The sequence below is a fragment of the Paramacrobiotus metropolitanus genome, unplaced genomic scaffold, assembly GCF_019649055.1.
Source record: "Paramacrobiotus metropolitanus isolate TYO unplaced genomic scaffold, Prichtersi_v1.0 Parri_scaffold0000019, whole genome shotgun sequence".
Classification (NCBI taxonomy): Eukaryota; Metazoa; Tardigrada; class Eutardigrada; order Parachela; family Macrobiotidae; genus Paramacrobiotus; species Paramacrobiotus metropolitanus.
The window spans coordinates 845434-907499 of NW_026570239.1; the positions used below are offsets into that span (position 1 = coordinate 845434).

The 62066-nt window shown below is 43.1% G+C and overlaps 3 protein-coding genes and 2 long non-coding RNA genes across 5 annotated transcripts; 1 reads left to right on the forward strand and 4 right to left on the reverse strand.

The window, feature by feature from the left end:
* Nucleotides 1-20801: 20801 nt before the first annotated feature.
* LOC129586002 (uncharacterized) lies at nucleotides 20802-28534 on the reverse strand. The gene is made up of 4 exons (XM_055478976.1): nucleotides 27929-28534; nucleotides 22349-24989; nucleotides 21450-21920; nucleotides 20802-21192 (listed from the first exon to the last, which is right to left on the reverse strand). The coding sequence occupies exons 2-4, from the start codon at nucleotides 23162-23164 to the stop codon at nucleotides 20896-20898; spliced, it is 1584 nt and encodes a 527-aa protein (XP_055334951.1). The 5' UTR covers nucleotides 23165-24989; nucleotides 27929-28534; the 3' UTR covers nucleotides 20802-20895.
* Nucleotides 28535-30191: 1657 nt separating this feature from the next.
* On the forward strand, nucleotides 30192-32211 carry LOC129586026 (G-protein coupled receptor moody-like). The gene is made up of 2 exons (XM_055479005.1): nucleotides 30192-31902; nucleotides 32030-32211. The coding sequence occupies exons 1-2, from the start codon at nucleotides 31023-31025 to the stop codon at nucleotides 32209-32211; spliced, it is 1062 nt and encodes a 353-aa protein (XP_055334980.1). The 5' UTR covers nucleotides 30192-31022.
* A 3111-nt stretch (nucleotides 32212-35322) lies between these two features.
* On the reverse strand, nucleotides 35323-43130 carry LOC129586027 (uncharacterized). The gene is made up of 4 exons (XM_055479006.1): nucleotides 42334-43130; nucleotides 41065-42107; nucleotides 39961-40755; nucleotides 35323-35538 (listed from the first exon to the last, which is right to left on the reverse strand). Exons 3-4 carry the CDS (start codon nucleotides 40552-40554, stop codon nucleotides 35323-35325), a joined length of 810 nt encoding a protein of 269 aa, XP_055334981.1. The 5' UTR covers nucleotides 40555-40755; nucleotides 41065-42107; nucleotides 42334-43130.
* On the reverse strand, nucleotides 38939-39934 carry LOC129586041 (uncharacterized). The gene is made up of 2 exons (XR_008690090.1): nucleotides 39715-39934; nucleotides 38939-39618 (listed from the first exon to the last, which is right to left on the reverse strand). It is a non-coding gene; the product is annotated as an uncharacterized LOC129586041 (long non-coding RNA).
* A 1435-nt stretch (nucleotides 43131-44565) lies between the features above and the next one.
* Nucleotides 44566-45545, reverse strand: LOC129586042 (uncharacterized). Its single transcript, XR_008690091.1, has 3 exons — nucleotides 45373-45545; nucleotides 45044-45194; nucleotides 44566-44618 (listed from the first exon to the last, which is right to left on the reverse strand). It is a non-coding gene; the product is annotated as an uncharacterized LOC129586042 (long non-coding RNA).
* Between the last annotated feature and the right edge of the window lie 16521 nt (nucleotides 45546-62066).

Sequence of the window (62066 nt, forward strand, 5' to 3'; positions counted from 1 at the left end):
CCTTAACAATAAAATATATTTAGTATGAGCTCAGTACTACGTAATTTATTAAACATTATATTGAACCCTAATAAAGCGATTCAGATATTTCTTAACTTTTACGACACAGAAACCAGCAATCATATGCATGCATATGCATACTACCCGTCATCGCTTTTTTATAACCCAAATAACTAATTAAAAACCAGTGAACCGATTTTGAAAATTTTAAGTACTCTAAGAAGAACAAGCTTTCCTGAATCCGTCCAAACAAAAAGCTTAAAGATAAACGAATCAGGAGAGAAATAATAGAAGCTGGCCGAATTATGTGTATGTCGCCTATTCACTTATCATAGTGGCCCACTTAAGTGTCTTTACTGGTAACGAGTTATGACAAAAAAAATGCTATGCAATAATATGTGACTTATTCCTGCGTACGTAGGCCTGCTAATTAAGCGCCGCTTTAAAGACCCCTATGTAAGTTCAATTAACCCTTTGCAACAATCAGACAGTTAGGAACGAAGGGTGCGTGTATTAGAGATTTTTATTCTGCTGGGCAATACTGACGATCGCATATGTTTGTACCAGGTCATCCTTTGATATAAGCGCCTGCTTTGCGGGCACAGACATATCCTGGATATATAACAGCGATTCATTATTTACACCAACGGGATACATGGTGCTGGCATAGGCCGATTTCAACGCTTTCTCCCATAGGCTCCACATTGCTGGCTCCATTTTCCGTCCTTCAAGATATTCGCGCGGTAGTTCGCACGACTGCGTGACGTAGTCGTGTTCCCGTACACCGCGCGCCAGCTGGTCGCGGTACGCTAATCGAACTACCCGGGCGCTGACGAATTTGTTCACGACGCTCTGACCCAACCGGATTTGAATGTAGGCGTATTTATTCCACAAGATCCGGTGCGCCAGGAATACCGCCGGGTACCACGTCCACGGGCGATCGGCAGCTGTCCGCAATAGAACCTGAAAGCCGTCCCGGGGCTCCAGATCACTCGACGCCCAGTGATATTCAATGCTTCGCATTTGGGTATGCGCGCAGCGCTTGTGCCGTGAACAGCAACAGTGCAGAGCCTTTTGGCAGTCGACAAACTGCGAGCGGCGCCCAGACACACCGAAGTCCACGAGCAGGCCGCCGTTGATAGTATTGATGACCAGACCACGCTCGAGGAGTCCCTCGGCATTCTCCACATCCACTGCGTTCCACTGATGGATGTCGGTACCAGGATAAACCTCACAGAACGGCAATGAGACCGCGGAGTCAAACGATCGTATTCCGCTGCTGCACACTGTCGCCATAAAATCAATACGGTTTACTGCATTAAAAATATTATAATAGTACAGTACGTTCATATCGGAAAATCACCACCCCACTTTGTGATAGTTAGCGTTCCATCGCTCCTGCTGGTCCTTAACTACCAAACAACAAAATATCAACCAGTTTAAACGGTCTGTTAAAGTCCCTGTCTCTGTTAAAATCTACAGCATTTTCTCGGCGCTGTGCTGCCACGTGCGATTCCACAATCCACGACTGCTGCACCGTATGGTGTATCCATAATACAGCATGGAAAGAAATCGCGGTGTAAAAGTGCAAGGCAGCCGGCTGCCTGCTGCTGTGTCCATGTTCAGTTATTCCCCACTGAGCTCAACTGCAACTGACCGGAGGGCAGTGTAGAACAGGGGGCGGGTGTGAGTAAATACTGCAATCCATTCACACTTACGCTCTCCGTCAGTGCACTCTTATTGCATGCTCGAAAGGTAATCAGCTTTTCTGCTTTGTCCTTATTCTTAACTAGGCACTGAAGACCAAATTGGAGGGAAACCGGTCAGATGTCAATGGCTTATGGCAGCGCCAAATGTGCCGTTAAAACAGGAAGAAGGAGGGAGAGAGAGAATGTGTCTTTATTTATTGTACAAATCTGAATGACTCTTGCTCGAGGTGTGCGAGAGGAATGAATGAATGAATCTTCAATTATTCCTCTCGCACACCTTAGAGCAACAACAATGACTGTACAAGTACATATAGTGATATAGATATTACACCAAAAGTACAGGTATTTTTTAGAAAGATTTCTATGGGGAATGATCGTTCTGCTCTGCACATAAAACAGAACGATGAAGCCACAATGAAAACTAAAACAAATCGCCTTTCGTACAGCAAAAAAATCGCTAATTTAATTGTTGCGCTTTTCATAGCGGTTTAATAACATTGTAATAGGAAGGAAACTTTCAGCATTCAGTATATAAACAGCCTTTGCGAATACGGAGGCTACAACGGAAAGGTGCACTACATCGCATAAGGATGCCCGTAAAAAAATGTCGTGTTCGAAGTGTGCCATAGGTGTCTGTTAACCGTAAAATGATTGTTTTTTTGCTGTATCAGCATACACATAGTTTTTAATTGCATTCTGAAAGCAATTTTCTTTATTTTGCCTCCCTGATGTTAGAAGAATTACACAAGCGATATACTTTATGCTGCATAGGCCACAGTGAAAATCATCAAGGGTAGCAAGAAACAAGTTTCAATAAAGCAACTGGAGAATAAAAATTAGAATGTCCCGCCGTGATTTCCGGTTTTTCCAGCTAGGTTAACGTCTATGAAAGCTTTCGATTTAAAATGGATTCTTTCCTTCCACGCGTTTGCAACAGCGTGAGCAATGGCAAAATTTTTTCGCCGTGCCCGTAGTTACCTTGCATTTTCATTATTTTGTGCGGTGGCCTGTAGAAACTCGTAGTCTCGTTAGTTTCCATAGTCTTTGGTAGTTCTGGTAGTTTGTGTAGTTTTCGGTAATCTCGGTATTTTGTGTAGTTTTCTGTAGTTTCCCGTAGTCTCGGTAGTTTTCTGTAGTCTCGGTAGTTTGCGTAGTTTTCTGTAGCTTCCTGTAGTCTCGGTAGTTTGCGTAGTTTTCTGTAGCTTCCTGTAGTCTCGGTAGTTTGCGTAGTCTTCGGTAGTCCCGGTATTTTGTATAGTTTTCGGTAGTCTTGGTAGTTTGTGTAGTTTTCGTTTGTCTCAGTAGTTTGCGTAGTTTTCGGTAGTCACCAGTAGTCTCGGAAGACTGCGGTTTCCTGTAATAACCCTGGTTCTTGTAGCCTGTAGTGTTGTAGTTTTTATGGCTCCCAGTAGTGTCGGTAGTCTTTGTGGTATACGTCGCGCAAAACTACCGAGACTACAGCAAACTACGCAAACTACCGGGACTACCGAAAACTACACAAACTACCGAGACTACAGGAAACAACAGAAAACTACGTAAACTACCGGAACTACAGGAAACTACGTAAACTACCGTGACTACAGGAAACTACAGGAAACTACGCAAACTACCGAGACTACAGCCTGGAAGTGCGGTCATAAAAAATTGTTGTGTTCGAAGTGTGCCATATCTACCAAATTTGGCACCATGTACCGGGCCATTTCCCTTAAAAACGCGGTGGGTAATGACAGAACCTTTCCATTGCATACCACTGATACCAGTCGCAGGAAATCGTAAACCACTACATAATGCAGAATTTTAGCTAGAAGCAGCAGTTACATAGGACACACCTTATCGCTTTTACGGAATCTTCACAGCAAAACTCGCCAGTTATACACGGCGTCAGCAAGGCTAATGTCTGCACGATCAAACTACAGTATTTGGAGGAAACGTAATGGAAATATCTCTTCTGACTTTCTCGAAGCACAGGGGAAGATCTTTATTCCACCTACAAGGAGCGACAGCAAGGTTACTTATCGGTCGAAAAGCTCTACTAGTATTGAATCAAGTAAATTATGAGCCTGAATGGCTTTCGGTAAAACTTACACCTCACTTGACATGCGAATAAACGGCCAAACGCCTATTTTTGCTTTCATATCTTCTTCTATCAGAGAATTCAGCCAGTGAGCAAAAGTGTCACTTTTCCTTCTCTCTAAGATGGACAATGCGCTTCGAGCGCTGCTTTAAAAACTGTTGCATGGCCGGAAGTGCCTGTTTCACTGAAACAATAATGCCACCGGGGAACTGTGATGGAAAACGGATCATTACAGCGTCGGAGATAATGCGGTCGCTTGGAAGAGTAATACCAGCTTGCATTCTGATCGGTTATCCGCAACCTCCCCACGAAACCGATTAATAATTTACTGTTGAAGCAGCAGTTCTTCAGCATCCAGTGGTGACAAAGAAGACTGCATATAATCCAAATAATACGACGCGCCCAGATAGATTGCACTCGTGCTCCCATTGTCATGCTTGCGCACCATGGGATTCCGGTAATCGCCGCCTGGAAATTTTAAAAATTCGTTGATTTGCAGCACAGAGTTGTCGGCGATGACCAGGCAGTCCAATTTCAGGCGCGTAGCGATCAGGACATCCGCCTGGGTCAGCAACCGTGACTCCCAGTCGCGCGCCAAGTACAAGACTTTTATTGGTCCAGCAAGACAGCATAAGATGATGTGAGCCATTTCGAATTTTTGCGAACCGAGCATGTATTTGCTCAGATGCTCAGCAACATGTTTCTGCTAGCAGTACAAAATTGCATCTTGTTACTTCATTTATATGGTAACTGATACGAGCATGGAATCTTCCGCAGTGTAACACATCACTATCCATACTGTTGGACATTTTCCGCGACAACGGGAGTAACCGGGCCCGTCTCCTCGCACAGTCGACACCGGAAGCTGGCATATGGTTCAATGCCTTGCCCTCGGTACACATCGGTAATCTTTTATACGACGACACCGTAAAGATATCAGTCGACTGAGACTGGATGTAGATATCTGCGAAGCACATTCTTGTTCCAAATGCCACAAGCCCTTAGATGTGTATGGCCACCACGGCTTGTCCTGTACATTCTCTGCGGGAAGGCATGCACGCCACGGCGGCCTGAACAGCATTCTGTGCAGGGCGTTAGTTTCAGCCGGCATCCCCGCAAAACTGGAGCCGCGAGGTAGATCTCATATGTCAGATCGTCGACCGGACGGGTGCACCACGTTCGCGTGGCAACGCGGCATGTGTCTGGCATTTGACGTGACCTGCGTGGATTCTGTCGCTGTGTCTCATTGGAAGTCCACTTCAGTTACAGCGGGATCCGCCGCCGCTCAGGCGGAGGATAGGAAAACGGGATTGCATTTGTACCTGCAGGCAGATACATCTTCGTACCGCTGGCATTTCTTGGACCATGGGGAAAGTCAGCTAGCCGTTTAGTAAGAGAAATTGGGAAGCGACTTCAACAACATACGGGTGAGCCTCGCTCTCATGAGTACCTCCGTCAACGTTTGTCGCTGGAAATTCAGCGAGGCAACGCAGCTTCTGTGCTCGGGATAATGGAGGGAGCGGCAGGATTAAATGAAATTCTGTTTTTTTGATCTGCTGTTCTGAAACTGCGATGTTACCTGTCACGACGTGGAGCGTCGTGCTCTTTAATAATTAACCAACTAAATACACAAACACACAAATACCACATAATTATATAACAGGACATTGCAATGGCACCCGTTGCCACGCGTCACTACATCTTCACGCCAATTCTGTCACGACGTGGAGCGTCGTGCTGTTTAATAATTAACCAACTCACATTACCGCATTTTGTGAAATAAAAATTCATATTCACTGATACTTTAGTCTGTTACAAAGAGCAACATCCGTGACAACATCCGCTTACACATAACTGATTAAATTTCCTATGCCATATAAATTGTGCCAGATCCGTCATTCCGGACAGCGTGTACGGCGAACCACTAGATTGTGACCCACGAGCATCATTATTTCTACTTCGCTCTGCGTTCGACATAAACTTATACGCTATAGCTCCCCTAATATTCAAGAGCAACGTGGTACAATACACAGGGCAGGGCTATTTGGCAACGTAGTGTTTATTTGTTGACCTGAAATGTTGGAAATATTTCCCCGAACCGATATCTACCGGTGGAACGCGGTGGATGTACCTAGCCCCGATGGACTGTTGCAGTATGGTCTGTTGGTCGGCGCGCCCGATAACGGGCTCCTCGTGGACTTTGATTGTCTGGGCCAACAACGCTCGCAGCTAGTAGAGCCCGATACAGCACGGACATTCCGCCGTTGTCAAGGCACACACTGGTATCATTTCACATCGTGGGATGAGAAATGTGTGGATAAATCGGATCTGCAGGTTCTGGCCCGCACCACAACCAACCACCCGTGGACCTGGTATCCGGAACGGTGTATCCTGCCGCGGATGCTGTGGAGCTGCTATGTATTTATTAGCATTCAGCTGGGCGATAGGATCCTCAATAAACTGATTAATGCCGAAATTGTACGGCTGGAGAACGGCCAGCGTGACCCATGGAACGACGATGTTCACGCACCGCGTTTCTGCGTGCGCTCTTGCCCGTTGCCGGGCAATTATGGCGAAGGTACCACCACTGATCCGGTCCTCTGGAGTTTGTGGACCCAGAAGCTCGGATTCTACAATATTCGCCCTCTACGTGTGGAAAAAGGGCAACTCCTGTATCTGACGAAATACAACGAGGGACAAGGCCCAGTCCCTACTACTTATCTCGTGAGATTTTCGTTACTTGTTTTGGTTTCTTCTGGTAATTTTGATACTGAAATTATTATTCGGACATTAAGAAAATTAGTGAATTTTTTCAGGATAATTTTACAAATTATGCGAGTTTAATAGAATTTGTACATAAAATAAATCCTATTATTTTGAATATTTCATACCAGTTAAATTTAAAATAAATTTAACTCAAGTCAGGTTCAAAAACTTACAACTTGTGTGTAATGCATCGCTTGTTTGGAATTCACACAGGAATACTTGGCAACAAAATCCGAACGTTTGATCAAAGGATGGACTTTGGTTAACGGTTGCTGGCAGCCCCCTCCAGAGACGGCGCCAGTCTGTTCTCCACCCACAGAAATCATTTCGAATCTATCGGTTTTATCTCTGCATCAACTACGGTATCAACTACGGTATCGCAATGATAAACCGCGCGAAAGACGGCCTGGACATGCCTCAGCGTAGGAGCCTTTACCATGCCTGTGTGCATCCACATCTTGACTACGCGTCGGATACGTGGTCTCCGGCATCTTCGGCTTTACGTGGCAAACTGGACAGGGCACAGCGGAAAGCACTGCGGGCGATTTCTGATTACAAGGAGCGGGTTACACCCGAGCTGTATCAGAAACTGCGCATCCTGCCGGTGTACGACCGTTGGAAGCAGTCTGAAGCGGTGTGGCTGTACAAGATCTACAACCACGAAGCGTACCATCCACCGTCGTATATGGTCGAGATGATTAATTTCACGGATATGGGAGCGCGTTACAACCTACGGAATCCGACGAGAATTGCCGCAAGAGCGAAAATGAAGATCGGAGAAGGCACGCTGGCCATGCGGCTGAAGGACATCTTTGAGCGCATTAAGAAAGTCAACATGCAGATACTTAGTGTTGATGGCATCGGTTTTTTCAAATTTGCTCTCCGAACTGTAGATCTGTTTTGAAGTTATTCACTGTTGAAGTCTTTTTTTTTAGCGACCAGACGTTGAAGTCCTGCTAAGCGGGTTGTCTGCTCTTGGTGGAATAATAATAATAATAATAATGTCCTCGAGTGCGTCTTCCTTGCGCTTGACACAATTCAATGCATCAGACTGTGCCGTGTTTCCAAATTGTGGAACGCGTTAATCAATCGCCTTGATCGTTCCGCCAATTTATGGATGACTATTGAAAGCTGTAAAAATTCCCGTTTTATTACCGGATCCGCGATAGTGCAGTGCGTGGTTGCATCAACCAGACGCGTGATCATATCTGCGGCCGAACAGGCATCCAACGACCCCTTTTCCGTTTTGCTTGACTGTCTGTTTCTCCTGGATGAAGCGCACAATCAACTTCCGCAGCGGCCGGCGAACAAGCCGCAAGTATATTGGAGCCAGTTCCGGCTGAATCTGGGGGGCCCTGACATTCTCCATAACGAAGTGCTGAAATTGGCCGAAGTGCTGCGACGAGCGTCGTATTGCGAAACTGCCGATTGGTGGGATTGGGTCGACATGTCGGGCATCAGCTGGTTGTCCGCGTGCAACTCGATCCTATCAGATAGGATCGAGTTGCACGCGGATTGTACGAGGATGGTGGAGGTTCTCTATGCGCTCGTGGAAAGGCAACTGCCGCCCCGGGAGCACTGCTTGCCGGCTGCGACGAAATGGATGGGCGAGTGCGGTGACGCCGGCATGTACTCACTGCGCTTCCTCTCCATCCAAAAGGTGAAGACCAGTAGACTGAAAAATATACTCAGGGTTTTTATTCGTTATCCGTCGGCCCAACGACTAAAATTTGTTTTTTGTGAACTGGGCCTTCATTTGGTGAAAAAATAAAACTGGTTTTGTTAGAGCATTATTATATTATATGGCATCTAGGTGGTAAGATTCTGTACTAATTGTATAACCAGTAACATTGAGTGTCGACTCACTTGTTCTGCCTAGATTTTGGTGGCGTACGAGAAAGACCGGGCCACTTCGCCGTATCGGAATAAGTACCAGTGGACGCCGCAAGAGCTGCGCTATACCGATCCGAAGACGCTGACCACTATGACACTGTGCGCACTGACCCGACAAAAGGGATGGTTTAAACAGTATACTGACAGTAAGACCGGGACAAAGCGAAAAGGACCGCCGTAATCCTTCGACCAATTGCAATTTACCCACAGTAAACGACGTTACTTCCAAGAAAAAGTTGCCTTTTCCTACGTTTGTTGGTTTTTATTGCGATGATTTCTTGTGCAAATCCTGCGTGATTTGTTTAAGGGGACCGCTAGCACTAGAAAACGGGTTTGGGAAAACGGGAACGGTTTGAAAACGATATGTTTCCCTTACTTTCAAGTGCGTATATATAATAATAATTATGTGTTTTCATAACTTTGACTGAACGCCGAGGCCCGAGAGGATTTAGCTACACAATGGTATGACGCGATTATCTCTGCCCTCTGTCGAGACCGAGCTACTCATCAAACAAAGAAACAACTTCGAAACCAAAAGTTGAATGAGAAAGGCATATAAGCTTTCTAGAAGAAAACACGCACAACAAACACGTGAAGGGCACAGTGGTCGCTAATGTTCACGCTACATATAGCTTGTGGTGTCTGTGGATCGGTCATCGACACCAGATGCACATAATTATGAACGCCTCCGGGGTCATACCTGTGGTGACGTAGCCATTCAGTAATTTTCGAAAAATTAGCAATCAACTATTTTTAGCTTGAACACTAATCTTGACTCGCGTGTTATAAAACGCAGAAACTGCTCACAGTGCTCAGTAAACAATGTCAGTATGACAATTATCCTGATCACAAAAATATGCTACCTGAATTTTTTGCTTCGAGATTGGATGCCTTGCGCGCTTCTTGCTGGAAGTCTGCAACGTGCATATATTCCCTTCCACCATAAATTCGCGCCTTCGTCTATTCGTTTTGCTACTACACAATCAAAAGCATTTTTATGGCTCAAGAATTCTCAGATTCGGGATAATATATACAGGGTACATACGTACAATGATACAAGCGAATTTTCTCCGCGATACTTCCGGTCGAAAGTAATGATCGCTGACAAATTAACCAGCTCCCTGTCTAGTGTAATTAAACGATTTTCTTATCGTTAAACCCAGTACATCCATTTATCAGGCTCCCTTGCTGGGCAACTCGGCACGACGATTGGTAAAGTACGAAATTTCTGCAAATAATGTTACGCATTACAATAGTACAAACGGATGTTGCCCACGGATGTTGCCAATTTTGTACGCTTTTCCATCTGATGTGCCTCGTCGATACCCCGGTATTGTGTCAGTGGCGTCGCGGGTCATTATGGACAGAATGCAGGCCATGGCCCATGACCATCATTAAATGTTTCGGTAGGCAATCTTTTATGGCGATTTTTACACTCTTACAAGAGATTGGCGTAAATTCAGAATAAATTTCTTTTGAATATTCTATTAGAAGAACTTGATAAAGCAAACCTCAAGTTCGTCTCTGGTGGCATAATCGTTGGTCATAATGTAATGGAAATGTTGGAAATATTTCCCTGTCCCGATATTTACCGCTGGAACGCGGTGGATGTACCCGGCCCAAATGGACTCCTGCAGTATGGCTTGGTAATCGACGCGCACCGAAATAATTTTGTCGTCGATTTGGACTGTCCGGGCCAGCGTTCCCGTTTAGTGGCGGCTAGGACAGCCCGACCATGCCGCAGCTTTCAGGGCAAACATTGCGCCCCGCTCAATACATGGGACGCAGAATATGGAAGACTGGAAGACTTGGGATCTCCACACTCCGCTGCAGGCTTTGGCACGATCCGACGCCGACCACCCGTGGACGTGGTATCCGGCACGGTTTCTAGTGCGGTGGGTGCTGTGGAAACGTTGTGTGTTCATTCGCATCCAGATGGGTGATATCTTTCTCAACAGGTACGTCAACGCCAAAGTGGTTCGGTTGGAGAACGGTGTAACAAACCTATGGGAGAAGGAAGAGAAGGTTCGCACGTATTCGTGTGAGTTGCCGCGAAAATACAGCATTGCAGCCGGAATTGATCCGGCTTTGTGGAGTCTATGGAAAAAAACTTTGGATCTGGACTACGAGAGTTATCCCATACGCGTGGAAAACGGACAACTTTTGTATGCGTCGAGTTACAGAGCGCGGGCATGCCCTCTCGTAGTTTCGCCCACCCGCCTGGTAAGAGATATTGTAGCTCTGCTCGTAAGAGATATTGTACTTTGGGCCGTAATTATCGATTAAGCTTTTGGCGCCACAAGTTTCGTGAACCTTCCAGCAGGGAAGCTTTCCTGTTTTCGAAAAGAGTGTCTTACGTGCAAACGCCTTTTCGTAGGCGTTGTAGCGGCGGCGCTTCTTACGTATGCGCAAATGCAGTTGGATGAGACCTCCGGGTAGTACAGATTACCCATTTTAAGCTATTTAAGCGCCGCGACCGCAGATGTGATGATGTCATTCTCTGGCTTTCTGATATTTCGGTCTTGGACTACAGAGACCCGAAGTCGGGATTTTTGGTCTTTCTGTCTCCTAGTTCTAATAGAATGTAAGGAAACAGGGACCTCTTTATCCAACTACGCAACAGGGGTATCAAATTGTTAAATAAAGTTTTACCGAATTCATACAGCAATCAACGACATTGTCGCTCATGAAGTTAGCAAATCATTCCTGAGAAAAAAGTTCACCTATAAAGCGAATTTAACATAATAATGTAGTTATTTGCATCAGGCGTACTGGAGACTGTACGTACCGGAAAAAGCGCTCAGGCAGCTCTATGCTGGCTGTACGTTCAGCACAAGAAGTGCTTATGCATGGCGCACTAGGCTAAATGTAGACAGCAAAACCAAGCATATTCCGTTATTTTCTGATGGTGCCATCAAATTCCTCACCTGCTTTATGATCAAACAGGAAAATTTGACGCTAAAAGCGAGCATCGAGATGGACAAGCCTTAAAAGGAGGATGGGCTTTTGCTGATGGATGCTGGCATCCGCCTGCCAAGGAAAGTGTCACCTGTTATATGCTCGACAGCAACATCACAAGCCTGTCAATTTTAACTCCGGATATTTTCGAATGCATCTTCCATTCACTGGACACGAGCCAGCGTGGAAGAATGTGTCGCATTTCCGGCTTGTGGCACGCGATAATCAATCGACACAATCGGTATACCGAGCTATGGATGACCTTTAGACGCGATGAAGATCCGGCCTATACCATAGGATCGGCGATAGTCGGGCGCATCGGCACAATGTCCGAGCGCGTGGTCATTGCGCAGGCCGAACAAGCGCCTAAAGAGCCCGACTTAACGGATTGTCTCCTTCTCCTAACTGCGGTAACCGTCCAAGTGCATTTACCACCTGCCAAGTAGCTGCAGCTGTACTGCAGTCAATGCCGATGGGATCTCGAAGGGGGCGCTGATGCACTGCATAAGGAAGTCCTTAAACTGGCCAACGTACTGCGGCAGTGTGCCGTGACTGTGCAGAGCGTTGTGTGGAGGAACTGCCGCTTGTCGGGACTGGGTGGGCGCATCGGCGAACAGCTAATCGTCCAGGACAGGATCGATCTGAGCACGGATTGTGCGGAGATGGTGGAGGCTCTCTACGCTCTCGTGGAAAAGCAGATGCCGCCTCGTGAAAACTGCATACCGGAAGTAGCGAAATGGATTGCAGAGTGTGCTGATTGTAGCCAGGCCTCGTCCATCCTGGACGCAGTCTTAAAGGTAAGAAAAACAATGAGACAAATACCAAAGTGACTAGTTTGCCAGTCTTTATGGCAAAATTGAATTGGAGCTGTTTTGGCAGTACCCACTCACATAAACTGAAACTAGTACGATTTTCTTAGATTTCTCTGCTTTTTGAACGATTTCAGATTTTCGTTAACTTTCTTGTTTATGGCGGTGCGCATTTTTGTTTATGCGGTCAAAAAGTATCTCAGCACGCACATTGTGACAAAATATCAGGTAGCATCCCTATTTAATTCGGTAAAAGGGGTGTGGTTAACGTTTTGTGTCAAAAGCCGGCTTCCATTTAAGTTACAAGGAAAATTTACTAATAATCTTATCTTCAGCTTTTGATTACAAAACCAGTTCGTTCATCCTACTCTGTATGGGTCATACTTCCTCATCGTGTACGCGGTCGATGAACACAGAATCCGTTATGTAATGTGAGGGAAATATCGTTCTAAACTGCATTTCATGTACGTTGACGTAGCCATGCTTTTTGTGCTTACAGATTTTGGTGTGCCACGAGAAAGACCGGGTCAGTTCGCCATATCGGAATAAATGTCGATGGACGCGGCAAGAATTGCACTGTCTCGATCCGCAGACGCTTACCACAATGACGCTGTGCGCGCTGAGCCGGGAAATGGGATGGTTCAAACGGTACACTGGATGTGAAACCGGGATCAAACGGAAAGAACCACCTTAACTCATCCTGATCCCTGCGCATGCCATTTGATTCTAGTAGACAATATTACTGCTTCTAATCAATACTGCAATTTCTTTATTTCCATAATCATTATGCATGCAGTAATTTTTTGTACAGCAAATTTACAAGTTGTACAGTTGCAAATTTACAATTTTTGTATCTGTACAATTTTTCTTTGCTTAATTTCTGTACACCTTGTCCTCCTGATTATGATCCTTTTTCGAGGACTGGATTGACATTACGGAGATCCACTGTAATCTGCGCTTAAAGTTAAGTAGATATTGAACGCTCTAACACCTTTGATTTTCGTCATAGATTTTGTGGATGAATTTCGGAACATTTGGCTCGAATGAGTTGTTGTTCTAATCATCATCGTAACATTCACTTCGTCCATAACAGTCGGCGCAGGACATCTTTTCTCAGGCGTTTTTATTTAAGCAATAATACTCAGCCTTTCAGTAAGACGAGTTATGCAGTTACTTCATGTTGTATCTCATGTAGAGGTCGAACAAAAATAAGTCAATTCCAGATATTATAAGGAGTCTATCCAAGAGAGTTTTTGTACAATCATTTTTGTATGAATATTATGACAACTTCTAAACATAAATTGAAGCAAAAACTAACTATAGTTTCTAAGGACTGGGAAGGGCTGTGATGATGTCAGCACTCTCCCATAGAAAACACTGTGGGTGACGATTGCTCTTTCAGTTGCAAAACTAGTTAAGGCTCACTTCCTAACAGTTTTGGAAGTTTTATTTTTTTTTAATGACAATCTTATAGGATAATCACCAGATTAAGTGCCTAAATAAGTGCTTTACACTGTTTAATTACCAACGGGAAAGTTATTTGTCCAGAATGATTTTGTCAACAAGCGTAAATTTGTTGATGGTTTTGTGGTGGAGTAAGACTAAAGATGAATCTCAGCGGTAACTAAAGGTCAGCGGCAACCACTAAACTGATGGCATTCGTTATCCGTCGGACCAACTGACTAAAATTGGACCAGCTGACTAAAATTATTCGTTATCCGTCGGACCAACTGACTAAAATTGGTTTTTTTGTGAAGTCGTCCTTCATTCGGTCTCAAATAAAACTGGTTTTCGGGGAGCGTTTAATGGCATCTAGGTCGTAAGACTGCGTACTAAATTGTATTTGTAGTAACAAGCAGTGTGGACTACATACTGTTCACTGGTTGTGCCTAATTTTTGGTGGCGTACGAGAAAGACCGGGCCACTTCGCCTATCGAAATAAAGTCCAGTGGTCGCCGCAAGGGCTGCGCTGTATCGATCCGAAGACGCTGACCACAATGACACTGTGCGCACTGAGCCAGCAAAACGAATGGATTAAACAAAATACAGTGACAGTACGACGGGGACAAAGCGAAAAGAACCGCCGTAAGCGTTCGACCAATTTATTCACGATAAACGACGTTACTTCCAAGAAAACGTTGCCTTTTCCTGCGTTTGTCCGTTTTTACTGCGATGATTTCTTGTGTAAATCCTACGTGATTTGTTTAGTTATGGCACACGCTATTTCTGAAAACCAGATTTTACTTGTTATAAATTGCTGTTTGACGCACTGAAACGCACTCCGAACAATATGCCGCACATTTGACGAAGGCATTGTTGGAATATGCATATTTTTTTCAGTTTGCCACGCTGTTGGTGTGTTATGCCAATGAAAATCTTCATTAGTTTTCTGAAATTGCACACATTACATTTCTAGCAATAATTTTAGCATTAGCTTCGCCTACATCAGCCAATGTATCATCCTTTTGTTAAGTGCACTCCCTGGCCTTTCATGTGCCGGAATAGAAATCGTCGACCGTCACAAAGCCGACGGCAAAGAAAAACATAAGAGAACATAGCAAAGATAACCAAAAAGTAAGAAAACATAAAATTTATAACATCCTAAGAATCGTACTTAGGAAAAGATTAGAGAAAAAGATCGTTTAGCTAAACAGTAGCGCGACGACTGGAGGTCGTGTCTGTTTGACGAAGTGACGACCGACGAATTCTTTTTGACCAAATAACGGGTCACCGGTGAAAACATGTCATCTATCAAATAAATCGTTTATTAGGCTTATTAAAACAGGCAAAAAAGGTAAACAAAACTAAGAAAAATAAGAAACATCAGACCTGTAACTAGACCTAAACCCTCCAAAAAAGTGAAAAAACTTAGAAAAACTTAAGAAACCTGAAAGAGATTAGAAAGAACTGACAGAAAACTTAAGTAAATGCAAGACAGCATAAAAAAACAGCAAAACATACGAAAACTTAATAAACTCAAGAAGACAACCCGAAAAATATGTGAAAACTAGGGTGGATTGCCGGCCACCAAGCGTCTTGTATCTAAATGTCGCTAAGGTAAAATGTCTCAAAGCTATATGTCTCAAAGTAAACCGAAATGTCGCTGCGAACGTATGTTCCGCGACGAAATGACTCAGTCGACTGGGTGCGGGCGCGTGTCCACGCACAATTTTTGCTCCCGCTGCGAGTGTACGGCGCTGATGAGGCACTGGCGGTCGCCGGGTTAGGCCTGCATCCTGCTTTGTCTGGCGTTGGTAATGACGACTATTCCCGTGTCGGTGTTTCGACACTAGATGATGCACATGCCCACCGAGCAGGCTTCGACATTGTTGTCGAAATTGAGCAGCATGTGTTGTTTGCTGTGTTCCTGCTTGCTATATTCGCTCCGTAATGGACTGACTAGGCGCCAGAATGGCTGCTCTTTTGTGGCCTACCAGGATAGAATGTCTCTTAAGTTTTCCGGGGGGGAATCACCTCGGCCGGAGTCTTAACTCGGCGAATACTTAAGGGTATAGCGGAATTCAGTTTTCGCGTTAGAAGGCAATAGATATGGCAAAATCAGGCGCGGTACAAAGACGCCATGTATAGCTGCAACGTCATGTTCCAGCCGGCTGACGGCAGCATGTACAGGGAGTGCTGAAACGCGCTACCGTCATCCCCTCGTATGTATATGTATATGTATCCACTGCACGGCTACACAAAATGCATATCTTTGTGAGATAAAAAACCCAATGTCAATAATTCTTGAGTCATAATTTCGGGAGAGCAAATATGAATATAAATGTCCATACAGCACGCCATTTACACGGTGGCAATCCGGCTTTGGGCGAATTATGCCAAGTTAACGTGTAACTTTTCAAAAAAATTTTCAATCCATGCCGGACGAAACCCAAATTGTACCTGCTTTTACTGAACAGTAGTTGAGTATATAAAAAAAAGTTTTAAAACGCGAGAATTTACAGTACTTCTTATGTCGGTGCAGTATTTCCTTGGATAATTTCATAGTGGCTTATGCAACAAAAGTTACAGAAATCATTTGTGTGTTGCTTGAACTTGCTTCGAAACGCAAGGAGGCAAAGTTGGGAAACCTTTTTTCCAGGAAGCCATTTGCAACTAACAACAATGTTTTTGTGTTTGATAGCGATATCAAATTTTATTGATTACCTGCTGGCAGAATCTCCCAACAATAAAATCGTTGCTGTTACATAATCAGATTTGCCAGAAGGTATTATTTAAATATGACAGCTCAGGAGCGTGAGCTTTTGCGAAGTTTCTCGGGGCTTGAGTTTTGGTGAATGTAGAAAGGATTTAATATACAAATTCATTTCTGTTGGCTTATCGTAAGTCAGCCTTACAGAAAGCCAAGCTGCTGTGAGTAACAACAAATGACGCGTAAAAAACTACCCAATAATGCGATAACATACCAACTGTCACTGCCGCGATAAGTGAATGACCGAACTTACACTAAGTCAGCCTGTTGATAAACAACCGAGTGCATGTACTTTACAGTATGCATCCTCACATCGCACACGCAAAAAAAGAGCGCAAAATGTTTACTGTATATCCAATTATCTTCATTACATCGGTAAGCTAATTACTGCCGTCTTGAATGACTATCTAGTTAGCTTTAATATTGCTTAATTAATTAATAATTATTGCGCGAAATTACCACCTAATTAGTAATGAATGCCATCTCGGTAGCATATGCATCCCTCTGCGTTCGTAATTATGTTAAATCTAAATTTGTTATTACACAGCGTCGATAACACAGTTACTGTGTTATCGACGCCAGACATACAGTATTAACCGCATTATTAAACGTGCAATGCAGTGCAGTTGCATTGCACTCACCGTGTACAACGTGTAACGTGTAACACGCACAATGCATGGATAAGTCAACGATGCCCAATGGAAAATCTAGTCGAGACTAGATTTACCGTTAGGCAGTGTTGCCTTAAAGTGGGCATGGGTTGACTGTTGCAAGAAACCAATGCACAACGCTTGCGTTATCTCTGAATGACACATAGGAGCATGACGCACAGGCTGTTGGGCTGCATTATCATAAGGCAGTCAGAACTGAAAGTACCTAATCTTTATACGTAACGGACGCCTGTTGCCGACAAGAAGTTCAGCAAGTCAAAGGTTTACGATCAAAGGTGCCATGTAACTCTTTCTGCGGTTCGCGGCCAAGCAGGAAAGAATTTCTCGAAGATTTCCGGTTGAACCGCTGGCACCATCTGAAATCAGTTTTGTGCCGGTGACATGCTCCGGGAAGATTGTTAGCGCAATGGAATTTCGGTGGTATCCAGTGTCCATCGGCTCTGTTATTACATATGTAAGCCGAAATGTGGTAGCCTGTATTTTGTCTGGGCATTCATCTTTGCACCTTCTTTTTAAGGTGCCGGAATGGCTATTGTACGAGTGATCGTGCTTTAGTGGAAGAAGGGGTGGCATCCTGTTAGTTAAATCGTATGGTAACTGCAGACAGAAGCCTTAAACGGATGCTGGTACTTTGGCATGACATTGTTACAAATAAATGCACCCGTGACAAAATCCGCTTACACCTTATTGATAAAACTTCAGCTTTTTTATCTAAAGTGTGTCAGAACCTTTATTACGGACAGCGTGCACTGCCAGATCGTGACCCACGCGCATCATTATTTCTACAACTCACCGAGTTCGACACACATGTTATACTCATAACTCCTCCGTATTTTAAAAAAAAACTCGCTTTGATACAAAAGCAGGGTTAATTTGGCAACGTAGTATTTAATTAGTAAGCAGAAATGTTGGAAATATTTCCCCGAACCGACATCTACCGGTGGAACGCAGTGGATATGCCGGGGCCCGATGGATTGTTGCAGTATGGTCTGGTGGTCGACGCGCCCGGTAACGGGCTCCTCGTGGACTTTGACTGCCTGGGCCAGCAACGCTCGCAGTTAGTGGAGCCCAATACAGCACGGACATTTCGCAGTTCTCAAGGCAATCGCTGGCCTCGTTTCTTAACGCGGGATGAGAAAAACGGGGAGAAATGGAACCTGCAGGTTCTAGCCCGAACCGCAAACGACCGCCCGTGGACCTGGTACCCGGCATGGTGTATCTTGCCGCGGATGCTGTGGAGCTGCTATATGTTTATTCGCATTAAACTGAGCGACAAGATCCTCAATAAACTGGTAAATGTTAAAGTGGTACGGCTGGAGAACTTTCAACGGGGCACACGGAAAAACGTGGCCGAAGCACCACGCTTCTGCGTCCGTTTTTGTCCCTTGCCCGTCAATTATGATGAAAATACCACCACTGATCCGGTTCTCTGGGGTTTGTGGAGCCAGGAGCTCAGATACTACAATATTCACCCTCTGCGTGTGGAAAATGGAAAACTCCTGTTTCTGACGGAATACGGCGAAGAGCAAGGCCCAATCACTACCAATTACCTGGTAACAATTGCCATCATTCCACTTAATAATTTTTTTAAATATGTTTACCTATCTTTCGGCAATTTGGATATTGGAAAATACTATAGGTGTAAGAAGTAAATTTATTCAGAATCTGAATGTGCCGTTGATCTGAATTTAAAAGGATTTTTGCTTTAAATAAATTTTAAACAAAAATTTACCTAGAATTCAAGATAATTATAGTTAAATTATTTAACTTAAAGTAAGTTAAACTTAAAATTTTTTGCTAGTTTACCAATTTGTAATTTAATTTTGCGTGTTCGTGTGTTGAGTTGTACGTAATGCATCGCTTGTTTGCAACTCCAACAGGAATACTTGACAACGAAAGCGGAGCGTTTAAAAAAAGAATTTGCGTTGGTTGAGGGGTGCTGCCACTGGCAGCACCCTCCAAAGATGGCGCCCGTCTGTCTTCCACCCACAGAAATTACAACTCTATCGGTCTTATCTCTGCATGTCCTCGAGTGCGTCTTCCTTGCTCTGGACACGATCCAATGCGCCAGACTGCGTCGGGTTTCCATATTGTGGAACGCCTTAATCAGTTGCTCCGATCGTTCCACCAATTTATGGATGACTATTGATGTCTCTAAAAATTCCCCTTTCGTTATCGGGTCCGCGATAGTCCAGTGCGTGACTGCATCAACCCAGCGCGTGATCTTTACTGCGGTCGAACATGGACCCAATAATTCCGTTTCCGTTTTGCCTGACTGTCTGTTTCTCCTTGCGGCAGCGCAAAGTCAACTGCCGCAACGGCCGGGGAACCTACCGCGAGTATATTGGAGCCATTTCCGGTTGAATCTGGGGGGCGCGGACATTCTCCACAATGAAGTGCTGAAAAGCGCCAATGAACTGCGACAATGTGCCGCGGTTGTAACGAGCGTAGTGTTGCGAAACTGCCGATTGGTTGGATTGGGTCCCCATGTCGGGCAGCAGCTGGTTGTCAACGAAAGGCTCGCGCTGGAAGAGGATTCTGCGATGATGGTGGAGATTCTCTACGCCCTCATAGAAAGGCAGCTGCCGCCCCGAGAGCACTGCTTGCCGGCTGCGACAAAATGGATTAGCGAGTGCGTCGAAGCCGGCAGGCGCTCACTACGCTTCTTCGCTATCGAAAAGGTAAATTTCAGACCAGTAGAAGGAAAAGTAAACTCGAGGTATTTATTCTTTATCCGTCTGACCAACTTACTAGAATTTATTTTTTGTAACTGGTCTTTCATTTGGTCACAAAATAAAACTAGTTTCGTAGACTAATATATAGTCTCTAGTTCGTCAGATTCTGCACTAATTCTAGTAACGCGCAGTGTAGCTTACAGTCAACCTGTTGTGCCTAGATTTTGGTGGTGTACGAGAAAGACCGGGCTAATTCGCCTTACCGAAGAGAACGTAATTGGACGCCGCAAGAGCTGCGCTGTACCGATCCGCAGACGCTGACCACCATGACACTGTGCGCACTGACGCGGCAAATGGATTGTTTTAAACGGAGTAGTTACATCGTTCACGATGTATAGTTAAGGTGTGACCGGGACAAAAGCGCAAAGAACCGCCGTAATCCTTCAACCAATTTATCCGCAGTAAATTTCGTTACTCCCAAGAAAACGTTGCCTTTTTCTGTGTTTGCCCGTTTTTAATGCGATGATTTCTTGTGCAGATCCTACGTGATGTGTTTAACTGCGGTACACGCTCTTTCTGAAAACAAGATTTAAATGTTCTTTAAAATCGTAGTTTGATCCTCGGATGCGCGCTGTAAACAGTATATCGCCCATTTGATAGCGCCAATTCGGCAGTGGCTGTGGCATATTCATTTTTTTCAAAAAAAAATATTTTTTTCCAGTACATCCACTGTACACAGCTTCTCCGTTCTTCAGCACGTCAACCGCGAATTTGCAATATGAATACAGATAGAAAGATGCCGGACGAATACTATGCATAATTCGATTCTCTATTACCATCACTATATGCCTGATTAACCATATTTATCTGATATATCAGATAAATGTGGTAAATCAAGCAGATCAGATAAGAAAATGTAGGCGTTTCTGCTTTTGTTCGGCTAACCGGTTCTAAAATGGTCTGGTCTATGCGCTCAGTAGTTCAATAACAAGGATGAAGTTAGGTAGAAGGTTCAATTTGCAGTTTTTGTCTTGAGTTGTACAAATCCTTGTCCTAAATTTAGTTACTATTTTAGTACGAGTACAGAGTCTACCCACATCACTTCAATAGTCCATCATTGTGTTAAAGTTTCAACGCCATGCGAGAAACGGTCCATCCTGGACAGATCTAATGCGGGCCACCTTAAAATGCCGTTTAAGCATTGCATACAACTCCGTCTGCAATTCAGCCAGCGTGCAGCGGATGACGGTGACGTCACTCTCCACAATAATCTCGACGTGGTTGCCGCCGATGCCGCAAAAGCGGCAATTGCGCCAGATGATGCGCTCGAGGGCGGCAGCAGCGTCGGCACACGCTTTGGCCATTCGCGGCAACTCGATGGAGAGGCGGTTGTTAGCCAGGTCCCAGGAGCAACGGTTAACGACAACCTGTTAGAATAAAAGATGCTGCGCAATTAAACGAAAATATCTGATGCGCTGATTGGCACTTATTATGATTGATTATTGATTGTTAAAATAAATTTAGTAAATTCAGATACCGTTTTTAAATAAATAAATAGCGTAAAAAGGGGAATAATACGAAAGTAACTAATATATTATTATTCAACTACATATTATAAGAAATTCGATCCTCCTTTTAATACTTATTTACACAAAGATTTCAAAGCGCTACGGCCAGCATTCACCTGCAACTTTTTCGAACCTTTACGGTGGCGCTCGTGCACGGCGCTGATCAGACGCAGGCAGTCGTTAAGAACTTCCGACGGCCAACGTTCTTTGGCGTTGGAAATGGCGACCATCTCCGTATCAGCGGTGAGATACTGGACGATGCCGAAACCGACAGATCGGGCAGCCGTGGCGGCGTTGCCGAAATTCACTGTCAGGCATCGGTCGCTGTCATCCTGCTGGATAACCGCGTTCCACAGCGGACTGACACGGCGGTAGAACGGCCGTTCGTTCGTAGCGAAGGAGGAGAGAATCGCCCGTAAGAGTTCCGGTGGGAATGCGGCCATTTGGTAGTCTCCCTGTACAGGAGCTGCTCGCCAGGGACTGGTGCCGGGTTGCAGTTTTGGCGGTAGCCAATGGTCATAGGAGAAGGTCCAGCCGGCTTGCAGGCGCCTTTTCATCTCTGCGTTCGCCCTGTCGTTCAGCCGGTCCTGTTTGAAGCCAAAACACGTACTCGAGGTCAGTCCAAAGCAAAACAGCTCCATCGCGATACAAAAACTTATTTTAAAAGTGCTAATTTTGTTATGGCACATTTTTTCTTATTTGGTCAAATAAAAAAATCGTGTTCTGTGGAAGCCAAACTTGAGTTATATTAAACTGATTTACTTAAGTTGCAAATTCATGAAAATTTAAGTGGTTTATCGAGTATATAAGTACATCATAGTAAAAAGAGAAATTGCAGAGAAAATGTGAAAACTTGAATGATTCTTCCGCTCTCAGAAATTCGGGCACATACACCAGATTTATAAGAGTGATCTTTGGAACGGACAGTGGTTTCGATCCCAGTTAATTAAGTCTGTGCGTCATGGCTAACTCGGAGCGTTTTTGAATTTTTACTACGTATCTTGTGCGACCGTACCAGTCCTTCTTCAGATACCGGCATCAGTTTCGTTGGACTCCAGCGATCCTGGAGATACAGCAGCCTTCCACTGCGTACGCAGGTCGGGTACGCCATCCAGACGTGCACCGACATCAGGCCTTTCCTCCACAGATTCCACAACGCCGGCTCAACGGACCGCCCCGCCCGGTACTTTCGCGGCAGGGGACACGCTCGCGTGATGTAATCATCCGGCCCGACAGCGCGCACCACCCGGTGCCGGCGGCCCAACCGAACCACCATGGCGCTGACGAATTTGGATACTACGCAATCGAAAATCTGTATCTGAACATACGCGTATCTGTTCCACAGGACGCGGCGCACCAGGAACACCGCGGGATACCACGTCCATGGGCGGTCAGGGTCTATCCGGGCGAGGATCTCAAAGCTGGCCTGGGATGACGGATAACTCAACTGCCCGTTGTATTCCTCGTCCCAGAAGCAGCCCGTTACGACATGCTCCTGCTGCGAGCTGAGACAGTGCAGCGCCTTTTTGTACTCGACGAACTGCGAGCGCCGGCCAGGTACGCCAAAATCCACGATCACACCGTCAGGGACGGTGTTAATGACCAGACCGCGCTCGAAGAGTCGCTCGTCATTGGGCACATCTACCGCGTTCCACTGATATATGTCGGCGCCAGAATAAATTTCACAGAACAGCGATGAGTCCGAATAACCAAACGATCGTATTCCACTGGTCTCCATTGTCGTGTGTGTAAGGTGTGAGAAAAGTATATGGCTTAATTTATTTAACTCGTTAAAAATCAACTCCCGGAAAGTATGTTCCCTATATGGCATTGTTACATGATAAATGTGGCAGAGCTAATTAGAGAACGGGAAAAGGTCACGACCAGACCGGCCGGCAGCGCATGTGAAGTAGCTTTATTAGGAAATTATCGTTAGATGGCAAGTCAGTAAAACAGTAAGAAAAGGAATCAACATACTGGTTAGTACTGCTGCAAAGAAATGTACCATCCGTAGTTCTAATGGTTGTGATGGTTCTGATGGTTGTAATAATAATGGTTGCATTACGGTATAACAGTCATTTAAGTAGGCATAAACAGACACAGTCAGGTTAAAGGCTAGGCATATCAGGGCATACATCAGGTATTAGTAAGCTATACATTAGGACTTTGAAACATTACGTGACACTTCTCTCCTCAAAAACAGACTGTCCACAGTCATAACACAACATGTATGTACAATAAGAGAAAAATATAGTCAGCCAGCCGTGGATGTACTAAATATTTAGATAATTTTAAAAGCAGAAAACGAATGCCCTTTTTTAAAGTTTAAAATAAACTGCTTTATTCTCTGATTAGTGCCGTTTGAAATTTACTTAAACGAGATATTAGCTTCCTCATGTTGGACTTTGCTACTTCACAAATTTTCTGTATGAGCTTTTCAAATGTTAAAATTTTATCTTCTCAGCTAATCAACCGTGTGTAACCGCAATCGTCTCACCGAATTAAGCACGGATAACATTGTACTATAGTGGTTCGATTAATTAGCAAGTTACTGTAGCAAGTTACTGTAGCAGTCGAAGTTTATTAATGCCTTATGCAACCGGTTTTTGGCACGGGCTATTTTACGCTTTCGTAGAGCGGCATATGAGCACTTGTTGCACATTCCTTTTCCCCTTTGAGAAAAAGAAAATTAAATTTAAAGGACCAAGAAAATTGGGCACCTAAAAATGCGAATCAGCTGTTCTTAATTAAAATTTTTTTTTTTATATTTCGTGATATTTTAGCCACTGGATATCAGCACGACACCTTTTTGAGATTCAACCTTATCTCCAGTTTTTTTTATTCCGCTGTACAGTCATGTCGCGTTACTTTGAACACAGCACCCGGTTAACCAGTGCTGCGCGCCAAAGCTAAAGTTGTTAACGCGGCGGCTCCGCTAACATCATCACCCATGACCGACATTATCGTAACTGTGTTTTTTAGGAGATAGGTAATCAGATGCTGCATAAAGTGCGGCTGTATCGTATAGCTGTGAGTTATCGATCTGATAATCAAACCCTTTTTTTTTAATTAAAAATTCATTAGGCCAACGCGCGTGATGTGACTGCTAGAAATCGTAAAGGGCGGCCACACCATAGCTGCATAGAGACCTTTTGTTCGACTGCTAATTTTCAATCATCAATAAAAAAAGAAAGGAAAAACATTTTTTTGTAGCGAAATTATAATTTTTTTATAGATTTTAGTTAATTAAAAAAATATTATTTGTGACAAAATATTATGTAGTCAGGAAAAAGAAAAGAATTTAATAAATTGTTATTTTTGGAATTTTGCGGAAAATATTAAACGGATACTTAATGAATATAACTAAATAAAAACAAAAACGAATAAAATTAAATTTTTTTTGAAAATATTTAAACTAATGTACGGCGGCTGACTTTACACGAGCTGAAGTTTAACACGGGGAAAATGGTTTCCCTTTATGGAGGAGTTCCCCAATCCAACCAACGTTTATCGGGCTTCATCCAGTCCATGAATAGGATACGAACATTACTTGTAAATCTGGACTTCGGACTGATGAATGTTTGAATCGTCGGGCGGGCTTCATTATTTTTTTTTGGAGACTTCTTAAAAACATCACGTTTCGCGGAACTCCATTACTAAAAACACACTTAACAAACATACACAAATTGCATACCATAAAACAATAACCGTCAAAGCAATAAATTTATTAAAATATGGTTTGCCCGTTGCCGGATACACAGTTATTAGGAACATCAGAATATCAAAAACGCACTTTTTTTAGCACCAAGATAAGAACTGTTTTTTTGGCTCTATCAACCTTACATTAACCAATCCGTGATTACGAAATCATTATCAGTTTTGTGCACCTAAGATACACAGTGTAACAAGTTTATGCGTAGACGCTACTTCCAATTTTTCATTGCACAGGGGATTCATCAAGATTCTGCCAACTTTTACTGCGGTCCATGGTATAGCTTTGCCGGACTGAGTATACTCTTTTCAAACAATCAAACATTAACTTGACTCCGAGGCTTCTGCCTTTGATTAAATACAAGAATTCAATATTTTCCCGGCTGGGTCACTACGCTCTCCGGACAAGTCTGTAGTTTTTCCCTCTAGGTATTACTAAAGTTTTAAAAAGAACGTGCACTTTCCTTTTAAACACTAAGTCAACCTTTTCGTTAACCATGTATTCACATGATTATTTACAGCTATACGTCACCCACAGCGCAACGGTCTAAAGCTTTTAATTAATATTTAATTTAAATCAATGTAAATTCTAGTCTGCAGTTCTAGAGTTAACAATGATTTATTTTGTTGCATATCAAAAAACGTTAATCCAGACTCGCACTCTGGTAATTTTAGGCTATGCGAATAAAGTATGTACATCGAGCACAACGTTCGTCCAATCTGTCACCTTGACCTACTTGTTGTGTCTATCCAGTGCCGTCGCTTTGCGGAGTCATTTATTCTCTGGCCAGTTCAACAATAAAAATTTCAAAAACACAAGCACGTGCATTTCCTCAAAATAAAAACTTCAAAAACATAAAGTGCGCACGTGTATTTCTTCAAATAATTCATTCGCCATTATGCTTCTTCCTGGATAAATAATTTTAACTTTTGCAGAATCGTCGCTTTTATCCCTTCCCCTCATTGATAAAAAACTTCATACAGTCATTTTAAAAACCAATTGTACCTTTGGTCGGATGCGTCGATTATTTGAGCCAAACATTTTATGAAATCAAATGATAAGTAATTAAAAGGTTACAAAGTTAAGTGCTAAAACAAAAGGTTATTTTTTTCACCAAATTTTAGACGGTCATAATATTCCCACAAAACGATGCACTAAACGCATATCCACAAGCAGTATTAAGGCAGGACATTAATAATTTGAAAACGGAAAAATCACATAAACATTTTTTTAGTGTTTCGTAAATAATTCGATACAACTTGGCATATATACAAGCATATATACAACAGCCTCATTAACATCAGTGTGGCTGTCCCGGTGCACTTGCCGAACATGACGGTGATCTGGCTTGCGTGGCCGAATGCTCACCGCTTGCAGACTGTTGACGTGCACCACTAACTTCGGTATTGTTACGTGTACCTTTTTCAACAGGCTTGTAATTACGGCTATTAGGATTTAAGTAACACACGGCATAAAGGTGACCAACCTTGTGGCAGTAGTTACACGCACGGCTTTCGCGTTTACGCTTAGGCTTGGACGGCGCATTTAGCTGATTCAAAAGAGAACTGTACTCATTCGAAAATTTGTTAACTTTGGCAACCATCGATAACAGAACCGGAGTTTTAATAACTGTAACAAGCCCTAGTACATCGACGACCGGGCTACATGGAGCAAAGTCCTTGAGGAGCTCGTGGTCCATGACTGCAACTGAATGCCGACGTGTACAAAGCTTTCCTGATGATTTCATGGCCAACAGAAATGACTCAACCAAACTTTGACCTGCTTCTCCTGACTGGACAGTGGGAGGATAGTTACCAGTTCTTTTGGGCTGATTCATTTCAGTAAAGCTGCAGACTTAACAACCAAGAAAAAACGTTTAGTAATATGGTTCGGCAAGTCTGATTAATCAGATAGATTCGAAGTTATTTTAGGAACGGCCAGGAACGTTGAACTAGGTTGGGTAAGGGATTGGTCACAAGAAAAGAAATTATTCAGAAAAAGAACATTATTATCAAATCGGTAATCAGTAAACAAGCCCCGTAACTTCTGAAATTGTCCGACAATGAGAGAGGGTGCAGGTGGGGTCGGCAGTTCTAGATTCTGGGTAGGGCACATAAACATTTACTGACTCAGCTAGTCAAAATCTGATCTGAGCAAGGCGATAACCGATGAACAAGAATAGCAAATCGTATTATCATTTCCCGAAAGCAAAGGTCACCAAAAACAGAAGAAAGGAAATATACATCTTGCTAACGGATTATTAATTTTCAAGCGCAGAGAACAGATAGTTCGATTGTTCGACAGAAATGTCGTAGCCAACACATGCTGCCAAGTAAAGATTATCATAATAACGAGCTATCGTTTTTCGGAAGCACTGATGCGGGATCGACGTAAACTTAACCCATTCAGCGTTCATGGAAAAATCAAAATGTAAAAATGTTTTTAACAACAAAATACAAAAGCAACATTAGAGAACTGTTACGCAGATGACCTTTCTGGTTTCAGAACAAAATCAGTTAAATGTTCTTAGATTTGGAAACAGTACAGTCCGGCATATTCAGAATATGTACGGTGATTTAATAGCAAAAAACACATTTTTGTTGCAATTCCACTCTGCGACATCAAAGTATGACAGAAATTTTATTAGGTTACCAAAAGTGCAATTTATCGGAAGCAATGCAAATTTATTTTTCATAAAGATACATCTCCAAGAACAGAATTAGCAATTGTTGCAAAAATATAGGGCGTAGACACGTTTTTTTTTTCTACGAGAAACATTTTATTTAAAAGACGAGCGGTGACGGAAGAATAAATTCATCGATTATATTGCACTCGGTTTATCGTTACCGAATTTATAAAATGGCAAATGTCAAGGATACTCACGACGGAACATGGTTAACTGTATTACGAAATCGGAAAGCGCGGGTAAACAGCAGTTCCCGGTTACGGCTAGTTAGCGCTTGGAAAATCACGCTGCTTGAATGAGGCGTAGTACAAACGGCAGTGGCAGCGGCAGCCGCTGTGAAGGGATGATGGTATCGTCGTATTAAAGCATCGTACATCAAGAAAAAAAAACAATAATACAAATAATAACTGACGGCTGAAGTAACCAACAGGTACTTCTCAGTCGACACGGACCAGTTTGTTACATGATAAATGTGGCAGAGCTAATTAGAGAACGGGAAAAGGTCACGACCAGACCGGCCGGCAGCGCATGTGAAGTAGCTTTATTAGGAAATTATCGTTAGATGGCAAGTCAGTAAAACAGTAAGAAAAGGAATCAACATACTGGTTAGTACTGCTGCAAAGAAATGTACCATCCGTAGTTCTAATGGTTGTGATGGTTCTGATGGTTGTAATAATAATGGTTGCATTACGGTATAACAGTCATTTAAGTAGGCATAAACAGACACAGTCAGGTTAAAGGCTAGGCATATCAGGGCATACATCAGGTATTAGTAAGCTATACATTAGGACTTTGAAACATTACGTGACAGCATTACAGTTACTGTGCAAGTCGCAAGATACTACTACAGGCACAACCATACTGTACTTTCCCATTGCCTTATGTTCCCCTGTCTATGGTATACGAAAACTGCGGTGTCATGTCACATGTGGGCAGTGGGCAGAAGCTGAGGCAAAAATCAATAATCCAAGGCAGCAGACTGGATGCCGCTTATAATCCGATTCCAGTGTGCGCAGTCAAAACTGACCCGAGGACAGCAAGAATAGGAGGCGGGTGAGTAAATACTGCGATGCCGCTCAAAGCGCCCATTCAAATTACACTGGACGCGGTGCTTATGTGCTGTCGCATTAGGCATGATTGGTTCGGAGATAATCGGCTTGTCTACTAGAGTAGCATGCCTTTCAGGAACGCCCTACCGTTGTTACAATAGAAGGAGGAGAGAAATGTCTCCATCAGCTTTTGTATCAATCTATTCACGTTATCACCGAGCTGGCAATACCGCCAAAATAGCCAACAGGTGACAAATTTTTTCTCTAGAAGCGCTTCGATGTCATTAAAGTGTATAAACTTGAAAGTTCAAACGTGCTAAAATAATACCTTGTGTTTTTATTTGAAAATTCAAGGCAATAATTAACTCAGTTGAATTTAAAAAAATCTCAAACATTCCTGAGAAGCCGTAGACAATTGACCGTGGTTCACGTGTTATTCATTCAAACCACTTGGAATCAAGTGAGATTCTCTGCTATGCATTGACTAAGGAAGTTAGCCGAAAGAAATTCCCAGTTCAAAGCGATTTTTTTTAGATTTTAAAATAATTTTTGAAATTCGTTTTAAAATTTCCAAAACTGGGTGAAAAACTGGTTGGTGTAAAAACGATGTTCCTGGTGATGCACTTTTTTATGCAAAGTTTGAAGAGTTCGTCCGGGACCGGTTCATAACTTTAAATTGAAACTTTCGGTACACCTACATGTGTTTAAAAATTTATTATTTTATTTCACCGAGAAATCCCTAACCGGAAGTTGCGCCAAAGTTTTCACGCCAAAGTAAACAAATTATTGGACTATAGAACGTCATAAGACAAGGCAAAAATTTTTTTGGAGGTGCGTGAAAGCGAAAGTTATAGCACCTGTACCCAATTTTGTTATTTTGTATCGGCACAGCACGTAAAACACAAAACACGCAAGTATAAAACTTTGTGTGAATAACATGCCGTGTCAACAAGCAAAATGTTTCGGTAAACACGACAAGAAAACGGTCTGGCAAACTGTGAAACCCGATAAACAGGAATGTAAAAAATGGCTGCATGCCTCGTATACTATGAGCATCACTGTAACATAACACGGTCATATAATTAATGATTTCGTCACTCCTCAATTGAACAGGCTTCCATAGATTAAACATGCTTCAGAAATCAGAGCCAACCTCGCCGTAAGGAGAGAAATACTCGTACATTTACCAACAAACGCGAAAGAAGCTGCGTTGTCTTGATCCAGACACGTTGACCACAGCGGCAACGTGACGGTTGTTCAATCGGTACAGAGCAAAGAGGACCAAGATAATCCAACATCAATGGTGGTCGAATCGGTCAGAGCATGATGGTAGTGTTTCCAGGGAATATTTACCCTTTCCTTGGTTAAAGAGTTCAGCCTTCACGAAATAACATTATTCGGTAGATTTTGAATGATTTTGTATGTTTTCATGTTACGTTTAACCACTGTAATCGTGTCAACTTAATTTCTTGACGCACGAGCATCTTCTCTGATCATTGTCATGGATTTTACGGAGGTACGTTTTCAATATGCATCTTTTATTCAAGCCTATACGGTGTATATGAATTTAAAGAATTACGCAGAACGTTCCATTAGACACTACGATCACAAGCACTGTATTCCTCACAATTACTTTAGCATTAGCTTCATCTACATCAGCATTCAACCGGCGTGTGATCCCTTTGTTAAGTGCATTTCCTGCTCCTTCATGTGCCGGAAGCGAAATCCCTCTGGATCCCGTATTAAATGACGCCTCCCTCATTTAGCCTTTGCCTGCACCGCTATCAAACGGAAGTCAGGAAAATTAACCGCTTAATAGCCGCTATTTAGTCCGAACAGTCTTGTGTTACCGTTTGTGTGGCCCCATTACGCCGCCCCAGCCGAGACCGGCATCCAGGAATTCCCTTGATTGTTGCGCATTCCTCTGCTGCGCAGTTACATCGGATGGACAAATTACACTGTTTGCTTGTGCCTGTGTTGTGACAGTGATCTCCGCGTCTCATACCTCAACCAATTTGCATTGGGTGTGCTTATTAACCTTCCCTGATTTTTCATTGCGGCTGATCACGAATTTATTGACTGATCCTTTTGTGCAAATCTCAGTATGGATAAAACCGAGGCGCTTCCAGCACTGCTGTTAATTATGGCCACTAACGCCAGTCAAGCCCAGAAATTTATTTTATAAATGTTTTGGCTGGGTAATTTGTTATAGATTATTCTGTGTAATATTGGAAGAACTGCAATGAAGAATTTCAGTGTTACCGATCGTTCTATTAATTTAACGGTATTAGCTATTGGAATGGACGCTTTATCGTACACCGTTCATTTCGGTGTAGCTTCCGTCGTTCTCTCTGTCATCGGAACTGTGAGCAGCGTTGTGTGCATCTGGCATACCAAGCGTCAATTACAGCAATACCGGGAAAAATCCGCCGCCAGCCAAATTTTATTAATCAGCTTATCACTAGCGACTTTCCTTTTCTGCGGATTTTGTCTTCCAGTAAACAGTTACACCATGATCCAAGGTCCGCTGAATTATCTAGGGGATAAACTACCGCTATGCTTAGCGCATACTTACATTTACTATTTGCTTATAACGGTTTGCGCGTTTTCCCACAGTTCCATGGCGATTAACCGGCTTTTACTCGTTGTCATTAATCCATGTGGATTTGCAGCAATAACAACGTCATTATTAATCTCTTGCTGGATTTTTCCTGCCATTATTTATCTATTTCCGTTGCTCTCCATCGGAGGGCGGTTCGGCTATTCACCCACAAGAAATAGGTGTGGACTGGTGGAGATTGACACGACGTATCATTTGTTCTGCAAGGTTATTTACGCTTTTATCCCCTTGATGATCGTTGTTGTGTGTTATGGGTGGATCATTGTGAATGAGGTGCTTGTTAAGCGCCGCGTGGACAGAGCATGCTCGGTTGTACCGCGGGTTCGGAGTGCCAAACGCGGGCGGCTGCAACGGGATTTAAAGGCGACGAAGGTGGCCTGTGTGATGTCGATAGTCTTCATGGTGTGCTATTTACCGTTTGCGGTGTACGGGATTGTGGTGCGGCGCTTAGAGGGACTGGAGTCGGTGGTGGGGATGGGATTTGACTTGTGGGTGTGGATAGGTGCGTCGTCGTTTAAAAAATGCCTTTGCTAAGAGTTACTATGTTATAAGGAATGCATTCAATAGATTAACGTGGTAATTCGATTATTATTATTAATAAAATCATGAGCAATAAATTATGGTTACAGGTTGTTCAATAAATCCCATCGTCTACGGGGTGCTGACGCAACTGTTGCGACGGCAGAAACGGCTACTTACCGGCGTCACCCATTTAGAAATGGAGATGAGCAAGACGCGCTCCCTGGGTGCCGGTGTTATGTGCGTGTTTCCCGGCGCTAATCGAGTAGATGATATGGCGCATCGTGATTAAGTTTGCTTGTACGCTTTTAAGAGATGTCCTAGGCTGGCTGATAAGCTGACAGCTAGTTTGAATTCAATAAAACAAATTTTTTCCGGAATATGATTAAGGAAATACTTTGTGTCTTTGTGTCTTTGTTCGTGTCTTTGTCATCTAAAAAGTCTTATTAATCTTGAGTATCAGATGGAGTTTCACAAAACAAATTTTCAAAAAGGGGAGGGAACACAAGTTCCCTTAAACGTTTAGTGAAACGCAAAAGCAGCCATTTTTAAAAATCCGCTTTCGCGAAGCGAAAGATATTGACGAACTTTCTGGCGGGAAGATACTTGCAAAGCAAAACACATACAAACGACAACTGCGAAATATAACAGACTGCACAATGTTAGTGAATACTGCCGGCATTTGGTTAACTATTATTACGCCCATGTCATGAAAGTCATTGCACTATGCAAGCAACAGCAATACGCTATGAACAGAATATAATGATAACTGTTAGCATATTTTAACACAGATTTATTAATAACTGTGTGTTATCATGATAACGGTTAACATAACATTATAATCGGCAGCAGTTGATATCCACTCTGACGGCGTACGTAACGTTGAGGTTGGGGTCCGTTTCCACATCATCCAAGTCTGGCAGCGGGAAAGCTGACCACTGACAAGTTGTCGCATATATACTTCCATCTTTTGCGATAGCCCATTCTTTCCAACGATACATCCGCCGAAAACGTAAATTTCATCGCGGTTAACGAAGGCGCAGTGGTTGGCTCTGGGATGCAGTAGGCTACTCACTTTTTTCCATTTGCGTGTGGTACGCTCGAACCGGAAGCAGGTATGCAGCAATTCAGCGGAAGGATCAGAGCCGTTCCGACCGCCTAACAAGTATAGTTCTTTTCGGAAAATAACGGCAGCAAAACCAACTCGGTCATCTGGCAGCGATAAAACCGATCCGGACGATTCCCATAGCTGTTTCTTCGTATCGAAGCGTTCCACCAATCGAGCACCATCACTTAAGGATGTTCCGATGACAACTAGTTTTGTCCCGTTGGAAACTATGCAGTCCACTTTCTTAATCCTGAATGCAGTAAATATTTTCTTTTGAAATTTAATGCTTAGCAACAACGAACTTATAAAGTAAAAACCCAAATTACATGATTAAACCAGATTCATCTCAAATTATTTTAACTGTAATTACTCTTACCAATGCGGCATGGGAAGCGGGCATACTGAAAAACTGTTCGTGTCAAGCTTCTTGAACGACGTTTGAAGATCGTTTTCCTCCCAGAAATAAATATTATCGTCAACGGTAACAGCACATTTTCCAATCTTTACCAGTTCTTCTCGGTCGACCTTACGCCAGCTCTGTTTGGCTATATCGAGTTCGATGGCATGGCTCTCTTTGTTAGTATCATCTTGTGTTTGGCAGATGATATTGTTGCCCAATGTGGCAAAACCATTGCCAAAAGGTTTGTCTTCCAAATTTCCAGCAAACAACAAAGGCTTAAGAATGCCGGTCAGCGGCTCGAACGATTGCATTAACACCGGCGAAGCTTGACTTTCCTGATGGCCGTGAAATATCACGAATAGTTCCTTCGGTACCTTCTTTTCGGCTTCCTCTAGCAAGGTCAGCACTTGATCCGCTGATGGCCTATCCTCGCTCGCCTGGCTTAAACACTGCCGAATGCAGCTGGAGAGGTAATTTGGTATCAAATCGGAAACAACAGGAACAAAACCGTTCACCAGCTTCTCTTCGAATACATGGTCGGAGATGCTCCTTCCTGCGATGACCTTTTCGGATCGCTCTAACTCGCTCTTTTCCAACCATTTTTCTTCGTTCTTAAGGACGCAGTCTGCCAGATCCAGAATTACGCAGCCTAAGCTCCAGATATCCATTTTTCGTCCGGTATTTATACTTTCGCCATCAATAGTTTCTAGCAAGCCTCTTCGGAATCTTTTGAACATTTCCGGGGGTAAATAGCGAATCGTTCCATGAAAATGTGGCACATCTTCTAAGCGAGTTACGGTTCCCGTTATCTGCGAATGCTCGTCCAAATCTCCGATGAGCAGCCTTTTATGGCGATTCCCTTCTTTCACCAGGATGTTTTTCGGTTTAAGATCACCATGAATTATCTTATTTTGGTGCAAAAAAGTTAAGCCTCTGGTAACATCCATGGCATATTGGATAGCCGTTGCCAGTGAAATGCTCGATTCCGGAGACGAAGAGCCATTTCTCGATCGATTAATTAGTTTTTCCAGATCGCCTGAAATTTCATCGATAGGTGAGCAAGCTGAGAGCAAGAACAAAACCTTTTAATCAAATAAAATCAATTATTTGTTTTAAGGCTTAATCGATAGACCGTAATTATCATACAGAAGAATAGAAGCGATCCAAGATTTTCTTTAGTACGAAACATGCCATAGCCTACAAGTACATCCTTTATAAATTAGCGAAATTACTTTAAGCAGCCAAAAATTATTGTACAGTGATATAAATTTCTCTGTTTGTCAAGAACAACAGACCGTCACAATAATCCATCATCAGTTCAATGTAAGGCACTCCATCCGTCGTTTTGAACACGCTAAACTTATGGTATGCCAGCAGGCTGGGATGGCGAAAATTGACTATTGTCACTAGTCGGTTACGAAGCCTTGGCCAGTTCTGATTGGAGTCGCTTGACCATTTGTAATGGTTTTGGTTATCTAGGTGTATCACTTTAACGGCCACCATGGAGTTTCCGGAAAAGTTTCCTCGTTTTGTTATCGTTGCTCTATATACTTGGCCAATGGCACCGAATCCGATACGGTCACGTATTGAATAGCTGAACTCACAGTTGGTACCAAAAGATTCCTCGTTGATAACGGATTCAGGAATATGTCCGCTTGACTCAGAGCCTGTGGTGACTCTCGGTGAAGCCGGAGCGGCGGTAACACTCAGCGTGCTGGCTTGGCTATACCTTATTAGTTCAAGAAGCTCGCTTGCAGCTATTCTGTCCTTACTGTCGATGCGTAAACACTGCCTAATCCAGGCAGCTACTTCCGGTGGTATAATCTCATCCACAAACGGGATGTAACCATTCCCCATCCGAAGGGCAACCGTATAATCTTCCAGGTCCCGCGTGTTCAGAAAATGTCCGTCCTTCTCAAGTAACCATTGCGATCGGTTGACACGGTTAGCTGGGCAAGTTTAAGCAAAATGCACCCCAAACTCCAGATGTCTGTTTTTCTCCCAACATTGCGTGTTTCTAATCCAGCGAACTTAATCATCTCCGGTGACATGTAGCGAACACTTCCCCGAATGTGACTTAAGTCCCCAGTTACCGTGACTTCGCTTTGAATCTGAACAAAGTCATCGCAGTCCCCAATCAAAAGTTTTCCTGTGCTGTCGACCAAGATATTTTCTGGCTTTAAATCTCCGTGTATAATTTCCTGCTCGTGTAGATATGTCAAACCATCTGTGATGTCCGCAGCATAACAGATGGCTTTTACCGGATGCAGTGGACGGCCGGTTTTTTGGATTCGGTGTAATAATTCTCTCAAACTTCCGTCTAAAAAAAAGATATTACCGGATAAAAAATTACCAGGCGATAAAATCATTTACACGAAAAAATTATGATAGTTTCTCTAAAGCCTACCAGGAAAATAATCCATAAGCAATTCAATGGCAAGAGACACATCATCATCGTCCCTGTAAATGGTCACCTTGTGATACCTAACCAGATGGGGATGGCCCAATTCCAGCAATTTTCTCATTCGCGCGACATAGGTTTGTTCAAGTTTTCGTCGATTTTCGGAATTGAGCTGCAAAACTTTTACTGCCGATTCCGTGTTTCCTTCAAAGTCACCGCGGTCTGTAATCGCCGCTTTGTATACAATTCCAAAACTTCCCCTTCCGATAAACGATCCGGAGTCATAAACGTAGCTGCAAGAACTACCCAGTGTTTCAATTAACATGATAAATTTAATTTATTAAGATAGTTGATTATAAACGAAAAACATTCGAATTCTGCAAAGCTGGCACAAAAAAAAACGATGAAATCATAAATTAATAGATTTCTTAAACACTTTGCGCCTGTATACGTTAACTGTAGTAACGTTATCCCGGAAGGGCCTAGACTCCAACTCTGACTCTGATTCTGATTCTGACCACTCAAACTCTGACTCTGACTACACAAAGTCTGACTCTGACCGCTCAAAGTCTGACTCTGTCTCTGAAGGTTTCTTAGGTTTCTTAATAGGTTTCTTAGGTTTCTTAGGTTTCTTAATAGGTTTCTTAAGTTTCTTAGGTTTCTTAGGTTTCTTAGGTTTCTTAGGTTTCTTAGGTTTCTTAGGTTTCTTAGGTTTCTTAGGTTTCTTAGGTTTCTTAGGTTTCTTCGGTTTCTTCGTTTTCTTAGGTTTCTTAAGTTATTCTTAGGTTATTCAGTCAGAGTCAGAGTTTGGACAGTCAGAGTCAGACTATGAGTAGTCAGAGTCAGATTTTGAGCGGTCAGAGTCAGAGTCAGAGCTTGAGCGCGGGCCCTTGTTTCCGCTAGCCAAGCGGTTGCAGAGAAAGGGTATACATACGTTTGCACATAAAATTATGTTTTAACGATTACAATGCAGTCCCACAAACTGCTACTATCTTCTCCGCCGTATCTGCACTCTGTATTTGGCGTGTAATGGCTTCCTGTGATCACTTATCACAGGTGCCAAAACCATGTGAATGCAGTTGTAGTCACAAAACCGATTTTAACTGCAGATATCTGCATTATTTCGTTTTGTATGCTCACCATCAGTTCTCGCAACTGTAAAGTTGTCGCGCTGCCGGCAGAGTTCTTACCCTTATCAGATCTGCGAGGACTGTTGTAATACGGATGCACAGGCAAACCTGCCTTTACGTAATCGTGCTAAAAAATGCACACGTGAAGTGAATGCGCTGGAATCTTATAAACCGGCGCGTCCCGTAGACTGTAACACAGAGGAATCCTGTAAAGTGAATACACCTGCATAATAGGCTTACGTACATTTTTAATTTGAACCGGATAGGAAAACCCATGTAAAAGAACCTGCTAGCGACATACAATCTGGCTGTAAATTAAATTCACCTGGATAATAAATACGCCGTCGGCCTTAACCGTCAATGTATTTAGGATTCAGGTTTTACTGTATCTGGATTTGATAACGTTCACCTCAAATCAACTGCCGCTATGAGTGCACAGCCGGTCCTTTATTTCAGCAACCAGCCAAAGATTAAGTAAATACTGTCACGCTGTGTGCTTGATGTATGGAGCAGCCGCCCCAGGTGGCTACTGGTGTAGAATTTATGCATTTCCTATGGAAATGCTCGGTTTACTGGTTCCTTTTTTCCTTATTTCTTTATTTTTTCCTATTTGGGCAATAAACTCTTCTTTTGTGGGAGACCCGTGTTCTCCCACCTCCAGATTTATGTATTTTCGAGGGGGTGTTAGACCTTCCTCGTGACAATACGTTGCACAGTAACCACAGAATGTGGCAGGTGTATGGGCGTCACCAATAAAATTTTTCACGCGACTTTGATTTGATCAAGCCAGCTACTCGGCGAATGTGATTGGCAAGTGTACCTTCTGTAGAAATTGTTGAATTCGGACGTATTTCCGAATACGTCTACATGTTCTTTAAACCTTGTTGTCAAGTGCTCTGTTTGTGTTGTACGTAATACCCTTGTTACACTTTCAACATACTATAGCTTGTGATGTTCCATGCAACCGGAAGATGTGAACATAATCGTATTATTACAGATGGCCTGGTGTCGGGTTCTGTTTACAGTGGTTTGGCTGCATGCCGCGTCATGACGCTAACAGCGGTGGTCTGATTCTCCCGTAAATTTGGATGTTAAGTAAACAGAAAACTATTTTGCGCTTCTCAAGAAGCATCGTTGTGTGGAAGGAGGACGAGGGGAGGAGGAGTTGTGTGGAAAAACGAGAGGTTGCTACGATCGAACGAACGACAAAAAGTCCAAGAACAAATTTTAATTCATTGAAAATTCTAATCAACGACTGATTATCGTCACAGTTCTTCCGTTTTTATCACACCGGTAAAACAGATCAGCTAACCAGCTGTAACTCATCAGTTTCAATCAAATAAGGTTTAATTATTTGAAATAACAACACTTTGCTATGGTACGCAATACGCAACATGTGAATCGGAGGCAGCTAACCTAGTAAGTAATTGTTAAAGGGAAAAGCCCGGTATGAGATTTTTAAACTAAGGCTATGCTGGAATCCTTGAGCACTAATCAGCATGTCGCAGGAAATATCCACACTTGGAATAACGGGCCCGAGTTCTTTACTGTCGAGGGCGGAAGCTCGAAGTTCCCGCCTCCGTCTTATTTTTCTTTAGCAACCATGAACTGCGGCTTATACTTGAGGGAGCCACGCGAACTCACAGGAATGGTGATTAACAATGCCAGAACTTTATAGTAACGTACGAGGATTATTAATCCCGGAAGTACCTAGTTCCCGGCTGAAGTAATCATCCTGCAAGTTTTTCGATTTTGTTATCAGTTCGCACTCGAAAATTGGTTTTCTTAGCCGCGATAGGTCTGTAATCTTAACGCTCCTAACTAAGCGATTGCAAATGAGTGCAAGCGCAGTTTACCAGCGAATTAATTAAAGCTTCCATAATATTGGTTTGAGTCATCAAGCGCTGCTTGCAATTGGGTGGTTTGTTTTGTTCTCGCCCCTAAAAGGCTTTCTGTACATAGCAGAACAACTTTGTCTGATAAATAAAACGATTCCTTTGCTGGAATCGAACATTTTTATTGGATTGTCTGATTCTAATAATGTCAAGAATTTTTTTACCATAGGACAAGGCCGTTAACTACTACCGAGTGGTATTTTAAAGAAAAAATGAAATCCAGCCTTTAACGGTGCAAAGTTACCGTGCTTAGTTGCAGTTAATTTTAGCGTTAACGGCGTAAAAAACATTGAAGTCTGGATCCATATCAAAGTCGCATAAGTCAGGCAGTGGGAAGGTCGTCCATTTAAAATCCCTCGAATCGTACACTTCCATCGTTTGCGACAAGCAATCTGTATCACAGATGCGCCCACCGAATATGAATATTTGGCCGTCATAAACAAACGCATAGCTGATGGGCCTGGCCTGAAGAAGGTCACCCACTTTTTCTCAGTTGCGTTTATTAAGGTCAGATCGGAAACATGTTTTCAACGCTGAAGCCGAGGGATCAGAGCTGCTTTGACCACCTAAAAGATGCAGTTCGTTGCTGAAGAAGAGGGCAACAAACCCAATACGGTCATCTGGAAGTTGTAGCACTGATTCCGCTGGTTCCCACTGCATTGTTGCCGCATCAAAGAGCTCTAACACTCGAACAACCGTCTTCGGTGAGGTTCCAATGACGACAATTTTTTCATATTGCAAACAATGCAGTCCGCCGTTTTAAACCTGAATGCAGATAGAAATTGTATTGCCCAAATTGTCATTCAATAAGACAATCATAAGTCGTTTCGGCTCATCTCAATATGCTTCGAGAACTCTTACCAAAGCGGCATAGGAAGCAGGGATAGAGAAAAACTGGTGTTGTCGAACATTTTAAAGGGAGCTTGTAGGTTGTGTTCGTACCAAAAGTAGACATGATCGCCAGCGGTAACAGCAAATTTTCCAAACAGCCCCAGTTGCTCCGCCCTTCCGATAGAATGCAAGCTCTCTTTGGCTACATCTAGGACGACTGTGTGATGCTCCTTGCTTGATTGATCGTATATCTGGCACACAATATTATTGTCCAGCTGGATGAAACCATGGTAGAAATACTTGTGTTCCAAAACTCTCGCATAACAACGGTTGAAATGCTCCAGTCAGCGGCTCAGACGACTGCATTAGGACTTTCGAAAACTGACTTTTCTGATGGCTCTTTATTATGACAACCAGTTCCTTATCAGCTTCCTCTAAATGCAACAGCAACTGTTTCGCCAAAGGTCGCTGTTCGCTATCTGGAGACAAGCACCGTCGAATGCAGCTCGTAAGATATCCTGGAATCAAACCGGAAACGAATGGAACAAAACCGTCCAACCGTTTCAACATGTATTCGACTCTCGTCATGCTACTTCCTGCCAGGATTTTCTCGTACTGCCCTGAGTCGCTTTTTTCCAACCATTTCTCATCATTTTTAAGAACAGAACCTCCCAGCTCCAGAATTACGCAACCCAGGCTCCAAATGTCGGCTTTCCGTCCCGAAACTGCAATGTTGTCCTGTGAATGTATTACTAATCTTTTAAGCATTTCCAGAGGTTGATAATGAATTGTTCCATGGAAGCTTGTGATTTCATCAAAGGACGTGTCGGTTCCAATTACTGGCTCATCCAGATCGGCGATAAGCAGCATCTTGTGGCGGCTTGCTACCCAGTAGTGCTTTCACCAGAATATTTGAGGGTTTAAGGTCACCGTGGATGATTTTGTTGTGGTGCAAAAAGCTTGCGCCTCTAGTGATATCCGATGCGTAGCGAATAGCTGTGGAAAAGTGAAGGCATGGCTCCGAAGAGGAAGTGTCGCTTCTTGATCGTTGGAACAGCTCATGCAAATTGCCTTAAACATTAAATATTTTTCGAGGATTAGACAGAAATCAAAAACCTAATCTTTTCCAACTGCTTGAACGCTACTAGGAAATTGCGCGACAAATCTAGTACTGCGGTGGTACTGTACTGACACGATATTAAGGGTCAGTAAAATCCCCTGGACCGCCCGCGCTAGTTGTCGGTTCCTTTGACATCAATGGAGCCGACGCCTAGTGCGGGCGGCTCCATTGATGAGTACTTAAATTCACGTGACCAGCTATATTAAGTCAATGAGCGACCACCGCCAAGCGCAGTACAGAATTATCTAAACCAAACATACCGTCACAGAGATCCATCATTAGATCAGTATGAGGCGCTCCTTTGGGTGGTTTGACAACTTTAAACTTATGGATTGCAACTAGGCTTGGATGGCGCTAACTGTCTAATATCACCAGTGGATTGCGCCGCTTTGACCAGTTTTCAATGAAATGTGGGTTGTGTTCATCCAAACAAAGATTAACCCGTTTAGGGTAAGAAGGGCCATTAAAGTTCCATTAGTTCCGGTAGTTCCACTGGTTCCATAAGTTCCACTGCTGCAAATGTTCTTACATTGTTCTTTGGCGACAATAGTGTAACAAGTGTAGCGCTAATGGAACCCAAAGGAACTACTGTGGATCGTCTCACTGCGCCCTCGTTTGCCACCAGTGGAATCTATGAAACCTTATGGGAATTTATTGGAACTGTTGGAACAGAAACTCTGTCACATCATGTCGCAGTGAGACAATGTATAGTAGTTCCAAATGTTCCAGTAAGTTCCAATAGAGTTCCATAGGTTCCATTGGTGTCACATCCGGTCGCAATTAAACGATGTACAGTAGTATCAACAGTTCCAATAAGTTCCCATATAGTTCCCTAGGTTCCACTGGTGTCACATCAGGTCGCAAATTAAACGATGTACAGTAGTACCAACAGTTCCAATAAGTTCCCATATAGATCCCTAGGTTTCACTGGTGCCACATCATGTCGCAGTTAAACGATGTACAGTAGTTCCAACGGTTCCAATAAGTTCCAATAGAGTACCATAGGTTCCACTGGTGTCACATCAGGTCGCAATTAACGATGTACAGTAGTATCAACAGTTTCAATAAGTTCCCATAGAGTTCCATAGGTTCCATAGGTATCACATCAGGTCGCAGATAAACGATGTACAGTAGTTCCAACGGTTCCAATAAGTTCCAATAGAGTACCATAGGTTCCATTGGTAACCGAGCTGGCTGGGCGGTTTTTCAGCACTTTAAGAAGTTCGCTTGCAGTGATTCGATCTATGCTGTTGACGCATAAAGTCACCGTAAACACTGCCGGCTTTAAATCACCATGTATAATCTGCAAATCATGCAAATATGTTAAGTTAAGCATTCAGTTATACAGTATCTCTCGTGTGATAGGTGACTTTCGCAGGGTGTAGCAGACACCCTCTTTCTTGTGCCGTTTTCTGGATTCGACGCAGTAATTCTTCCAGATTTCCATTTATGCACAAGGGAGCAAATCACGAAAAAACTCCAACATGGTTATAAGTACCTGTATGCCTTTCTAAAGTTTTCTTGCTTACCGGCAAAGTAATCCATGAGCAGTTCAACGGCAAAGCGACTGTCGTCTTTTCGCTCAAAGGTTATCTTGTGGCACTTTACCAAATAAGGATGATCTAATTCCAACAGTTTTCTCATTCTAGGCACCCTCGTTCGTTCAAGTCGTTCAAGTTCTACCCAATCTTGGTAATGCGAGTGTATAACTTTTACTGCTGATTCTCCGCTTCCAGTAAGATCACCACGATCCTTTATCAAAGCTTTGTATGCCGTCCCATTCCCTTCGCTTCCGATATATGATCCGATTTCGTAACTGTAACTACTGCCAACGATCCTAAGAAACATTCTCAATTTACAAAAAACAGTTATGGCAATCAATAAAATAGCTGATGCAGAAATTATATCAAACGCGAAATATGAAATTTTTTTTTGGGAGGATGTTGCTGGCTTTTCCAGCGATACTAAGCACGGCAAAGGAAGAAAGCGCCAAAAGGCCGGAGACGTAATTGTTCCTTTAAATATTTGACCAAAACCACGGTTTGAGTAAAATTTAAACAAAAACTTATTTTCTCCAAAAAATTATTCGGGACTCGAGAATGTGGCTGAAACGCGATGGACACAACAGCAGCAGAATCTGTTTTAGCGTACGCGATTTTTCCTACAGTTGAAGTGTTTATGAATTTTAATAAACAGCGAGAATGTTTTCACTTTAAGAGAGCGAGACAATGAGACCTGCCAAGTGCAAGGAAAGTTGCTATGATGAAAAAGATATGGCCAACTGTCTCGGCTTCTTTCATTTTCCAACGGCGCTGCTAAGTCAACAGTATAAATTCTCTCTCAGGATGTTAAGCAAGAAAATGATAACAACCAGAAAACAAACAAAGTTGCAAAGACTGATAACCGAGCCTATGTATTCGAAGTTAATCATTTCTCATGCATGCAGAGAGGAATTGCGCGCTGTGGCAGCCGCAGTAAATACCGCTCTCACCTGCGATAGCAACCCGCGCTCGACGCGTTGCCGGTATGACACATGGAATTCTTCGCTTTTACTCGCGTTCCGACCGCTCACAGAATACACTTTCACGTTCCGTCCACCTGTCTGCATTAGTAAACCCCCCTGCGCGCATTAATTACATTTCCTACGTAGCGAAGCCTTCGCTTACTGTTAAATCTGCATCATTCGCTCACTTCAAACTAAAAGATGGAGAAAAATTTACAAGATTTTTGATTCCAAATAAGTGCAAATTTATGGCGATTAAGAAAAGTAATAGTCATTTTCCTTCACATAGACAGCTTCGCCGTTGATTGTATACTTAAAGGATTTGGCCCGGTACATAGCACCAAATTCGTGTACATACACGGTAACTTTCGCTGTCGCGCACTACCAAATACGTTTTTGCATTGCTTTATGGTATTTTGTAGCCAAAAGATTTGTATACATAGGCGTGAAATCCGTTTTTGCGCACAATATCCGGTTCGGGAGTTATGGCTGTTAGAAAAATCCAAAAAGTTTAAATGCATTCAGGTGTACCAAAAGTTTCATTATGGACCGATCCCTTTCACATTTTGCAGGTAAATGCGCATAACCATGAAGATCGTTCTTACACCGATCCACTGTTCTAGCATGATTTTCAAATTTTAAAATGAATTTCAAAAAATTTAAAATTTATTCTAAAATTCGAGAAAAATCTTGGAAGTCTGGATCCGTGTAAGAACGATCTTCATGGTTATGTGCATTTACGTGCAAAATTTGAAAGGGATCGGTCCATAATGAGACTTTTGGTACAACTAAATGCATTTAAGCTTTTTGGAATTTTGCTACCCTCATAATGCGCAACCGGATGTTGCGCGCGAAAACGGATTTCACGCCTATGTATACAAATCATTTGTCGACACATTGTCAAAAAGCAATCCAAAAAAGTGATTGGAAGTGCGCGAAAGCGAATATTCCCGTATATGTACACGAATTTGGTGCTATGTACCGGGCCAAATCCCTTAAGCGCACGAAAAATCGCCGATGTCTATAACTTCTTTTGATTTCCATGAATTGTCACTTACTTAGGCTTGAAAAATTTATAATTTTTTTTCACATATCTTAAATTACTGTTTTAGCGTATTTGCTTCGTAGTTTACGAAGGATGAGCATTAAAAGTGAGCCATACGATATGGATTCCAGTATTTTCACTGGCAAAGCCTGCCGTCGCTACCATTCAAATGTAACCGCGCGCTGGGAAGGTTTACTAGTGCAGACAGGTTGTCGGAACGAGAAAGTGTAATCTGTAAGCGGTCGGACCGCGAGTGAAAGCGAAGTCTGTAAAAGAGAAAGGAAATGGACAGAACGTTTCAACAAATGGTCGCACTCAGAAAACAAGCATTATCGTATTACTAGGAAAATGCACCGATAGGCCCATTGGAAGACCGGAGCGCAGCGCTTAGCATTCAATATTTTCCGAGTTTAAAAATCCTGAAGATTTGCAGTTTTCCGCTGCTTGCTTAATTTTAAAAAATGTTTCGTACGAATTTTTTGAAAAGAAATGACAAAAATTAGTTAAAACAGTTTTTTGCTGCTTTGTTCTACCGCACATAACGTCACATTTGAATCGATAGTTGAGTGGCATTTTATTGTGAATATACGAAATGATGGTTTTTAATTTCCGTATAACGTTGACCTCAGGCATTATGCAACCCGAAATCCAGATTCGGTTTGTCTTTCGGGATCTACCTGCTCAAACTGACCGAATTTTTTAAGCGGTTCCGGTGACAGATAGCTTTCCTAATCCACGCAGTTGCAAGATGTCTCCAGAATTAGTAATACTTTCCTACATGTGAGCCAAATAGACCAAATCACCGAGTAGCAGCATCTTTCCACTCTCGTTCAGACGTTTCACTAAGACGTTGCCAGGTTTCAGGTTAGTTTAATCGTGTATCATTCCGATAAGACGACAGAAATCTTGTCCCGCAGTAATTTCTCTGCAGCAACGTGCACTGCACGTTATTGCAAAGAGATAACAACGGGGCTTTTCGTATCGTGCAGTAAGGTCTTTGTATTTGTTCAGAATAGTTACCTTTTCCTGATCCTGCTTCAGAAGGAGTATGCGGTCACCTGATATCAGCCATAACAAGCTCCAAGAAATCAAAGCATAACTGCGGGTTTAAAACAAGACCACCGATTGCTATTACTAATAAATAGGGAAAAGACCACCATAAGCTTACGTTAATAATGTGATTACCGCTAAAGCGCTCCATCACTATCTCAAGTGTCGTTCGTCCGGCAGAAACAATCGAGTCGTGAGCATTTTGCAACGGCGAGCGTCGAGCGATAAGATAACAGGTAAGAGCTGCATGAAAATTAATGGCTAGCAATAACAAGTGGTTCGACAAGAATTCAGTATTACACTGAATTCTTGTCGAACCACAATACTTGACTTTTGATAACTGATTGACGTTGCACGTAATAAACCAATCGGCAAGCGCTACAAATTAACAGCAACAGTACTCCCTGAACTAATAACGTTCTAACTGCAGTGAAAGTTTGAGACTTAATCTTCGAAAGCGTATATTATGGTATCGTACAAAAGCAGCGGATGAGTCGCACTGGTAGCAAGTAGCGGTGGCGGAATATTTGACATCGCAGTCTATGTTAATAAAACCGCATGCCCGTTTGCGCATTGAAATCTTTAAATTAGCGTTAACAAACTTACCAAAAGTCTCTCTTACTTGGCTGTTTTTGCCAGTTTTATGAGTATTTTATGGTTCTTTTCTGCTAAGAAACTGCTACATATTCAATAACATACTGTAAAAACTGAAAAAAAATCGAAAATAAAAATCTGCTCAGTATTAGCCTGGCAATAGTAAAAGACGAACTAGTAAGGGAAGTGGGCCGGTGCATGGTACCAAATTCGTGAACATGCACGAAAGGTTACACTTTCGCGCACTCCCCAACACGTTTCTGTTTCGGTTTATGACAATCTGTAGCGAGAAGATTAGTATCCGCTGGTGTGAAAACGCAACATCCGGTGTGTGTGCGCGCAACATCCGGTTCGGGTGTGTAGCAAAAAAGCTAGCTTTATCAGTATGCTGATTTATGCTTATTGTTAGAACCCAGGAAATAAAGTCGCCGTCTCCCGGTAAACACAAAACAAAGCATCTGTGAGATTCCTCGCTAAGAACTGTAGTACAAACCCTAGACAAAATTAATGGTTATTACTACGCCAACAATGACAATTGCAAGCTTAACATAAGAATACGTAAACAAGTCGCCGAACACAGAAAGCGAATATCTGAGAAATGTTTAAATAAAACGCTGTTTCTTGTTTTGTGCTCCTGGTGTGAGTGTCTGCACTACCAAATCTCGATGTAAGGCATGCCCAGGCTGTGGCAGCGCTCCAGCTACCAGTCCCATCCCGGCAAGTCGCTCCTGCTGCTTGCAATCCGCAGACTGACCGCACCCTTCAACTTCGACCTCAGGTTCCGTAATACGAATGCAGTGCGATGATGGGTCCGTAACGACTCCGAATGTACGAACAAAATCGATATGCGCGCGGCTGCACGTAAAATTAACGCATGTGTCGGTGCTTCGCTTAAAATTGCCTTTGCTAAATAGTTAACTGTTTACCGATTTTGTCAGCGTAATGCAATTTGCTAGTTTGCTGCTCGGTATGCAACGCAGCCAACGCTTGATGTTTTGAAGTGCTACCCGATACGTTGATGTCATACATTAAAAGGGCAATTACTATTTGGATGCCGAGATATCATTAAGATACTTTAAAATGTCTCTACCAGACCGTTGTGGTGGGGTTTTGGTTGTTGACGGAAAGCTGGTATCCTAACAACATAGTTATCAAATTAAGTTCATAGTTCTGATCATGTAAGCAGCTTTACTACACTGCTTTACGTAACAGCAGTTCCGCAGCAAAACTTAAGAAAAACTGGTTATACAGCCCAAGAAACTTGTTTGGTGTAACAAAGTTTTTTCTTGCCAACATCTCTGTGTAGCAATTAATAATGATAGTCTGAATGATAATAATGTTAAATATTGACTGAGTTTTTCTTTGTTGTTTTTCTTTTTGATGATTTCGTAGACATTCTGCGTAGTAAGGTTGGTCGGCTTATCTTTAAACGCGAAGCATATGTTGAGGAACAGGAACTGAAGTCAGAGTTCATCACTGCGATTATTTTTTTATCAGTTTAGTTGAAAGTTCTGCTAAAAGGGATGGACTGGCGTTGGCTATGGCAATGCTCCGATACATGAATAACGTGACAGTACCGGTTTGTCGTTTTTCCAGTTTTTATTTACTTAACATAGTTTTTTAGGTTTAATGAGTGTCCTACCTGTAAAAGTCAAAAAATAGGTATGGTACGTTTTCTACACGCTTATTTTTTGGGTTGCGAAACGCGTTATCTGCCTTACCACCCGTTGTCTATCTATTGTCTTGAGTTGTTTACCCGTTGTCTCGCGTTGTCTGACCGTTGTTTTGCGTTGTCCTGCCGTCGACGCTACTTAAGACAACAGGCAGACAATGCTTCGACAACCCAAGACAACGGGAACACAACGCAAGACAACGGGAACACAACGCAAGACAATGGGTAAACAACGCAAGACAACGGTTGGGCAATGCAAGACAACGCAAGACAACGGTTGGGCAATGCAAGACAACGCAACGCAACTGAAAACTGGAAAACCATCTTAAAATTCGAATGGACCAAGTCAACAGGATGGCTACAGGCGGACACTACAAGTCAACATGGGATACAGAAAACAACATGAAGGATTTTGTTGCCGAAAAATGCGACGTGTAGAAAACGTGCCATACGTGCATTTTTCCCGTTGTCTTGCGTTGTCTGACCGTTGTTCTGCCGTTTCCTGGCTATGTGTAACCATTGACTTGCGTTATCGAAGCGTTGTCTACCTGTTCCTAGTTGCGTCAACGACGGGACAACGCAAAACAACCGTCAGACAAGGCGAGGCAACAGGCAAACAACGCAAGACAATGGAATGACAACGGATGGCAACGCAGACAACCCGAATAATTTTGTAACTTAAAAAACTAACGTGTAGAAAACGGGCCATACCAAGTCAAAGACATCGGAATCGATTTGGAAACCGACAAAACGGATCCGCTTCTCAACTCCTGCTCGACGACACCCTCAGCCATATCCAAAATAATAGCACACAGTTATTCTGGAAATGGCAAAATATGTCGTCACCAAGAATAATTTTCCGGTGCAAAAAGTAAATTTTTTGGTCAACTTTTGGCTATGAAGGAAATGGCTATTCGACCACCCTGACCCCTCTTTTGGCAGTTCTAACATCGTCTTCGATGTTAGAACTGCGTCTTCCGGTTCAAATAAAATTGACGATAGAAGGTATGTAACGCACGTTGTCTCTATCGTTATGTGGTTTTATTACGTTTAAAGAATGAAAGAAAAGCAGTGTGGTAATGTATATCATTGCCGCGAACTGGATGCAAAACTTTGCCGGATGGAAGCTCCGCGAGAAGAAGCTGCTCGGCAACAGCTAGCAGGAGCTTTGGTCATGAAATGCAATGAATTTAGCGTTGTTACATTCTACTTATCATGAATATTGTGCAAATACGTTGGTTTATCGCTATACAAATACGTTACAAATATGACTTTGCTGGTAAGAGCCTGCAACGGACGTATTTTCCAGCCTTTCTCGCTTGCAGCTTCGCTGTATGACCATAATTACTCAACTTTGTTTCGACAGCAGTGAAGAGCAAAGTGGTCCACTAAGCATAAGCACTAAGCATAATTTATCATCGAAGCAGAAACGTTAAAGGTGCCAGCACAGTATTTACTTAGGCATGGATGGTAAACGAAACTGCATGAAACATCCTACTCGAAACACTTTACCGGCCCCAATTTACTGAAGCGCATCAAAACCAGCTCGTGTCTAACAAACACAGCGCGAATATACAGCAATGCTCTGGAGACAGCGGCAACAGCAGTATTTAAACTGCGATAAGATATTAAACGCAACGACCACAAAACCGTGTCAGCCTGTTAAACCTGCTCTACAAACAGTCGCAGTGAAAGCAGAAGCCGTAAAATACCGCAACGGCCCCAAAGTCATGCCGGTTGTTGGCCCTGCTCAGGAACAGGAGTATTAACAGCAACCGCTGCTCGAATCGTGTCGGTCAACTTCGCCTTAGCCACCTATCTGCTTTTGCGTTTCAGTTTTCGTTTTTTTCAGAGATTTACCTTTGTCGTTGCCGATAGCCAACTAATTTGCCGCTTCTGAATGCCGTCGCTGAAAGCTTTAGAAGTTAGAAAGAAGAATTTCCGCCAGCTCATTGCTCTTTATATATTTTCGTGCTGCTTCCGGCATTGCTTTTTTTTCGCAATATCTTTACACGTTATCTGCACAGTCCATCAGCCAGAATTACAGATTTCTGAATTTTTATACCTGTAGTCACCGACGTTACAAATTTTCTAGGTTTTACAACATAGTGTAACATCCTACTGTAAAGATGAATACCGCATAATCTTTGCATTTGCACAGAAAACGATTACTACGAAGTTTTTGACACGCCGGCAAGATCTTCCACATACTTTAGTGTTCATAAATGTTAAGTTGTAATCGAAGAATAACACAATAAATTACAATTACGGAAAAAATGGCGGAAATAATTAGGCTAATTACGATACGATTAATTATTTCATTTAGTTGATTACATTATATTACGAACAAACTACAATCAAGCGGAGCGCACAATAATCGACGATTCTTTGAATAGAAGACCCTTAAGAAACATTTGAGCGTATTCCTTCTCATCTCCATTTGCAGTTATACGAAACACTGAATTCGTGAGCGGAATTTAACTCCTTGTGAAGTTTTGTCCATGCGGAGGCGCATAAGATCTGCACGTGTTAATGCCGGATATGCTTAGCAGTCTCCTTTTGGAATTTAGACTAACCGGATTAACCCTCCAGCGGGCGGTACCCGAAGGAGTGAGAGTCTCCTATTGAAAATCGGGATTTCCCGATGAAAAAATTCAATTAAGAAAGGGAATTTTTTGTGAGCTTTCGCTGACCATAGGTCAGCGGGGGTTTTTTTTTTTTCTTTTTTTTTCTTTTTTTGCCTACTCCATTTGCTTGTAAATACTTAACATGGGTAATGATGATAATGAAGATGAAGATTTGTCTAATTTTACTTTCGTCGGGCTAACCGATGTGTTACACGGTATCTTGGATGAATTATTCGCTGTATCCAATGGAAACACCAAACTGGGAAAACTCTTGAACAGCCACAAAGACGCCCTGCTGCAGATTCCATCGCTGCTGAGAAATCACCACATTCGCATCCATGAAGTCGCGTTGAAAGCAGAAACAGAACTGAAGACGGAAAAAGAGAAGCTTGCGAAACTACTACTCGAGGTCGACCTCCCATCGACACTGGACCAAACCCTTTCCCATGTTCCTCAGCAACCTGAATCTCGTCATGCAAATCGGACCTATGCCGAAGCGGTTAACACCAAAGCTCCGCCACAGCCTGCAAATAAAAATGTCCTGCTGCTGAAACCGAAGACCATAGCGCCATCCAGCCGCGCCCGGAAATCTGCAACCGAGATGACGTCATTCTGTCAGACGCTCACCAACGTGCTCCTGAAGGAATGGATTCTGCCAATATTACCCGCATCCGACCGGCATCCGGTAAGTCTGTACTTGTTGAGTTCAAAAGTAAAGAAGATGCTGAAAAAGGCGAAACCATGTTTAACCACCATGCCGATAAGCTAGAAATATCTGTTCAGAAACCAAAGCCGCGTAAGTTCAGGATGATTGTTCGGAGAGTACCACTTAGCATGACAACGGAATCTTTCATTAATGAACTGATCTCGAAAAACCTTTCCGATCACAGTGAGGTGAAAATTGTAACTACGCTGAAAAGTAGCAAAAAGGACCGCGAAACGTACGCTATTGTTATTGACGTTGATGAGTTTTCAAGAGCCGTTCTGAATGAGAAAAGTTCGATTAAATTGGGTTGGTTTCTGTGCCCTGTTATGGACCATTTTTATGTACCGCAGTGCCTAAAGTGCTGCGAATATTTCCATGTCGAGCGCACCTGTAAGAACAAGCCGGTGTGTGCTTATTGTGCGAAAGATCACATTTCGTCCGAATGTCCTGAAAATGATCAGTTTGATTGCATTTGCATAAACTGTCAAAAAAATGAAAAATTCTCGCAGCAAAAACCACATTCGGCCTTTGCCCATGATTGGTGTGACCTTTACGTTAATCTGAAAGATTCGAGAACTTTTTACAATTCTTATCGAAAAAACGGAGCATGAACCCGGAACTAGAGAGAGTTCTTAGCGATACTACGAATGTTACTAATTTCCCAAACAACAGTGCATTTTTGAAAAAAAGTCGTGACCGTAATATAAAGATCCGTTTACGATGTTGTAACGTCAATAGCGTAAAAAATAAAAGAGCCCAGGTAAAATTGTTCTGTCGCGACAGTGATGTAACCGTTTTAACTGAGACGTGGGACAAGTCATCTTACCCGGATGCATGGTTCGCTGACCTTCGGTCGTTTAATGTTTTTCGTCAGCCAAGAAAAGATGGTCATGGTGGTGTAGCAATTGTTGTTCGCAAATCGTTGAATGCTTTTCGTAGAACTGATCTGGAAGATTCTTCTCTTGAAATTGTTTGTGTTGAATCTGTAACCCTGAATATTTTTATTCTTGGTTTTATGCTCCACCCTCCACTTGTAAATCTTCCGTTCGCACTTTAATTGAGCATTTACGTAAGCGCTTTTCGCCGGCAATGTTTGCTAGAACTATCATTATGGGTGACTTCAATCTACCTGATATAGATTGGCATAGCAAAACAGCAGCTATGCCAGTTAGTCGGGAACTGCTACGCGCACTTAAAGAATTTAATTTGTCCCAGTTGATTAATTTTCCTACCAGGGAATCAAACTGTCTTGTCCTTTGTTTGTTAAGTACTAGCTTCGTTTACGAGGCAGCCGTACCCATTTGTCCACCTTCTGTCACTAACGATCATATTGGATTTCAGTTTTGCTTAAGTGTAAAGCGTTTTAAGATAAAGATTCGATCGTTGGCAAAATGGAAAATAAACAGCGGCAACATAGCAGAGTTTACACATGCATTAACAGTACTCGATTGGGCAAAACTTTTCAACATGCCAATGCCGACCAGCGTGCATCCATTTTTGAAGAAACGTTCTTGAGTGTTGCTAAAACATTTTTCAAATACGAAACTGTTAAAGTACGTGTTGGTTCACTTGAGTATCCTAAAAGTCTGAAAAAATTGCTAAGATCGCGCGATCGGGCTTTTAATCGCTACCGTAAATCCCATCGCTTTCAAGCTGAACTTAAAGAAAAGTGGAAGTCCCTGTCTAAAAATGTGAAAAATGACAAGACAATTTGAAAATCGAAAACTGTATGAAGTTGCAACGTCTCATCGTAATAATCCGTCCAAATTTTGGCAATTTCTGAAATCAACAAATGATCGCTCAGCTATGCCTCCGTTACAGCAACATACTGGTGCTTTAGCGACTAACGACGTCGATAAAGCCAATATGCTGAACAACCAGTACTACGAGTCCCAGTCGAAGTGCGATGAACATTGCTTCAGAGCAGATACGGATTTATTGTGTTCAAATAATGATAGATGGGAAATTTCTGAGCAGTTAATTTTTGAACAATTGGCAACGCTGTCCACCAAAACGTCGAGCGGAAAATTTGAAATTACAAACTATTTACTAAAAATTGCAGCTAAGTCAATAATATTACCGCTTAAGCTTGTTTTCAACGCGGCTATTAACGAAGGTAAATTTCCGTCTGTGTGGAAGCTTTCCTTTATTACTCCTATCCTGAAATCCTCAGCCGATCGCAAACTTCCAGCCAGCTACAGGCCCGTCTCGCTGTTGAATCCTGTCTCTAAGGTCTTTGAACGATGTTTAAGTCATTTGATGCGCGATCATTTGAGTAAAAATCGCATTCTTAGAGACTATCAGTTCGCGTACCGAGAAAAAAGGTCAACAGAGTTGCAGTTGTTTATCTTCACAAAAATTATTAACGATTTCATAACAAACGGTATCGACGTCGACGCAGTGTTTTTGGATTGTTCAAAAGCTTTCGATAAAGTTTCACACGCAAGCATACTGTCCGCTTTAAATTCTATGAACTTTCCTAGCCAAATTGTTCATCTGATATCGGATTACCTAAAAGAACGTATGCAATGTGTTACGGTAGATAACGCAATTTCCGATTCAAAGCCCGTTCGCAGTGGTGTACCGCAAGGGTCAGTTCTTGGCCCACTTCTGTTTATTTGTATATTAAACTTCATTCTTAAAGCGCTTAAAAACGGCAGTGGTCTTTTTGTCTTTGCTGATGATGTAGTAATGTTCCGTCCCTTAGCAAAAGCAATGATAGTGAACTCCTGCAGGAAGATCTAGTGTGTGTAAAAGACTGGCTTGACGAAAACAGTTATCTCTGAACCCGGCAAAATCTGCTCACATCCGCTTTTCGAGAAAAACTTCTGTAAAATCGGCATTTCAGTATCAGCTTAACAGTGTACCAGTTCCTTTCAGTGAACACGTGAAATATTTGGGTGTTTATGTCGACCGAAAATTAAGCTGGAAAATTAACTGTGAAAATCTGGCGAAGAAATGTAATAAGAGAATCAGTTACCTAAACCATATTTTCAAATTCAGTGATGGTGGTGCCCGTATAAAGCTTTTCAAATCTCTCGTCCTCCCTATTGTTGATTACTGTTTGTCAGTGGCGTATTGTTATTTTAAAACATCAAATGACTTACTTGAACGTTGCCAAAAACGGTTCACAAAATCGGTTCGATTGGGAAGTGATCTCTCTAGCTATTCTGAACGGCTAGCTGAACTAGACTGGGATAACTTAAGCAAGCGTCGCTTAAAAAAGGCCTTAGAATTTATTTATAAGCTTAAGTTCTGCAAAGTTCCACTTTGTGAGCTAATGTTTGTTCCCTTGGAAATTCCCTTTTCTGCGCTTAAGTCTGTTTCAGGTCACACCCGTTCAACTGCCCGTCTCCACGACCATCCATGTCCCGTCAAACCGGCACCTACAACCATCTGCGGTACTACTGTTTTTTCGCGTTACGGATCACATGTGGACAGTCTAGCATCGATATGGAATGAATTGCGCCTTCCCCGAAGCTTACCTATCACTGACATCCTTTCAAGCTGCACTTCAGGATGTTGACTGGAGCAGTCTAACAGTGGCTAAACGACTGCTGGAGTTTAAATAACTTTGTTCCTGTTTTTGCATTAAATTTTTGCTTTCTGTTTTAGATCGCTTCCGAATAAGACAATTTTTGTTCTTCGTTAGTTGTGTACGTACTGCATGTTTAAATAACCCTCTTGCCGACCTACTGTCTGTTGCCTCGAGGGGGCTGTTCGCCCCGTTGCAAATGACATTAAAGCATTATTATAGGGGTGACTATGTCGCCTGCTAAACGCCAATGCCCATGGACGGTCTACAGCATAAAAACGTTTAATTCTGTAATAACAAGGCTAACAGGAATTACGTAAACGCAGTAACATCATTAAATAGCACAAAATAAGCACTTGAAACAGACATGCAGAAATGGTCAACAAACTGACCACTGGTCAGTAAAAAATTAAAAACTACCAAATCACGTTTTCCATGCATTTTGACCAGTAATACAGGTGAAAAACACAAAATAAACGACCCTAGCAATAGTTCATCCCAAAACTTTCGCTACGCTTGCATATGGTACTTCATGAAGCAGTCCTTGTGCAATTTAACATTGCACTTGCTGCATTTATGACTGGCCAAGTTCTTTTTACACTGCTTGCATCGCGTGCGCTTGCATTTTGCCTGGCAGACGGTTTTCGCGCGTTGTGCCGCGTGTACGGATACAACATCCGCTTAAAGATTAGGTATTTGTAGAAGCTCAACGTTTCTATCTTAATAACTATGTCAGCGAGAATCATTACAGAAAGTACTGTGAATAGGCCACGGGAGTACGAGGGTCATCATTTTCACAGTCGTCACAACAACGTTCGACATAATACGTGTTATCGGTTTTAAAATATTTTGATCATCAGAGATAAAGGAAATTATTCGACGGTATCGTCGAATGGAATATTAATGGAATGTTTCTTGCTCAACGGAGATGTTGGAAATATTCCCCGGTCCCGTTATATACCAGTGGAACGCTGTGGATGTTCCGGACTCCGACGGACTACTGCAGTACGGGAAGGCAGTCGACGCCCCGGAAGACGGGCACGTGGTGGACTTTGACTGTCCGGGCCAACGCTCCCAGTTAGTGAAGCCCGGTACAGCACGGGCATGCCGCAGTTCTCCAAGAAAGCTTAGGGCCTTTTTTACCTCAAACGATGGCATTTGCGAGGATAAACGAAATCTCCAGACACCGCTGCAAGTTCTGGCGCGGACCGCTGCCGACCGCCAATGGACCTGGTATTCCGCAATAGGTCTCCTGCGGCGACTAATGTGGAGCCGCTGTATATTTATTCGCATTCTGATTGGCCACAAGACCTTCGACAAAGCCGTTAGCACCAAAGTAGTTCGGCTCGAGCATTGTCAACGAAGTGTCTGGGATGACGATGGTCCTGTACGCTTCTGGGTGCGATCATGTTAACTGCCGTTCTTGTACTACGCGGGAGGCACCACTGAGCCGGCTATCTGGTCTTTGTGGACCAAGGAGCTTATGTTCCATAGAACGTACCCTCTGCGTGTGGAAAATGGACAACTCTTGTATTTGACGAGTGACAGCGAGGCGGATGGCTCAACCTTAACCGCTCACTTGGTAAATCCCTTAACTGTTCTTCTTTATCTCTCAGCAATTTTGAAATTGGAAATAATTATAGCACAACTAAAAAAATGCGCATTGGCATGCACTGGTAGACTGGAGCGCTGCTAAAACGTATTTGGCAAAAATTGCGTTAATATCTACTGTCACTTCCGTAACGAACTTCCGTAACCGTAACGGGCCAGACACATTGTTGTATTTGTGCTGAATTTAGATTTTAGAGGACTTCCGCTAGGCTCCGGTCGATACAGTAACTAAACTACGTAGGTGAAAAACTTTATTTATAACTGAAAGGGAAATCTTTTTAGTATAATATTTACTTAAATTTCACCATCAGTCAAGGCAGTTTCGTTACTTCTAAAATAAATTTAAATTTACTTCAGATAATTTATATTTAAATAACTTTTACCGCAAATAACTAAGTTGAGCCAGTTACTACTTTTTAAATAATTTCATTCTTAAATAAAATTGTAATCAACTTAAGTTAATTTACATTTAAAAAACTTTTGCCGTAAGGTTACTTTATTAATTTTTAATATAGTTATTTGTGTGTTTAGTTATATGCAATGCATCGCATGCATACTTTAGGAGCACTGGGCATCAAAAGATGAGCATTTAAAAAAGGGTGGACTTTATTCGACGGGTGTTTGGAATCCCTTCCAGAGAAAGCGCTAGTTTGTTCTCTCCCACCAGAAATACTCTGTATTACAGATCTATCAGCCTTATCCCTGCATATCCTTGACTGCGTCTTCACCGCACTTGGCACGATCGAATATGCAAGAATGCGCCGAGTTTCCCTATTGTTGAACGCGTTGATCAGTTGGTCGGAGGATTCTACCACCATATGGGTGACCTTTGAAAACTCTCAGAACCCCGCCCTTGCAATCGGGTCAAGGATAGTACAGCGTATGAGTGCACCACCCCGGCGCGTTATCGTTGCTTGTGCCACACAGGAACCCAGCGACTCTGTTTCCACTTTACCCGATTGTCTGTTGCTCCTGGCGGCGGCGCACGCCCAGCTCCCGCTACGGCCGAAGAAGAAGCTGCAGATATACTGGAGCCAATGTCGGTGACTCGGTGGAATCTGGGAGGCCCTGAGACGCTCCACAAAGAAGTGCTGAGAATGGCCGATGTGCTCCGGCAGTGTGCCGCCGCTGCGACGAGCGTTGTATTGCGAAACTGCCGGTTGGTTGGACTGCGTCGACATGTCGGCCAACAGATGGTCGTCTACGACAAGATCGGGCTGAACGAGGATTGCGCGCGGATGGTGACGGTTTTGTATGCGCTCATAGAAAGGCAACTGCAGCCCCGGGAGGACTGTCTGCCGGCTGCGGCAAAATGGATTACTGAATGCGCCGACGCTGGTATTAACTTATCAAGTTTCGTCGCTACTCGTGTTGATAAGGTAAAAATAGTGAAAAGGCCAAAAAATAACTTCAGATTATTGTATTCCGTATCCGTCGGACCATTCGACTACAGATAGCGAGTCCAAAATTTATTCGGGAAGCGGGCGTTCAGTTGGCATATTACAATCAAACTCTTCTACTTAGGTTTTGTTGGTGTACGAGAAAGACCGGACCGATTCTCCGCATCATGCAAAATGTCAATGGACGCCGCAAGAGCTGCGCTGTCTCGACCCGCAATCGTTGAGCACCATCACATTGTGAGCGCTGGCCCGGCAAATGGAATGGTTCAAGCAGGGTGCCGATGCCTGCGAGAACAGGATCGGGATCAAGTGCAAAGAACCGCCGTGATCCGTCGGCATGATCCGTTCATCCGTAGTGATTTATGAGAGAAAATCCTTGCTTTTATGAGAGAAAATCCTTGCTTTTCCCGTTTTTGGCAGGGCAGTGGCACTTGCCACTGCCATCGGCTTTGGCAACTGCTACAAAATCATTAAAAGATCCTTTTTCTTTAAATAATAAGAAAGTGCACCGCTATCGGCAGGCACTAAGAGACCAAAGCGAAACCCGCAACTAAAATTCAAATCAGTAACTGCATTTACCGTGTACGATAATTATGTTGCCTAATCACGCCAGATTGTACATAATACTACCAAGTTCCATTTGCGTACTCTTATAGACCACCGTACATTGTGGGCACTTCTTTTCGATTCTGCTTATCATTTAAGGCACGTTTTCTTAATGCAAGGTCAAGCAAAAGTAACAGTAAAATCAGAAGCGCAGTTTCATTTCCTTTCTGTGAACGATTGGAAAATATTATTTTTCAAACATAAAACTGGGGTTTGGAATGTCTGCTAGTTAAGAGCGCATTATAAGCACAGCTGCCCCAGCAATAAACTGGTTATCTCGGGCATTCCAACCAATTCTCGGTTTTCTTCATAATCGCCTTAATCATCGTGAATTTTTTATCATTTGCGCCCACTAGTTGTTCTCTGTCGCAGCTGTGGAGGCCTGATAAAGCCCTGCAGTTTCATATAATATGAATATCATGGTTGCAGAGAAAACATCGGCCTGTGCCATTCAGATTAAACAACTGTAAGTTTATAAAGATGGCTACATGACTTTTTAAGAATACTCCCGCTGATGAGTCATGCAGTTAATTATCATTCCAAGTTCAATAAAACGCCAGTAGAACTAGCTCAGCCGAACATATCGGAGATTCAAACGGTATTTTGTGCGTGAGCTTGTTGCTGATCCCGCTGTGCGCGCGACAACATGGCGAAATTCAATACCCACAAGGTCAGAGGGGACAGTGTCGTCAGATCCAGTCGGCGCAGATCGTCCCCACTCCAGCAATGCTTCCACTGGTAGCGGTTTGTCAGACGAGGGTCCCCGCACTGATATTGCGTCAAAATCTGGATAAGGTATTCAAAAAACACGAAATAAAAGCGACTAATTTATGAGCAATCTTACTATTCTAATGGTGGCGCAGCTTTCCGATGCTTCGTTAGCCCACGCTTCCTGCGCCACCCACCGCGCTATCTCGCCGACATCCAGCGGAATCCACTGATCCATCCACAATAGATGCCGCTCCAGCAGCGCATACAGCCCCGTCTCCATCTGCAACACCGTATTGCGGATGACGGTGAATTCACTGGGAATAGTGATGACGTTCTCTTGGCGGCCAATACCGCAGAAGCGGCAGTTGCGCCATACGATCCATTCCACGGATGATGCCGCATCGGCACACTCCTTAGCCAGCAGCTGCACCTCCGCCGAGAGAAGATTCTGGCTGAAATCCCAGCGGCACCGGTTGAATGTCACCTGTCGAATAACCGGTCGCTTGAATATTTATTACTTCTTTAAGATAAATGGTAAGCCAAATAATTCGACGAAAAAATTCGTGCCGGCTTGCGCTGTGAGAAGTGAGGGTAATCTTCAGACAGCGAAAAATACTACCCTAGTAATAATTATTGTAATATGAGTACGCATTTTTTCCCACACCACATTTTCCCGTTACCACAATTTTCCCTTTTACCATATATCTATCGCAGGCTTTGCATTGCGCGAAGGAATGTTTTCGCGGATATACGCGAAACTGCAATAAGAAACTCTCTCTCTCTGTATAAAGCTTCACCTTCAACTTTTTCTTGCGGTTACCGCGCTGCTTATAAATGGCGCTGACCAAGCGCAAGCAGTCGCTGATTCCCTGGAGCTGCCAGTTCTGGAAGGCGTTGGTTATGACGACCGTCTCCGTGGCAGCGGTTAAACACTGGACGATGCACATACCCACGGAGTACAGATAGGTTGCATTGCCGGCGGCGTCAAAGTTGAGCGCCAGGCGGCGGCTGGTGTCATCCTGCTTCATAACCGCATCCCACAGGGGGCTGACACGGCGGTAGAACCAACGTTCATTTGTCCCGCACCAGGACAGGATCCCACGCAAGATTTCCGGTGGAAGTTTGGCGGCTATTTGACAGGATACCTGTTCCGGTGCATTCCGCAAAAGAAAACAAACGTCGGGTTGGATTTTGGACGGTATCCAGTGCCCATTGGCGTAAGTCCAGTCGGTCTGCATGCGCCATGCCATTTCCGCTTTGGCCTTTTCATTCAGCTGCTCCTGTTTAAGCGCAATCACAATAATTGTCACAAATTCACATAAAAGGTTGCTGTGCCAAGTTCAGGCAGTTGCGTAAAATAAATTACAAAATATTCCCGTTCGCGATTTAATTATTAGTTTTCACTTTTCCAGTACCAGTTTCTCTTGCCAATCCAACAATGTCAAAACTGTAATCGCTGGACATGGGAGATCATAAGGGACAGGCAGATCATAAGGGGCGATACCACCCTACCGCGCTAATCACCACCACCCCAGACGGTCCTTTTCGTCCCCAGATAGGGGACGAAAAGGTAGGGAAGGAGCTTTGGAAAACATGCTAACATCTCATAATGGTTTTCAAGGTCCTCCGATTTTTAAATTTCGGTCGAAGGAATAAGATTGTTTCTTGCTAGGCTTTGTGATTTTTGTACAAAAAATTTGATTCTCTCTGTACATCCGCTTTTTGCATAGAAATAAAATTACCAAAGTTTGCACAGTACCAGAAATGCAGTCTGTATCATGCTAAAATTAAGCAGAAATAAAAGACTTCATTGGTAGAAACAAAAGAATTTTTGTAACTGCCAGAACTTGTCGTATCAAGGCTGTACATGGCCGGATATTGTTATATAAGTTTCAATTTTTTCAAAAACGACTTGTGCGGATAAATACTATTTTGAAATTGATTTGATTCACAATTCTTACGGTTATACCAAACGCTATTGCTTCAAACTTTGTTTAAAAACCATACCAAATCATCGTCCGATAGCGGTGATAGTATGGCGGGCTTACTCCGATCCTGGAGATACAGCAGGCTTTCGTTCAACACGCACATGGGTAGCGCCGTGCAGGCCGGCACCGACATCAACCCTTCCACCCACAAACTCCACAACGCTGGCTCCAACGGTCCCCCTGTGCGATACTCCCACGGCAGGGCACACGCCCTTACCACGTACTCCTCCTCCTTAACAGGCCGAAACTCCCCTTTACGACGCACCAAACGGACCGCGTGCGCGCTGGCAAACTTAATCACAGAGCTCTCACCCAGCTGGATTCGGATATATGCGTATTCATTCCACAACACCCGGCGTACTAGGAAAACCGCCGGGTGCCACGTCCACGGGCGATCGGCGGCCGTCCGCACCAGCACTTCAAATTCTGGCGGGATCGCAGGATTGGTCAGGGCCCCTTTGTACTCTGTGTCCCAGTCATTCAAAGGAGCAAATTTTAATTGCCGAGAACTGAGACAGTGCAGCGCGTTGCTGTATTCGACAAACTGCGAGCGGCGGCCGGGGACGCCGAAATCAACGAGCAGTCCGCCGTGGACGGTGTTGATCACCATACCGCGCTCGTATAGTCCGCCGACATTCTTCAAATCCACTGCGTTCCATTGGTAAACGTTAGCGTCGGGGAAAATCTCACAGCAACGTGAAAAGTCAGAAAAAACAGATGATGTGATACCGTTGCCGTTCATCGTGGCTTAAATGCTTTTAACGGTATATGGGATGCGTCATCAAAATACTTTTCTGATGGCAAAACCAGCACCTAGAATCCTAGATGCCCTAAGACGGGTACAGGAGATCTATGACAACACCACCCTGGCTGCTCACTTATGACTTGAACTGAAAGGCCTGCGCTGTCCGCAGCATCAGTTGTGGGTGGAAAAAGACAAAGGAAATCATTCGAGAGGGAGAAGTGGCGCCTTCCTTAGGTCTGTGTTATATGTCTGTCTGTTATGAAGTCTCTTGAGTCTCACTGTTCTGTTAGCCAGAAAATGTATGAATTGGGCGCTTCTATGCTGCTGCACATATATGACTTGGCAGATGCTATGTTACAGTCTAAAAATAAGCTGCTTAAATGAATTACCGTACTCAGTACGGTAATTTATTTAAGCAGCTTATTTTTGTACTGCAAAGAATGTTTTGCCTGCTCACCTTATTAATACT

Excerpts from the sequence above, each read along its gene's own strand:
- LOC129586002 (XM_055478976.1), bottom strand. The coding sequence starts at position 23,164 with ATGCCATATAGGGAACATACTTTCCGGGAGTTGATTTTTAACGAGTTA. Across the intron at positions 21,921-22,348 it reads CGGTATCTGAAGAAGGACTG|GACCGGCTGAACGACAGGGC; the intron begins GTACGGTCGCAC and ends GGCTTCAAACAG. Across the intron at positions 21,193-21,449 it reads AAGGTTCGAAAAAGTTGCAG|GTTGTCGTTAACCGTTGCTC; the intron begins GTGAATGCTGGC and ends TTATTCTAACAG.
- LOC129586026 (XM_055479005.1), top strand. The coding sequence starts at position 31,023 with ATGAAGAATTTCAGTGTTACCGATCGTTCTATTAATTTAACGGTATTA. Across the intron at positions 31,903-32,029 it reads TGACTTGTGGGTGTGGATAG|GTTGTTCAATAAATCCCATC; the intron begins GTGCGTCGTCGT and ends TTATGGTTACAG.
- LOC129586027 (XM_055479006.1), bottom strand. The coding sequence starts at position 40,554 with ATGCTGCTTATCGCCGATCTGGATGAGCCAGTAATTGGAACCGACACG. Across the intron at positions 35,539-39,960 it reads TTCTACCATGGTTTCATCCA|ATTCAAAGCGAAGTCACGGT; the intron begins GCTGGACAATAA and ends GACTTTGTTCAG.